Source organism: Triticum aestivum, chromosome 5A (genome assembly GCF_018294505.1).
Source record: "Triticum aestivum cultivar Chinese Spring chromosome 5A, IWGSC CS RefSeq v2.1, whole genome shotgun sequence".
NCBI classification, from domain to species: domain Eukaryota; kingdom Viridiplantae; phylum Streptophyta; class Magnoliopsida; order Poales; family Poaceae; genus Triticum; species Triticum aestivum.
This window is the reverse complement of record NC_057806.1, coordinates 35809947-35882035: the sequence shown is the minus strand read 5'-3', so window position 1 is coordinate 35882035 and position 72089 is coordinate 35809947. Positions and strand designations below refer to the sequence as shown.

At 45.3% G+C, this 72089-nt stretch overlaps 2 protein-coding genes across 2 annotated transcripts; one reads left to right on the top strand and one right to left on the bottom strand.

Moving 5' to 3' along the window:
* Positions 1–47938: 47938 nt before the first annotated feature.
* LOC123101177 (uncharacterized) lies at positions 47939–50687 on the top strand. Its single transcript, XM_044522751.1, has 9 exons — positions 47939–48076; positions 48194–48337; positions 48443–48562; positions 48671–48769; positions 48849–49286; positions 49374–49442; positions 49520–49816; positions 50023–50115; positions 50185–50687. Exons 1-9 carry the CDS (start codon positions 48055–48057, stop codon positions 50685–50687), a joined length of 1785 nt encoding a protein of 594 aa, XP_044378686.1. The 5' UTR covers positions 47939–48054.
* Positions 50688–60559: 9872 nt separating this feature from the next.
* On the bottom strand, positions 60560–65657 carry LOC123101176 (disease resistance protein RGA2-like). Its single transcript, XM_044522750.1, has 4 exons — positions 64620–65657; positions 62988–63163; positions 61001–62858; positions 60560–60859 (listed from the first exon to the last, which is right to left on the bottom strand). The coding sequence occupies exons 1-4, from the start codon at positions 65655–65657 to the stop codon at positions 60560–60562; spliced, it is 3372 nt and encodes a 1123-aa protein (XP_044378685.1).
* Positions 65658–72089: the final 6432 nt, after the last annotated feature.

Sequence of the window (72089 nt, the reverse complement as noted above, 5' to 3'; positions counted from 1 at the left end):
CAAGCCCCCAGACCGCAAAGGGCCATGTAATGGGGATTGTTTGGAGGGTGGTGGGTGGCATGTGGCTTTGATTTGCAAAGAGCTGGCAACCGGCGCAACATTGGAACAAGTCCTATGCATCTGCCCGAGCCGTTGGCCAATAGAATCCTGTACGGAAGGCCTTGCTTACAAGAGCCCGGGCTGCGGCGTGATGACCGCCGAGTCCGGCGTCAATTTCTGCCAAAAGATTCCGCCCTTCCACTTCAGAGATGCACCTTTGAAGGACTCCGGTAGTACTTTTTTGTACAATTCTCCCTCATGGACCCTGTAGGCCTTGGATCGCCGCACTATGCAGCGTGCCTCATTTCTGTCCTCCGGAAGTTCCTGTCTAGTTAGGTAGGCCAGGAATGGTTCAGTCCACGGGGCAATAATGGCCATTATTTCGTGGGTTGAAGGTGTTATTTCGATGGCGGAGCCTCCAATTGTGTCAGAGAGTTCGGTATCAGGTATTTTGGCCGGGTCCAGACTATTGTTACCAGTGTCCCCTTCCCATACTACGGATGGTTTAAACAGCCTTTCCAAAAATATGTTGGGGGGACTGCATCGCATTTTGCGCCGATGCGAGCGAGGATATCCGCCGCCTGATTGTTTTCCCGAGCCACATGGTGAAATTCGAGCCCCTCGAACCGAGCTGACATTTTTAGGACGACGTTTCGGTAGGCCGCCATTTTCGGATCCTTGGCGTCAAAGTCTCCATTTATTTGGGATATTGCAAGGTTTGAATCCCCATGCACCTCCAAGCATTGAATGCCCATGGAGACTGCCATCCGAAGACCATGCAACAGAGCTTCATATTCGGCTGCATTAGGATTCTGTATACAATATTTGCAGTACGTACTGAATGGTATCTCCGGTTGGGGACGTCAGGACGATGCCAGCCCCTAGACCAGCCAGCATTTTAGAACCGTCGAAGCGCATGATCCAATTGGAGTATGTGTCGTACTCTTTAGGGAGTTCGGCCTCCGTCCATTCGGTGACGAAGTCAGCCAATACTTGCGACTTGATGGCTCATCGAGGTTTGTATGTTATGTCGAACGGGAGGAGCTCAATGGCCCATTTGGCAATTCGGCCCGTAGCGTCGCGGTTGTTTATAATATCATTAAGTGGCACTTCCGAGGCTACTATAATCAAACACTCTTGAAAGTAGTGTCGCATCTTCTGGGATTCCATGAATACCGCATAGGCTATCTTTTGATAATGTGGGTACCGTGATTTGCATGGAGTGAGGACAGTGGATACATAGTATACCGGCTTTTGAAGAGGGAATTTGTGTCCGTCTGCTTCTCGTTCGACGACGAGCACTGCGCTGACAACTTGATGAGTTGTCGCAATGTACAACAGCATTGGTTCGCCGATGTTTGGCGCGGCCAGGATTGGGTTGGTTGCCAAAATGGCCTTTATTTCTTCCAGTCCAGCTGTGGCCGCGTCCGTCCACTCGAAGTGTTCGGTGCGCCGAAGGAGGCGATAAAGGGGTAAAGCCTTTTCTCCTAAGCAGGAGATAAAGCGGCTTAGAGCCGCCATGCATCTAGTTAACTTCTGGATTTGTTTGAGGTCTGTTGGGGTAGCCAACTATGACGAAGCTCGGATTTTGGCCGGATTAGCTTCAATATCTCTACTGGAGACAATGAAACCCATGAGCTTTCCGGCTGGTACGCCGAAAACGCATTTTTCCGGATTGAACTTGATGTCGTATGTTCGGAGCTTGTCGAATGTGAGCCTCAAGTCTTCTATCAAAGAGTCGACGTGTTTGGTTTTGACGACCACATCGTCTACGTATGCCTCTACTGTTTTGCCGATTTGTTTCTCCAGATATGTCTGAATCATGCGCTGATATGTTGCGCCGGCGTTTTTGAGCCCAAAAGGCATTGTGTTATAACAGAAGGGGCCGTATGGTGTGATGAATGCCGTTGCGGCTTGGTCGGACTCCGCCATCTTGATTTGGTGGTAACCGAAGTATGCGTCGAGGAAACACAATGACTCGTGTCTTGCGGTAGCATCAATGATTTCATCGATGCGTGGGAGGGGGAAGGGATCCTTTGGGAAAGCTTTATTGAGGTCTTTGAAATTGACACAAAGGTGCCAGGATTTGTCCTTGTTTGGTACCATCACCAGGTTTGCTAGCCAGTCCAGGTGTTTTATTTCTCTGATGAATCCGGCCTCCAATAACTTGGCTAGTTCCTCTCCCATGGCATGTCTCTTAGGTTCGGAGAAACGCCGAAGAGCTTGCTTGACCGGCTTGAATCCCTTTAGGATATTGAGGCTATGCTCGGCCAGCCTGCGTGGGATTCCTGGCATGTCTGGGGGATGCCAGGTGAATATGTCCCAATTCTCGCGCAGGAACTCTCGTAGTGCGGCGTCCACAGCGGGGTTTAACTGTGCCCCGATGGAGGCTGTTTTTATAGGGTCCGTTGGGTGGACTTGGAATTTGACTATTTCATCCGCTGGTTTAAAAGAGGTGGACTTGGATCTCCTGTCGAGTATCACGTTGTCCCTGTCCACTGTGGAGTGTAGTGTGGTTAATTCCTCGGCCGAGAGGGCTTTGGATAATGCCTCAAGGGCCAGTGCGACTGTTTTGTTTTCGGCGTGGAGTGCTGTGTCCGGATCACTGGCGAGAGTGATGATTCCGTTGGGCCCGGGCATTTTGAGCTTCATGTACCCGTAATGGTGTACGGCTTGGAAGATTGTGAACGCCTCCTGTCCTAAAAGAGCATGATAACCACTGCTGAACGGGGCCACTTGGAGTGTAATTTCTTCGGACCTGTAATTATCCGAACCCTCACCTGATCTGGGATCCAGGGGCCAAGGAATTTCCAATTTTGGAAGTTCCGGTTCCGGGGTGTGACCCGATAATCTTGGCCCGCTGTCTGACTCTAAGTTCAGGGATCGGGTGTTGTCCTCCCGCGAACGGGCGTCCGACTCAGAGAGCTCGGGAATCCGGACATAGTTGGTCCTCAAGATGGAGGAAAGGTTGCCGCATTGTTCCTCCACCACTGCAATATGATGGGTGACCGGTGGAGAGTTAATCTCCCTTTGATCGGGTTTAAGCCCAATCCGATCATAGTCCGTAGCAACTCCCAAGGCTGCGATGCGATCCAAGAGCTCGTTTAAGGAGGCGAGCTCCATTGGATCCATCTGTTCGACGAGTGCCGATTTGACATGGAGGCTATTTTCGATGACCCGAGAAGTCATCATCGGCGCAGCGGCCGAACAGGCGGTCATGATGAAACCGCCTAGCCGAAGAGTTTGGCCGACAGCCAAAGTTCCCCCGACAGTAGTACCGTCTTTAAAGACGAGACGAGACATCCTTCCTTCTGGAGACGGCACAGAGGAAATCTCAATGAAAGCACCAATGTCAGTGTCAAAACCGAAGGATCTCGGGTAGGGGATCCCGAACTGTGCGTCTAGGCGGATGGTAACAGGAGGCAGGGGACACGAGGTTTTACCCAGGTTCGGGCCCTCTTGATGGAGGTAAAACCCTACGTCCTGCTTGATTAATATTGATGATATGGGTAGTACAAGAGTAGATCTACCACGAGATCAGAGAGGCTAAACCCTAGAAGCTAGCCTATGGTATGATTGTGTGTGGTCCTACGGACTAAAACCCTCCGGTTTATATAGACACCAGAGGGGGCTAGGGTTACACAAGGTCGGTTACAAAGGAGGAAATATACATAGACGTATTGCCTTGCTTGCCTTCCACGCCAAGTAGAGTCCCATCCGGACACGAGACGAAGTCTTCAATCTTGTATCTTCATAGTCCAGCAGTCCGGCCAAAGGATATAATCCAGCTGTCCGGAGACCCCTAATCCAGGACTCCCTCAACGTTCATGATTCGCTTATAGTGGGTTGCGTGAGTGACTGAAACACCAACCCGAGTAAGGGGTTGTTGCGTATGGGATAAAGAGGACTTGATGCTTTAATGCTATGGTTGAGTTTTACCTTAATGATCTTTAGTAGTTGCGGATTCTTGCTAGAGTTCCAATCATAAGTGCATATGATCCAAGTAGAGAAAGTATGTTAGCTTATGACCCTCCCTCAAATAAAATTGCAATAATGACTACCGGTCTAGTTATCGATTGCCTAGGGACAAAAAACTTTCTCATAACAAAAATCTCTTTACTAAAACTAACTTAGTTGTGTCCTTATCTAAACAGCCCCTACTTTTTATTTACGTACTCTTTATTATCTTGCAAACCTATCCAACAACACCTACAAAGTACTTCTAGTTTCATACTTTTTCTAGGTAAAGAGAACATCAAGCGTGCGTAGAGTTGTATCGGTGGTCGATAGAACTTGAGGGAATATTTGTTCTGCCTTTAGCTCCTCGTTGGGTTTGACACTCTTACTTATTGAAAACTGTTGCGATCCCCTATACTTGTGGGTTATCACACGTCATCTTTTCAATAGCATCAACTTTAGCTTTATCAACTTCAATACCTCTTTCAAAAATTTTATGCCCCAACACAATACCTTCATTAACCATAAAGTGGCACTTCTCCTAGTACAAGACAAGATTAGTTTCTTCACATCTCTGCAAAACTCGATCAAGGTTGCTCAAGCAATCATCAAAAGAGGATCCATAAACAGAGAAATCATCCATGAAAACCTCACAAATCTTTTCACAAAAGTCATAGAATATAGCCATCATGCATCTTTGAAAGGTAGCAGGTGCATTACATAAACCAAAACGCATATGTCTATAAGCAAAAGTACCGAAAGGGCAAGTAAAAGTGGTGTTTGCTTGATAATCAGCTGACACGGGTATTTGAGAGAAGCCAGAGTAACCATCTAGAAAGCAAAAATGTGTATGTTTGGATAATATTTCTAGCATTTGATCAATGAAAGGCAAAGTGTAATGATCCTTTTTAGTAGCTTTATTAAATTTGTGAAAATCAATTACCATTCTATATCCTGTAATAATTCTTTGTGGAATCAATTCATCTTTATCATTAGGAACAACAGTAATACCTCCCTTCTTAGGGACACAATGGACAGGACTTACCCACTGACTATCAGCAACGGGATAAATTATACCTGCCTCGAGGAGCTTTAATATTTCCTTTCTTACCACTTCCTTCATCTTAGGATTCAGCTGTCGTTGGTGATCAATAACTGGTTTGGCATCTTTCTCCAAATTTATTTTGTGTTGACATAGAGTGGAACTAATGCCCTTAAGGTCATCAAGAGTATATCCAATAGCAGCGCGGTGCTTCTTCAAAGTTTTCAATAATTTTTCTTCCTCCTTCTCTGAAAGGTTAGCACTAATAATAACAGGATATATCTTCTTTTCATCAAGATAAGCATATTTAAGAGTATCAGGTAAAGGTTTAAGCTCAAACACGGGATCACCCTTCGGTGGAGGAGGATCCCCGGGGATTTCAACAGGCAAGTTGTGTTTCAGAATAGGTCCCTGTTTGAAGAATACTTCATCTATTTCCCTTCTTTCATTCATGAACATATCATTTTCATGGTCTAGAAAATATTGTTATAAAGGATCAGTAGGAGGCACGGCAATAGAAGCAAGACCAATAATTTCATCTTTACTAGGCAATTCTTTATCATGAGGTTGTCTATGAAATTTAGCGAAATTAACCTCATGAGACATATTCCCTAAACCAATAGAAACAATATCCTTATTGCAGTCTATCTTAGCATTAACAGTATTCAAGAAGGGTCTACCAAATATAATGGGACAAAAGCTATCTTGTGGGGAACCAAGAACAAGAAAATCAGCAGGATATTTAACCTTCCCACACAATACTTCAACATCTCTAACAATCCCAATTGGTGAAATAGTATCTCTATTGGCAAGCTTAATGGTAACATCGGTATCTTCTATCTCAGCAGGTGCAATATCATGCATAATTTCTTTGCATAAGGAATGAGGTATTGCACTTGCACTAGCACCCATATCACATAAGCCATGATAGCAATGATCTCCTATTTTAACATAAATTAGAGGCATGCCTACAATAGGTCTATGTTATTTTTTAGTATCAGGTCTAGCAATTCTAGCAGTGTCATCACAGAAGTAAATAACATGCCCATCAATATTATCGACCAAGAGATCTTTAACCATGGCAATATTAGGTTCAACTTTAACTTGCTCAGGGGGTTTGTGTGTCCTTATATTACTTTGTTGACTACAGTTGAAACTTTAGCATGATCCTTTATTCTAACAGGGAAAGGTGGTTTCTCAACATAAGCAGTAGGAACAACAGGATCATTATAAGTGATAGTCTTTTCTTCAACTTTAATAGGTGCAACTACTTTTACTTCAATGGGAGGATTATATTTAAACCACTTCTCCTTAGGGAGATCAAAATGAGTAGAAAAGGATTCACAAAAGGAAGGTACTATCTCAGAGTCAAGTCCATATTTAGTGCTAAATTCATGAAAAGAATCGGTATCCATAAAAGATTTAACACAATCAAACTTAGGTGTTATACCTGACTCCTTACCTCCGTCGAGGTCCCAATATTCAGAGTTGTGTTTAATTCTTTCCAATAAATCCCATTTGAATTCAATAGTCTTCATCATTAAAGATCCAGTACAAGAAGTATCGAGCATGGAGCGATTACTGAGAGAAAGCCGAGCATAAATTTTTTGAATAATAATTTCTCTTGAGAGCTCATGATTGGGGCATGAATATAACATTGACTTAAGCCTCCCCCAAGCTTGAGCGATGCTTTCTCCTTCGCGAGGCCAAAACTTATATATATAATTACGATCACGATGAACAAGATGCATAGGATAAAACATCTAATGAAATTCCAATTTCAATCGCTTATAGTCCCATGATCCCATATCATCACATAGCCTATACCATGTCAAAGCATCTCCCTTCAAAGATAAAGGGACGACCTTCTTCTTGATAACATCATCGGGCATACCTGCAAGCTTAAATAATCCACAAACTTCATCCACATAGATTAAGTGTAAATCGGGATGAAGTGTTCCATCTCCTGCAAAAGGACTAGCTAGCAGTTTCTCTATCATACCCGAAGGAATTTGCTACCTCTTGAGCACTGCATTGGTTTTCCCCGAAGAGGAAGGGATGATGCAGCAAACTAGCGTAAGTAGTTCCCTCAGTTTTTGAGAACCAAGGTATCAATCCAGTAGGAGGCTACGCTCGAGTCCCTCGTACCTACAGAAAAACAATAGTTCAACGCAACCAACGCGCTTAGGGGTTGTCAATCCCTTCACGGTCACTTATGAAAGTGAGATCTAATAGAGATGATAAATAATATTTCGGGTATATTTGGTACAAAGATGCAAAGTAAATAAAGTAAAAGTAAAGCAAAAGCAAAGCAATAAAGTGATGGAGATTAATATGATGATAAAGAGACCCGGGGGCCATAGATTTCACTAGTGGCTTCTCTCGAGAGCATAAGTATTCTACGGTGGGTGAACAAATTACTGTTGAGCAATTGACAGAATTGAGCATAGTTATGAGAATATCTGGGTATGATCATGTATATAGGCATCACGTCCGAGACAAGTAGACCGAAATGATTCTGCATCTACTACTATTACTCCACTCATCGACCGCTATCCAGCATGCATCTAGAGTATTAAGTTAAAAACAGAGTAACGCCTTAAGCAAGATGACATGATGTAGAGGGATAGTTTCATGCAATATGATAAAAACCCCATCTTGTTATCCTTGATGGCAACAATACAATACGTGCCTTGCTGCCCCTTCTGTCACTGGGAAAGGACACCGCAAGATTGAACCCAACGCTAAGCACTTCTCCCATGGCAAGAACAACCAATCTAGTAGGCCAAACCAAATTGATAATTCAAAGAGACTTACAAAGATAAACAATCATACATAAAAGAATTTAGAGAAGATTCAAATATTATTCATAGATAGACTTGATCATAAACCCACAATTCATCGGTCTCAACAAACACACCGCAAAAAGAAGATTACATCGAATAGGTCTCCACGGGAGAGGGGGAGAACATTGTATTGAGATCCAAAAAGAGAGAAGAAGCCATCTAGCTACTAGCTATGGACCCGTAGGTCTGGAGTAAACTACTCACACTTCATCGGAGGGGCTTGGATGATGATGTAGAAGCCCTCTGTGATCGATGCCCCCTTCGGCGGAGCTCCGGAACAGGCCCCAAGATGGGATCTCATGGATACAGAAAGTTGCGGCGGCAGAATTAGGTTTTTGGCTCCGTCCCCGATCGTTTGGGGGTATGTGGATATATATATAGGAGGAAGAAGTACATCGGTGGAGCTTCGAGGGGCCCACGAGGCAGGGGGCGCGCCCTACGGGGGGTGCCCCTACCCTCGTGACCACCTCGTGGCTTCATTGACAGAGGGTCCAAGTCTCTTGGATCTTATCTGATGAGTAAATCATGTTTCTGAAGGTTTCATTCCGTTTGGACTCCGTTTGATATTCCTTTTCTTCGAAACCCTAAAACAGGCAAAAACAGCAATTTTGGGCTTGACCTCCGGTTAATAGGTTAGTCCCAAAAATAATATAAAAGTGGAAAATAAAGCCCAATAATGTCTAAAACAGTAGATAATATAGCATGGAGCAATCAAAAATTATAGATACGTTGGAGACGTATGAAGCAGCCCCAAGCTTAATTCCTGCTCGTCCTCGAGTAGGTAAATGATAAAAATAGAATTTTTGATGCGGGGTGCTACTTGGCATAATTTTAATGTAATTCTTCTAAATTGTGGTATGAATATTCAGATCCAAAAGATTCAAGACAAAAGTTCATATTGACATAAAAATGATAATACTTCAAGCATACTAACTAAGCAATTATGTCTTCTCAAAATAACATGGCCAATGAAAGTTCATCCCTACAAAATCATATAGTTTAGTCATGTTTCATTTTCGTCACACAAGAATGCTATCATCATGCACAACCCCGATGACAAGCCAAGCAATTGTTTCATACTTTTGTAATCTCAAACCTATAAACTTTCACGCAATATATGAGTGCGAGCCATGGACATAGCACTATGGGTGGAATAGAATATAATGAAGGGGGGTTATGTGGAGAAGACAAAAAAGGAGAAAGTCTCACATCAACAAGGCTAATCAATGGGCTATGGAGATGCCCACCGATTGATGTTAATGCAAGGAGTAGGGATTGCCATGCAACGGATGCACTAGAGCTATAAATGTATGAAAGCTCAACAAAAGAAACTAGTGGGTGTGCATCCAACTTGCTTGCTCATGAAGACCTAGGGCACTTGAGGAGGCCCATTGTTGGAATATACAAGCCAAGTTCTATAATGAAAAATTCCCACTAGTATATGAAAGTGATAACATGAGAGACTCTCTACTATGAAGATCATGGTGCTACTTTGAAGCACAAGTGTGGTAAAAGGATAGTAACATTGTCCCTTCTCTCTTTTTCTCTCATTTTTTTGGGCCTTCTCTTTTTTATGGCCTTTCTCTTTTTTTGGGCCTTCTCTTTTTTTATTCCTCACTTGGGACAATGCTCTAATAATGATGATCATCACACTTCTATTTATTTACAACTCGATGATTACAACTCGATACTAGAACAAAGATGACTCTATGTGAATGCCTCCGGCGGTGTTCCGGGATATGCAAGGAACCAAGAGTGACAAGTATGAAAGAATTATGAACGGTAGCTTTGCCACAAATACTATGTCAACTACATTATCATGCTAAGCAATATGACAATGATGAATGTGTCATGATGAACGGAATGATGGAAAGTTGCATGGCAATATATCTCAGAATGGCTATGGAAATGCCATAATAGGTAGGTATGGTGGCTGTTTTGAGGAAGATAAAAGGAGGTTTATGTGTGAAAGAGCGTATCATATCATGGGGTTTGGATGCACTCTCAATGTGAGAAAGGGCAATGCACGGTACCGAAGAGGCTAGCAAGGATGGTAGGGTGAGAGTGCGTATAATCCATGGACTCAACATTAGTCATAAAGAACTCACATACTTATTGCAAAAATCTACAAGTCATCAAAAATCTCGGCACTACGCGCATGCTCCTAGGGGGATAGATTGGTAGGAAAAGACCATCGCTCGTCCCCGACCGCCACTCATAAGGAAGACAATCAAATAACACCTCATGGTTCAAATTTGTTGCATAACGTTTACCATACGTGCATTCTACGGGACTTGCAAAACTCAACACAAGTATTTCTCAATTTCACAACTACTCAACTAGCACGACTTTGATATTATTACCTCCATATCTCAAAACAATCATCAAGCATCAAACTTTTCTTAGTATTCAACACACTCATAAGAAAGTTTTATTATTAATCTTGCATACCAAGCATATTAGGATTTTAAGCAAATTACCATGCTATTAAGACTCTCAAAATAATCTAAGTGAAGCATGAGAGAACAATAGTTTCTATAAAACAAATCCACCACCGTGCTCTAAAAGATATAAGTGAAGCACTAGAGCAAAACTATAAAGCTAAAAAGATATAAGTGAAGCACATAGAGTATTCTATCAAATTCCAAATCATGTATGCCTCTCTAAAAAGGTGTGTACTGCAAGGATGATTGTGGTAAACTAATAAGCAAAGACTCAAATCATAAAATTCGCTCCAAGCAAAACACATATCATGTGGTGAATAAAAATATAGCTCCAAGTAAAGTTACCGATAGAAGTAGACGAAAGAGGGGATGCCTTCCGGGGCATCCCCAAGCATTGGCTTTTAGGTGTCCTTAGATTATCTTGGGGGTGCCATGGGCATCCCCAATCTTAGGTTCTTGCCACTTCTTGTTCCATAATCCATCAAATCTTTACCCAAAACTTGAAAACTTCACAACACAAAACTTAAAGTAGAAAATCTCGTGAGCTCCGTTAGCGAAAGAAAACAAAATACCACTTCAAGGTACTGTAATGAACTCATTATTTATTTATATTGGTGTTATACCTACTGTATTACAACTTCTTTATGGATTATAAACTATTTTACTAGCCATAGATTCATCAAAATAAGCAAACAACACACGAAAAACAGAATCTGTCAAAAACAGAATAGTCTGTAGTAATCTGTATCTAGCGCAAGATCTGGAACCCCAAAAATTCTAAAATAAATTGCTGGACGTGATTAATTTATCTATTAATCATCTGTAAAAAGAATTAACTAAATAGCACTTTCCAAATAAAATTACAGAAGTTCTCGTGAGCGCTAAAGTTTCTGTTTTTTACAGCAAGTTCAACAAGACTTTCCCCAAGTCTTCCCAACGGTTCTACTTGGCACAAACACTAATTAAACACAAAAAACACAACCAAAACAGAGGATAAATAATTTATTTATTACTAAACAGTAGCAAAAATCAAGGAATAAAAATAAAATTGGGTTGCCTCCCAACAAGCGCTATCATTTAACGCCCCTAGCTAGGCATAACAAGTAAGAATAGATCTAGGTATTGCCATCTTTGGTAGGCAATCCATAAGTGTCTCTCATGATAGATTCATATGGTAATTTTATTTCATTTCTAGGAAAGTGTTCCATGCCCTTTTTAATGGAAATTGAAATCTAATATTCTATTCCTTCATATCAATAATTGCACCAACCGTTCTAAGGACTACCAAGAATAATAGGGCAAGAAGGACTGCAATCTATATCAAGAACGATAAAATCTACGGGCACATAATTCCTATTAGCAACAATAAGAACATCATTAATTCTTCCCATAGGTTTCTTAATACTGGAATCCGCAAGATGCAAGTTTAGAGAGCAATCATCAAAATCGCGGAAATCTAGTAAATCACACAAAGTTTTGGGAATAGTAGAGACACTATCACTCAAATCACACAAAGCATAAAACTCCTAATTTTTAATTTTAATCTTAATAGTTAGTTCCCACTCATCATAAAGTTTTCTAGGGATAGAAACTCCCAATTCAAGTTTTTCTTCATAAGATTGCATCAAGGCATCAAAGATATGTTTAGTAAATGCTTTATTTTGACTATAAGCATGAGGAGATTTTAGCACAGATTGCAACAAGGAAATACAATAAATCAAAGAGCAATTTTCATAGTTAAATTCCTTGAAATCCATAATAGTGGGTTTAGCAACATCTAGGGTTTTAATTTCTTCAATCCCACTTTTATCAAATTTAGCATCAAGATCAACAAATTCTAAATTCTTAGAACACCTTCTAGGTAAAGGTGGATCATATTCAGTCCCATCATTATCAAGATTAATATTGCAAAACAAAGATTTAATAGGGGACACATCATAACTTTTAGATCTTCATCATTATTTTCATAGGAACTAGAAGAACACACTCTTATAAAGGCATCTTTCTTAGCACGCATCCTAGCGGTTCTTTCTTTGCACTCGTCAATGGAAATTCTCATGGCTTTGAGAGACTCATTGATATCATGCTTAGGTGGAATAGATCTAAGTTTCAAAGAATCAACATCAAGAGCAATTCTATCAACGTTCCTAGCCAAATCATCAATCTTAAGCAATTTTTCTTCAATCATAGCATTAAAATTCTTTTGCGAAGAAATAAATTCTTTAATATTAGATTCAAAATCAGAGGGCATCTTATTATAATTTCCATAAGAATTTTTGTAGGAATTACCATAATTATTAGAGGGATTACTAGGATAAGGCCTAGGATTGAAATTTCCTCTATACGCGTTGTTACCAAAATTGACCTACCAACAAAATTCACATCCATAGATTCATTATTATTCTCAATCAAAGTAGACAAGGGCACATCATTAGGATAAGAAGAAACACTCTTATTAGCAAATAATTTCATAAGTTCATCCATCTTTCCACTCAAAACATTAATTTCTTCTATCGCATGCACCTTTTTAGTAGATCTTTCAGTATGCCATTGAGAATAATTAACCATAATATTATATAGGAGTTTAGTAGCTTCTCCTAAAGTGATTTCCATAAAAGTGCCTCCCGCGGCCGAATCTAAAAGATTTCTAGAAGCAAAATTCAATCCGGCATAAAAATTCTGAACAATCATCCACAAATTTAAACCATGAGTAGGGCAATTACGTATCATTAATTTCATTCTCTCCCAAGCTTGTGCAACATGTTCATGATCAAGTTGTTTAAAATTCATAATATTGTTTCTAAGAGAGATGATCTTAGCGGGAGGAAAATACTTAGAGATAAAAGCATCTTTCCATTTGTTCCATGAATCAATACTATTTTTAGGCAAAGACGAAAACCAAGCTGTAGCACGATCTCTAAGCGAAAAAGGAAATTGCTTCAATTTAACAATATCATTATTGGCATCTTTTTTCTTTTGCATGTCACACAAATCAACGAAGCTATTAAGATGTGTAGCAACATCTTCGCTAGGAAGGCCGGAGAACGGATCTTTCATGACAAGATTCAACAAAGCAGTATTAATTTCACAAGATTCAGCATCGGTAAGAGGAGCAATCGGAGTGCTAAGGAAATCATTAGTATTGGTATTGGTGAAGTCACACAATGTAGTATTATCTTGAGCCATCGCGACAAACAAGCAATCCAACACACGAGCAAACAAAAAGCAAACGGGCAAAAAGGCAAATGGAGAAAGGGAAGGAGGATAGAGAGACAGAGAGGGCGAATAAAATGGCAAGGGTGAATTGGGGGGAGAGGAAAACGAGAGGCAAATGGCAAATAATGTAATGCGGGAGATAGGGATTGTGATGGGTACTTGGTATGTTGACTTTTGCGTAGACTCCCCGGCAACGGCGCCAGAAATCCTTCTTGCTACCTCTTGAGCACTGCGTTGGTTTTCCCCGAAGAGGAAGGGATGATGCAGCAAAGTAGCGTAAGTATTTCCCTCAGCTTTTGAGAACCAAGGTATCAATCCAGTAGGAGGCTTCGCTCGAGTCCCTCGTTCCTACACAAAAACAATAGCTCAACGCAACCAACGCGCTTAGGGGTTGTCAATCCCTTCACGGTCACTTACGAAAGTGAGATCTAATAGAGATGATAAATAATATTTTTGGTATTTTTGGTATAAAGATGCAAAGTAAATAAAGTAAAAGTAAAGCAAAAGAAAAGAAATAATAAAGTGATGGACATTAGTATGATGATAAAGAGACCCAGGGGCCATAGGTTTCACTAGTGGATTCTCTCAAGAGCATAAGTATTCTACGGTGGGTGAACAAAATACTGTTGAGCAATTGACAGAATTGAGCATAGTTATGAGAATATCTAGGTATGATCATGTATATAGGCATCACATCCGAGACAAGTATACCGAAATGATTCTGCATCTACTACTATTACTCCACTCATCGACCGCTATCCAGCATGCATCTAGAGTATTAAGTTAAAAACAGAGTAACGCCTTAAGCAAGATGACATGATGTAGAGGGATAGTTTCATGCAATATGATAAAAACCCCATCTTGTTATCCTCGATGGCAACAATACAATACGTGTCTTCCTGTCGAAGTAAATAGCCATGGGTAGCCTAGCCGGCTTCCCCAGGCCCTTCTGAAAAAATTACGAGCCCGTCCGGCTCTCAAGGATCCAAGACGTGGGGCCGCCTTCCCCTTGCTGGCTGCCGCCCAGGCCGGCTATCAGAAGGCGGCCCAACTTCAGCCCTCGCAAAGAAAGCCATGGGAGGGCCGGCTTCGAGAAGCCGGCCGCGAGAAGGCCGACTCCAAGTAGCCATCTCCCACAAAGTGGTTGAGACCGTACCCTCAAAGTTTGCATCCACCTAACGGCAATGTGACGGGGCGTGGCTACAGTGAAGCCTGCCACCCCCGAATCCCGGAGCACGACTGGAACAGTGCGCCGTACGGGTGGCCATGACCCATCCGGCGCAGCACTGTTGCCATGTTGACCCTGATGTCATCCACAATGGACTACCAGTACAGCCCACGGGCGGTGGGTCCCTTCGGGTAGAGAGACACCCAAAGGCGGCCACGCCTCCCCAATCGGCCCACGATGGAGCCGGCTCCCCGCAGCCGGCTTGCCGCCTCCCTCAAAGAAGATGCCTCATTAAGGAGACAAGACGGGGTGAGGCTACAGCAATCGCCCGCCGGACGGCGGCACTGTAGCCACGCCTACCCCGGCGAAGCCCACGTCACCAAGATAGAGCAACAGTGACCAAGATAGCGCAGTCACAGACGGCTGGGCCCCGCGCCCAATCGGATTACCGTTGTACCCCGGGGGTAGGCCTATATAAACCCCCCGGGGCACCCATGCAAAGGGTTCGATCCCCAGCTAGTTTTAGACACCACACAAGGAGAAGAAGCAAGCCAGCCGTGCCCTTCTTCCTCCTCCCACCAAACAGCTCAAGGAGCATTGTGTAGCTACTTGTCCATCTAGTGATCATGCGGAGACCCCGCAGAGCAGCAGTAGGGGTGTTATCTCCACGGAGAGCCCCGAAGCTGGGTAAGATTCGCCGGCGTGCATGTCTTCGCCTCATCCCGTTTCCAGGCACCGGCGATGTTTTACTGGCTCCCACAATGATAAGCCACCCATTGGCATATGTCGCACTTACCACCCGACATTTGGCGCCCACCGTGGGGCCAGGTGCACCGTCGTCCGGAGACCTATTCTGGACGGGAACCCTCTTCCTCCCCAGCGAGCGTAGCCAGCCCGGCACGCCCGATGGCGCTTGCCACGACGCGCTGCAAGGCGTCACCAGCATCTGTGCGGCGAGCAGCCTCGCCGATCTCCTTGACGAAACCCTCATCTCCGACGACCTCGCCTCCGATGCGCGCACCGACCACCTCGCCAACCTCCTCGGCCAGCTCCATGTCTCCGGCGAGCCTGCTGTGGATTTGGAGTCGGTTGGCTCCACCGACCCGATGCCTGTCGATTCCGACACAGCCTCACTCGACACCTTCCCCACCAACGTCGCGATCTACAACGACCCGCTTCCTCGGACCGATGGCTGCGACACTGTTACCACCGAGGTGATGGTCATCGGCCACGGCGGCACAGCTGACGAGGGCGCCCACGACGCCCCGCACGCGGCGGCTCACGACTTGTCTGTCCCGCTCCCGGCTGATGCCGACGACGAAGAATTGGAGGCACGCCGCCTCGCTCTCCTCGCGGAGGGCCGGAGGCTGGCTTCCATGAGACGCCTCACTGAGGCCTACCAGCGCGAAGCTGACCACGCCGCCTTCGGCACGCCGACCCCGGGCGGGCCAAGCCGGGCCGGCGTTGTCAAGCAACGCGGCGCTGTCATCGCCGACACGCTGGGAGTCGACCGCCCGGTCTATGCCACTCCACTCGAGAATTAGCGTGCCGCCCAGGCGGCCGTAGACGAGTTAGACGGGTTGGAGGCCGAAGAACTCCCCCACATGACCCGGCGCATCCAGCAGCTGATTGATGCGGCCGCATGGCGGCACGAAGCCGATGCCCGCGCGGGAAGCCCTCCCCCGCGCCGAGATCACGGCGCGACGTCCCGGACACCGACTACGAGCAACACCCGCGCGCGGCGTGAGAAAGAGCCAGCTGCCAGCCGAAGCCGGACCCGAATCTCCATCGAGCGAGATGCAGAGGGCCACCCCCAAGCCGTGGAATGGCGGGGCAACCCGCCTCCGCCTCGGCCCTGTGGAGAGAGATATCCCACCCTGCCGCCTGTGGCGCATCCGACTCTCAGCGGCCGACTAGGTCGCCGCGAAGGAGTCGGCGAGAATGACGCCCGCCATCGGATCGACCGCCTGGCACGATCCCTGGCACTAGAAGAAGAAGACGATGGCGGCCCGCCTTGTTTCGGCCCCCGCATCCGCGACGAGCCCTTCCCCAAAGGGTTCTCGCTCCCAAGAGACACGCCCAAGTACAACGGCTCCATGAAGCCGGAGGATTGGTTGATCGACTACTCCATGGCGGATAGCATAGCCAACAGCAACCGGCGCCTTGCCGTGAAGTACGTGCCCCTCATGCTGCAAGGCACGGCGCGGACCTGTCTCAACAGCCTCAAGCCCTTCAGCATCAACAGCTGGCTAGATTTCACTGAAGCTTTCATCCGCAACTTCACCAGCACCTACAAGCGGGCTCCCAAGCCCAGGCAGCTCTCCTTATGTGTGCAAGGCCCAGCCAAGTCCACTCGCGACTACCTCACGCGTTGGGCCGAGCTCCGCAACTCCTGCGAGGGGGTGCATGAGGTGCAAGCCATAGAATACTTCACTTCCGGGTGCCGAGAAGGCACCCTCCTCAAGCACAAGTTCCTCTGCGATGAGCCGACTACCCTCGACGAGCTTCTGGACATAGCGGACAAATACGCCACCGCTGACTCTTCGATGAAGACCGAGCTCCGGGTAGACGCGTCCAGGAAAGTACTCAACCCGGCGCCCAAAACACCGGCAGGGGATTCCGGCCGACGCCCACACCCGAACGATCACAAGCGCAAGGGCCCTGCACCGCCTCCCGCTAGTCGGCAGGTGGCCACAGTCGAAGACGCGCCGCCTGAAGGGCGGCCCGCGCCCAAGAAACCCAAGGGCGGCCGGCCGGCTTGGCAGCCGACCTTCTCCTACGAGCAAACTCTCGATGCCCCGTGCAAATTCCACAGCGGTGTGAAGCCGTCCAACCACACAACCCGGAAGTGCCATTGGCTCACCCGAATCTCCAAAGGCGAAGGGCTTGCGCCGCCTCCGCCGGCAGGCCCGCCGCCTCCGGCTCCACCGCCGCCGGCCGCTCGGCCCGCAGTCGGAGCCGTGCATGATGAGTTCCCCGACGAGCATGCGACCTACATCGTCTTTACAAGCCAGCCCAAAGACCGGCACGGCAAACGCCGAGAGCACCAGGAAGTCAGCGTGGTCGCTGCCAACCCCGCCGGACACATGCATTGGTCAGAAAAACCTATCAGCTGGAGCCGGGCTGACCACCCAGAGGTGATGCCGTCTCCCGGCTCTTATGCGTTGGTCCTGGAAGCCACCCTCGCAACGGACAGACGCGCCACCCGTTTCTCCCGTGAGTTGATAGACGGCGGGAGCAGCATCAACATCCTGTACCGTGACACCCTGGAGAAACTAAATGTCAAGACGAAGCAACTCATGCCTACTCGGACAGTGTTCCATGGCATCGTACCCGGCTTGTCCTGCGCCCCCATTGGCAAGATCAAGATTGATGTACTCTTTGGGGACAAGGAGCATTTCCGCCGGGAAGCGATCTGGTTTGAAGTGGTGGACCTGGAGAGCCCCTACCATGCGTTGCTTGGCCGACCCGCCTTGGCCAGGTTCATGGCAGTCCCCACTATGCATACCTCAAGATGAAGATACCGAGTTCCAAGGGTGTCATTACCATAGCCGGCGATTACAAGAAGTCCTCCGAGTGCGCTGCCGCCAGCAGCCGGCTGGCCGAGTCCCTTGTAATTGTCGAAGAGAAGAAGATGTTGGACCGGGTCGTGGCCATGGCCGGCAAGCAGCCGAACCTGTCCCCCGATCCCAAGGAGTATGATGCCCAAGGATCTTTCTAGCCGGCCAAAGAAACAAAGAAGATACCCCTTGACCCCGAGCACCCCGAGAGGTTTGCCGTCATCGGGGCAAGCCTAAACAGCAAATAGGAAGGAGAGCTCGCCGATTTCCTTCGTGAGAATCGGGACATCTTTGCACGGTCCCCCAAGGACATGCCGGGTTTTCCGAAGGAATTCGCCGAGCACAAACTACACGTCCGAGAAGACGCAAAACCAGTCAAACAGCCCCTCCGCCGACTATCGGAGGAAAAGAGAAGGATCGTAGGGGAAGAGATAGCCCGGCTTCTGGCAGGCGGCTTCATTATGGAAGTTTTCTTTCCAGAGTGGCTCGCCAACCCGGTCCTCGTGCTGAAGAAGAACAACAAGTGGCGCATGTGTATAGACTACACAAGCCTCAACAAGGCCTGCCCTAAAGATCCCTTTGCCCTGCCGAGGATTGACCAAGTGATAGACTCCACGGCCGGATGCGAGCTGTTGAGTTTCTTGGATGCTTACTCAGGATACCACCAGATAAAGTTAGATCCGGCTGACCGCCTGAAGACCGCCTTCATCACGCCATTCGGAGCCTTCTGCTACCTGACCATGACATTCTGCTTGAGAAATGCCGGTGCCACTTTTCAGCGTTGCATGCAGAAGTGCCTCCTCAAGCAACTCGGCAAAAATGCTCATGTCTACGTAGACGACATTGTGTTGAAGACGGAGAAGCGCGGCACCTTGCTGGAAGACCTCAAAGAAACATTTGAGAACCTACGCCGGTTCCAAATCAAGCTCAACCCCGAGAAATGCGTGTTTGGAGTGCTAGCCGGCCAGCTCCTAGGCTTCCTGGTCTCCGAACGCGGCATCGAATGCAACCTAGTGAAGATCAAGGCCATCGAGAGAATGGTGATTCCCACCAAGCTTCGAGACATCCAGAAGTTCACCGGATGCTTGGCCTCCCTAAACCGCTTCATCAGCCGGCTCGGAGAGAAAGCTCTCCCCCTCTACCGCCTCATGAAGAAGACCACTCACTTCGAGTGGAATGACCAGGCCGACCAAGCCTTTCACGAGCTGAAGAAGATGCTGGCCATGCCGCCTGTCCTAGCGGCGCCGACTGAGAAAGAGCCCATGCTCCTTTACATTGCCGCAACCAGCCGGGTGGTCAGCACCGTCATCATAGTCCAACACCCAGAAGAGGGCCGAGCCCAGCCGGTCGAGAGGCCAGTTACTATTTGAGCGAGGTACTGTCCGCCTCAAAGCAGAACTACCCGCACTACCAGAAGATGTGTTACGGCCTGTACTTCACCGCCAAGAAGCTGAAGCCCTACTTTCAAGAGCATCCCGTCACGGTCGTATGCACCGCCCCGCTGGCCGAGATCATAGGCAGCCGGGATGCATCCGGCCGGGTGGCGAAATGGGCCATCGAGCTGGCCCCTTACATGATCTTCTACCAGCCCCGCACCGCCATCAAGTCCCAAGCACTGGCCGACTTCCTCGTCCACTGGGCCGAGACCCAGTACCTGCCACCGGCTCCCGACTCCACCCATTGGCGCATGCACTTCGATGGGTCCAAGATGCGCACCGGCTTGGGAGCCGGCGTCGTCCTTACCTCTCCCAAAGGCGACAAGCTCAGATACACGCTGCAGATTCACTTTGCCGCTTCCAACAATGTAGCCGAGTACGAGGCGCTCATACACGGGCTCCGGCTTGCCAAAGAACTCGGCATTCGCCGGATCCTATGTTATGGCGACTCGGACTTGGTGGTCCAGCAATCATCCGGCGACTGGGACGCCAAGGACGCAAATATGGCAAGCTACCGCTTCCTTGTTTAGCAAATCAGTGGATACTTTGAAGGATGCGAGGTCCTCCACGTACCGCGAGCCGACAACGAGCCGGCCAATGCCCTGGCTCGAATAGGCTCCACCCGGCAAGCAATACAACGCCTCCTCAAGCCGTCCATCAAGCCGTCTCCAGAGTCCGATTCTATCTTCGTGCCGCCTGACCCCGACGCGGCCGGGTCCGGCTCAAAGAACCAAGCAGGCGACCCGGGGACTTCAGTAGTCGGCCCGGGGACTTCGGTAGCCGGCCCAGGGACTTCCGCAGTAACGCCCGATCCGGGGACTGCTACACCCGGCTCGGGGACTTCGGTAGTTGGCCCGGGGACTGCACCAACACAACAGCCGGCGGCCGACTCCAGCATTTCACCACCCAGCCCGCTCACCCTGGTGGCAGTAGCCACATTGGCAATAGGAGAAGTCGCAGCTCCATCATGGGCTCAGTCCATCCTCGACTTCCTAGTAAACCAAGATCTGTCGGCTGACGAAACAGAGGCAAGACAGGTCCAACGCCGAGCCGGAGCATACACAGTCGTCAACAGAGAGCTCGTCAAGCGCAGTGTCACTGGAGTCCTCCAACGATGCGTCGAGCAAGAGAAGGGCATTGCAATCCTCAGAGACATCCACCAAGGAGAATGCGGCCACCATGTGGCCTCAAGATCACTCGTCGCCAAAGCTTTCTGCCATGGTTTCTTTTGGCCGACTGCTTTGGATGACGCCAAAGAATTGGTTAAACATTGCAAAGGGTGCCAACTCTTCAGCTCCAAGCAACACATGCCGGCTTTGGCACTCAAGACCATTCCCCTCACCTGGCCCTTCGCCGTTTGGGGACTGGACATGGTGGGCCCATTCAAGATGGCGCGCGGCGGCATGACACATTTGCTCGTCGCCGTGGACAAATTCACCAAGTGGATTGAGGCAAAGCCGATCAAGAAGCTGAATGGGCCGACTGCCATGACATTCATCGTAGATATAACAACTCGGTACGGCGTGCCACACAGCATCATCACCGACAATGGCACGAATTTTGCTAAGGGAGCCTTGGCACGTTTCTATGCAACGCAAGGTATCCGGCTGGACTTAGCGTCCGTTGCCCACCCGCAGTCAAACGGCCAGGTCGAGCGAGCCAACGGCCTCATCCTTTCCGGCATCAAGCCCCGACTGGTCGTACCACTGGAGCGTTCAGCCGGCTGTTGGCTCGATGAGCTGCCGGCTGTCCTCTGGAGTCTGCGCACTACTCCAAACAAGTCAACCGGCTTCACTCCTTTCTTCCTCGTGTACGGTGCCGAGGTGATCATCCCAACCGACACCGAGTTCGACTCGCCCCGGGTAACCATGTACATAGAGGCGGAGGCCAAGGAAGCACCAGAAGACGGTGTCGACCTGCTGGAAGAAGGTCGGCTGTTAGCCCTCAGCCGGTCTGCCATCTACCAGCAGGGTTTGCGCCGCTACCACAGTCGGAAGGTCAGGCCAAGATCCTTCCAAGAGGGCGACCTTGTGCTCCGGCTGATCCAGCGAACAGCCGGCCAGCACAAGCTCTCGGCCCCTTGGGAGGGCCCCTTTGTCATCAGCAGAGCTTTAGGCAACGACTCCTACTACCTAATCGACGCACAGAATCTCAAGGCACGCAAGAGAGACGACTCCGGCAAGGAGTCGGAACGACCATGGAACGCCAACCTCCTCCGAAGATTTTACAGTTGAAATGCAGTATGTATCACGCTAACTTTTGTACTAAGTACGAGGCAATAGGCCCCCCGAGGAGAGCTCGGGGACTGCCATCTTTTATCTATGAATGAAGAGTATCATGCTTATGACCTTGTCATTTCATTTACTTGTTCCGTCCGGCACCGGGTTCGACTAGTCGGCCCGGGGACTGGCCGACTGGAGTTATATTAGAAGTCCTACCCACAGTCAGACAAGTAGTGTGCCGACACCCAAGCTTAACTCTTGCCAAAAGTCGCAGTTCGAAGAACCGGCTGTCCGGCTGGCAAGAGTTAAAAGCAGGAAAGGATGCCCACACGAAAAATGGCTAGGGACTAACGGACTAATATAACAAAAGCCGGTTTGCCTCCTACCACCGACCGACTACCAGAGTAGCCGGCCGGCCGGTTTCCATTCACTTCACTTCAATCCAAGAAAGCTCGAGTACTTGCCTCCCCAAAGAGGGAAGGCGCAAAGGAAAAAGCCTAAGGATAAAAAGCATACGTGAATGGAAACTAAACATGCACACAATAATATTTACATAAAAGACCTCCAAGAGGCCAGCATTCAACATAGTTTGGATACACCCCTAGTGGGTGGAACTGCGAAAGCTTAATAAAGTTGTTAAGAAGGCAACAAGCAGGAAAAACAAGGACAGCAGATTAAGCCGGCGGAGCGACCGACGAGCCGGGCTGGTCGGTGGAGACGGCTGTGCCGGCTGAAGGAGTGGCCGGCTGGCGAACCTCGGCTTGATCACCGCCTCCCGCAGAGGGCGCGCTTGCACGCGCCTCGTTCCTGGAGGCACGGTCAGCCTAAGGCCGGCTGGTTGTTCCACCGGCCGGCTCGACGTCTTCACCTTCCTCTTCTTCGTCGTCTTCACCTTCATCGCTGGAGGTGATCTCCTCTGCCGAGTCCTCGCTCGCCGCCGGGTTCAGCCCGAACCACTCCTCCGGCTGGGCAACGCCGTCATCGTTGATTTCAGGCACAAAAACACTGATATCGGTGCACTCGGCAATCGTCGAAGCACGCTGAGCGATAGCCGGCCGCACCTCCTCCAGCTCTGCGTCGGCCTCCAGTTGCCAGGTGCGTAGCTGGTCCAGGTTCAGCCCTAGGTACCAAGCTCGGACGAACTCCAACACCCGCCCGGCTCCAAGCCGGTCGCTGACGCCTTCCAAGCTTCAAAGCGGCCGACTGCAATCTCCAGCCAGTCGGCAGTCCGGCTCGAGGTGCGGGGAATCGTCTCGCCGGGCCAGAGGGCGACCAACACCTGCGCTCCGGCACCTTGGAGGCGGCGAAGCATACAATGAGCCGGCTGCAGCCGCGCTTGGACCGCCAAGAGCTGCTCCTCAAGCGTCCGATTCGCGTCCAGCGTGATGTTGGCCCCCGCCTGACGGCGTGCTTCGCGATGGGCCTCGATGGTTTGGGCGGCGAAGACGGAGTAGCCGGGAAAGTAGTCTACATAGAGAACAAAAAGCAGCACAAGTCAGAACAAAAACCAGGCGGCCAGGGGCAGGCAAGGAGCGAGGAAGGCGGCTTACCGTCGACCAAGTCCTCGATGCGGCCGAAGCCTTCATCCAGCGCTTGCCGGGTCTTAGCCCAGCCCGCCGCCTCAGTCTCGAACTCGGCCTTCAAGGCGGCTTCGCTATCCTGCGCTTTCTTCAGGGCCGCCTTGTGGCTCTCCTCCTGGTCAACCAGCTTCTTGGCCAGGCGGTCACGCTCCAGGACCAAGGCGGCGTACTCCGTTTCCTTGGTGCGAAGGGCGGCCTGCGCCTCGCTGAGCTCCCTCCACAAGTCAGCATTGGCCCCTGCAAGCTCGAAAGACAAAAGAAAAACCAATGAGGAAAAAGTCCTCAGGGAAGATCCGACCCGACTGCTCAGCAGTCGACCCGAATCTCGGGGACTACACCCAGTGGGTGCGCTGACGCGCCCCCACAGGAGATAAACAAGATCAAGTACTCACTTTGGCTGTTGACCCGGTCTTCGGTTTTCCGACCCAACTCCTGAGCCTGGGAGTTGAAGGCGGCAGCACGAGAGTTATGATACTCTTGGAAGATCAGACAGGAGGCGAGAATAAGGTAATCGTCAAGGAAGATCCAACCCGACTGCTCAGCAGTCGGCCCGAATCTCGGGGACTACACCCAGTTGGTGCGCTGACGCGCCCCCACGAAAGAAATCAAGAGAACAAAGCAACTAAGGATAGAAGACTCACCTGGATGGCGGCCCGCGTCGAAAGGAACTCCTGGGTGTACTGCTGCAGCAAGGCGGCCTAAGCTTGAAGCCGGCTCCGGACCTCTTGGGCCGCCATGTTCAGCTCGCCCGTCCCCCCGCTGGGAGTCCACTCAGACGTGGCGGTGCTGGCCGCCTCCAGGGCCTCCGCCGTCCAGCCTGCGCCCACAACTCGGTGCGGCTCCGGCGTAGCGGTGCCTCCCCCTGCCCGCCGGCGCATTACCGGCTGCACCTTGAGGCTGGCTTCGACCTCCGGCTCACCCCCGGCCGGCTCCTCTGGCGCCGCTGCCGATTGGCGGCGCTGCCGGCGGTGTCCTCTCCACGAAGACCACGGAGTCCTCCCTCCTCTCCATCGGTGGTGGGTCTTGGCCAATTTCCTCTACCAGGGGCAATGGGGTGTCAGGGGCCACTGCATGGAGGGGAATGGCGAGCAGCGGAGGCTGGTTATGCGAACCCTCCGCCTCCGTCTCCGCGGCCGCCGCCTCTGCCTGGGCCTTGGCTGCCGCGTCGGCCTGCTCCTTCGCCGCCTGGGCGGCCGCTTATTCCGCCGCCTCCCGCTCCTCCTGCACCTCACGGGCGTTCCGCTCCGTAGCCTCCCTGAGGTCGGCGCAGGGGTCCACGCGGCGGGAGCCTGAAGACCCTCTAGTCAGCCCAACTACGGAGCCGCCCGGACCCCGCTCAAGGGAAAGCGGCGCCCTGTCCGGCGAGCAAGGAAAGGTTAGGAAGAGTGTTCAATCGAAGAGAACAATGAAAAACATGCGTCCAAGCATTCGATGACTTACGCTGAGACCGCCTGTGGCTGCTTCACCGCCTTGTGGAAGCGGGCCGCCTTCGCGACCGCCTCATCTCGCTTGGTCGCCGCGGTGGAGGCCTTGTACTTCTTCGGCCGGCTGCTGAAGAGGATTGACGCGGCCCGGCGCTTCTGGGCGCCGCCGCTGACAGCCGGCGCGGCGGACGAGCCCGCGCCTTGATGATCAGGCGCCGGCTGGCGACGCGGGGCGACTTCGACCTCGGCATCATCCGGCCAGTCCTTGAAGCCGGCAGTGAGCCCCATGCCTCCGGGCTCGTCGTTGTCCCCCACGATGGCGTCTTCCATGGCGGCTGCTCCCAAGTCCGGGTCGTCGGCGTCGTCCACCGTGCGGTCGGGGACGTACTGGAGCTCTATCCCTGCGGCCCCGGTCGTCGGCGGAAGGAGAGGGTTCTGCTAAGGGAGAACCGGCTAATCAGAAGCCGGCTATCATGTGGCCGGCTACCAACAAAAAAGAAGAAATAGAGGAAAAACTTACCACGGGCGGAGGGTTGGCGCGAGAATACGGCGCCTTGTCGTATCGCCAGTCCTCGGCGAGCTTGCAGTTGGAGATATAATTCACCATGTACGACACCTCCGAATAAGGCATCTCCCTGGTCCTTAGCCGGCTTGGGTCGAAGCGGCCGCTCATCTGACACATCATGTGAGGCCGGCTTTGGAGAGGAAGTAACAGGCGCTCCACGAAGGCGGCCACCAAGTCAGCTCCGGTCAGGCCTTCCGACTGGATCATCACCCGAAGCCGGGAGACGGCTGCGTTCCTGGCCTGAGACAGTGACCTGGACCGGAAGCTCCATGAGGGTTGCCTCCCAGCCGGCGGGCCGGCTACGTAAGCCGACAGGTTGACGTGGTCGCCTTGCTGGGCGACGTTCTTCACGTAGAAGTACGACTTCTGCCAGATCTTCATCGACTGGATCAGCGGGATGGGCGGGAACGGGTTGTTCTGGCCCGACCGCCTCATGGCGATGTAGGCCCCGCAGGGGGCGGGCACGCCCGCGACGATGGTGCCGAGTTTGCTCTGGAAGAATTCCCCCCAGAGCTCAAGCGTGAGGAGCACCCCCAAGAAGCCTTCGCAGAGAGAGACGAAGGCCGACAGCAGCATCACCGCATTGGGCGTGAGGTGATGCGGCTGAAAGTTGTAGAATTCGAGGAAGGAACGGAGGAACCCGTTCGCCGCAAGGCCGAAGCCGCGCAGGAAGTGCGAGCGGAAGACAACCCACTCGCCCTCCTCCGGTGCCGGCGAAATCTCCCTCTCCGGTGCCAGGCGGACCCGCACGAAGTTGGCGTCGGGCAGGCGCCGCGTCCGGCGGAGGAACTCAACGTGGTCCTCATGGACGTTGGAGCCGTCCCACGAGATTGACAGCGCCATGGGAGCAAGACGATGTGGTGGCACGGCGGCGCTGTGATGGGAAGCTACGGCGGCAGCAAGAAGAAGAAGGAAGACGAGGAGGGGCAGAGTGTGGGAGAGCGTGCGAACCTCTGCCTCTCCCCCTCCTCCCCCTACTTATAGGCTCGCGTGGCGGAGCCGAGGAGGCGTGGCGTGGGGGAACATGGGGATCGACTGTGCCCACTCCCCCACGTCCCGCGATTATTGCGCCCTAATGGCGTAATAAAACCGCCGCGGGAAGGAGAGCGGTCCGCATGGGCCGCAGAAGATCAGCGCTCGGGCCGAGGCCTAGGAGTGGCGGGCCCGGGCCTGCGGCGGCGTCTCGTCACGCGCGTGCACTGGCAGGGTTTCACTGCCACGTGGCCCGCCGGAGGGCCCGCGGTCAGCTCGCGGGTCGATCACGTTCCCACCTGCAAGACACGGAGCTCTCCGAAATCGGCATACACCAGCAAAGCCGGCTCCTCAGGGTAGGAAGCTGACCAAGCTTCTCGCCCCTCTGTCCGCCTCGAAGCTCGATCAGCTTCGGGGACTACTGTTGGAGTAAATAGCCATCGGTAGCCTAGCCGGCTTCCCCTGGCCCTTCTAAAAAAAATACGAGCCCGTCCGGCTCTCAAGGATCCAAGACGTGGGGCCACCTTCCCCTTGCTGGCTGCCGCCCAGGCCGACTATCAGAAGGCAGCTCGACTTCAGCCCTTGCAAAGAAAGCCACGGGAGGGCCGGCTTCGAGAAGCCGGCCGCGAGAAGGCCGACTCCAAGAAGCCGGCTCCCACAAAGTGGTCGAGACCGTACCCTCAAAGTTTCCATCCACCTAACGGCAATGTGACGGGGCGTGGCTACAGTGAAGCCTGCCACCCCCGAATCCCGGAGCACGACCGGAACAGTGCGCCGTACGGGTGGCCATGACCCGTCCGGCGCAGCACTGTTGCCATGTTGACCCTGATGTCATCCATGATGGACTACCAGTACAGCCCACGGGCGGTGGGTCCCTTCGAGCAGAGAGACACCCAAAGGCGGCCACGCCTCCCCCAGTCGGCCCAAGACGGAGCCGGCTCCCCGCAGCCGGCTTGCCGCCTCCCTCGAAGAAGACGCCTCATTAAGGAGACAAGATGCGGTGAGTCTACAGCAATCGCCCGCCGGACGGCGGCACTGTAGCCACGCCTACCCCGGTGAAGCCCACGTCACCAAGATAGAGCAACAGTGACCAGCCGCCGACAAGGTCCTGGACAGTGGGGCCTGCCTGTCGACTGAGGGGCCGGCAGCCGGCGGGACCCACCAGTCGGCGGGCCCCAGCAGTCGGCGCAGAAGCCGGCGAGCGCAGTCACAGATGGCTGGGCCCCGTGCCCAGTCGGATTACCGTTGTACCCCGGGGGGTAGGCCTATATAAACCCCCCTGGGCACCCATGCAAAGGGTTCGATCCCCAGCTAGTTTTAGACACCACACAAGGAGAAGAAGCAAGCCAGCCGTGCCCTTCTTCCTCCTCCCACCAAATAGCTCAAGGAGCATTGTGTAGCTACTTGTCCATCTAGTGATCATGCGGAGACCCCGCAGAGCAGCAGTAGGGGTTTTATCTCCACGGAGAGCCCCGAAGCTGGGTAAGATTCGCCGGCGTGCATGTCTTTGCCTCATCCCGTTTCCAGGCACCGGCGATGTTTTACTGGCTCCCACAATGATAAGCCACCCGTTGGCATATGTCGCACCTACCACCCGACACTTCCTGCCCCTTCTGTCACTGGGAAAGGACACCGCAAGATTGAACCCAAAGCTAAGCACTTCTCCCATGGCAAGCACAACCAATCTAGTAGGCCAAACCAAACTAATAATTCAAAGAGACTTGCAAAGATAACCAATCATACATAAAGGAATTCAGATAAGATTCAAATATTATTCATAGATAGACTTGATCATAAACCCACAATTCATCGGTCTCAACAAACACACCGCAAAAAGAAGATTACATCGAATAGATCTCCATGAGAGAGGGGGGGACATTGTATTGAGATCCAAAAAGAGAGAAGAAGCCATCTAGCTACTAGCTATGGACCCATAGGTCTTAAATAAACTACTCACACTTCATCGGAGGGGCTTGGATGATGATGTAGAAGCCCTCCGTGATCGATGCCCCCTCCGGCGGAGCTCCGGAACAGGCCCCAAGATAGCATCTCGTGGATACAGAAAGTTGCGGCGGTGGAATTAGGTTTTTGGCTCCGTCCCCGATCGTTTGGGGGTACGTGGATATATATAGGAGGAAGAAGTACGTTGGTGGAGCTTCGAGGGGCCCACGAGGTAGCGGGCGCGCACTAGGGGGGCGCCCCTACCCTCGTGACCACCTCGTGGCTTCCTTGACGGAGGGTCCAAGTCTCCTAGATCTTATCTGATGAGTAAATCACGTTTCCGAAGGTTTCATTCCGTTTGGACTCCGTTTGATATTCCTTTTCTTCAAAACCCTAAAACAGGCAAAAAAACAGCAATTCTGGGCTGGGCCTCCGGTTAATAGGTTAGTCCCAAAAATAATATAAAAGTGGAAAATAAAGCCCAATAATGTCTAAAACAGTAGATAATATAGCATGGAGCAATCAAAAATTATAGATACGTTGGAGACGTATCAGAATTTCAAAGTAAACATTTTCAGTAGGTTCAGTAGGTTTAGGAGGAACTCTTTGCTCTACTAGTCAGGGTGAAGATACCCCGAACAAGCCCCTCAAAGGATTATGTTCCATAGTAACAAATGACAGTAAATTTCAGCACACTATATAAATTTTTCCTTACCAAATTCCATCTACCAAAGGCGCTTCACTCCCCGGCAACGGCACCAGAAAAGAGTCTTGATGACCCACAAGTATAGGGGATCTATCATAGCTTTTCGATAAGTAAGAGTGTCGGACCCAACGAGGAGCGGAAGGAAATGATAAGCAGTTTTCAGTAAGGTATTCTCTGCAAGCACTGAAATTATCGATAACAGATAGTTTTGTGATAAGGTAATTAGTAACAAGTAGCAAGTAATAAAAGTAAATAAGGTGCAGCAAGATGGCCCAATGTAGCAAAGGACAAGCCTGGACAAACTCTTATATGAAGGAAACCACTCCCGAGGACACGTGGAAATTATCGTCAAGCTAGTTTTCATCATGATCATATGATATGCGTTCGGTACTTTGATAATTTGATATGTGGGTGGACCAGTGCTTGGGTACTGCCCTTACTTGGACAAGCATCCCACTTATGATTAACCCTTATTGCAAGAATCTGCAACTACAACAGAATTATTAAGGTAAACCTAACCATAGCATGAAACATATGGATCCAAATCAGCCCCTTACGAAGCAACGCATAAACTAGGGTTTAAGCTTCTGTCACTCTAGCAACCCATCATCTACTTATTACTTCCAAATGCCTCCCTTTAGGCCCAAAAAATGGTGAAGTGTCATGTAGTCGACATTCACATGACATCACTAGAGGGATGACAACATACATCTCATCAAAATATCGAACGAATACCAAATTCACATGACTACTAATAGCAAGACTTCTCCCATGTCCTCAGGAACAAACATAACTACTCACAAAGCATATGCATCTTCATAATCAGAGGGGTATTAATATGCATAATGGATCTAAACATATGATCTTCCACCAAGTAAACCAACTAGCATCAACTACAAGGAGTAATCAACACTACTAGCGTCCCATAGGTACCAATCTGAGGTTTGGATACAAAGATTGGATACAAGAGATAAACTAGGGTTTGAGATGAGATGGTGCTGGTGAAGATGTTGATGGAGATTGACCCCCTCCTGATGAGAGGATCATTGGTGATGACGATGGTGATGATTTGCCCCTCCCGGAGGGAAGTTTCCCCGGCAGAACAGCTCTGCCGGAGCCCTAGATTGGTTCCGCCAAGGTTCCGCCTCGTGGCGGTGGAGTTTCTTCCCCAAAGCTTTCTTATGATTTTTTTCCTAAATGAAAGACCTCATATAGCAGAAGATGGGCATCGAAGGGCCACCAGGGGGCCGATGAGGCAGGGGGCGCGCCCAGGGGGTAGGGCGCGCCCCCACCCTCGTGGCCAGGGTGTGGCCCCCCTCTGGAACTTTCTCGTCTCAGTATTTTTTATTAATTCCAAAAAGGACTTCCGTGATGTTTCAGGACTTTTGGAGTTGTGCAGAATAGGTCTCTAATATTTGCTCCTTTTCCAGCCCAGAATCCCAGCTGTCGGCATTCTCCCTCTTCATGTAAACCTTGTAAAATAAGAGAGAATAGGCATAAGTATTGTGACATAATGTGTAAGAAAAGCCCATAATGCAATAAATATCGATATAAAAGCATGATGCAAAATGGACGTATCAACTCCCCCAAGCTTAGACCTCGCTTGTCCTCAAGCGAAAACCGAAATCGAAAAATATGTCCACATGTTTAGAGATAGAGGTGTCGATAAAAATAAAATACGGACATGAGGGCATCATGATCATTCTTAGAACAACAATACATATTTGTCATATGATCTCTTATGCTAAAGTAACAATTCAATCAAAATTTCAAGTATGAATCATAAACTTTATTGAGAACCAACAAACTCTAATCTGAGTCATTGAGGCAATTGCAATTTATCATAACATAGGATAGAGTCAATATAAGAGCTTTTCAGCAAGTCCACATACTCAACCATCTTTTAGTCTTTCACCATTGCTAACACTCACGCAATATTTATGGGTATGAAGTCTTAACCGGACACAGAGAAAGATAGGGGCTTATAGTTTTGCCTCCCAACGTTTTACCTCAAGGGTAATGTCAACAATAATAGTCATGAAAACTCACATCCAATTAGCTATATATATCTGGATCTTTCCAACACATTGTGCTTGCCAAAGGATAAAATGTAAAAAGGAAAGGTGAATATCACCATGACTCTTTGCATGATGTATAAGACAAGAATAAAAGATAGACCCTTCGCAGAGGGAAGCAGAGATTGTCATGCGCTTTTATGGTTGGATGCACGAGATCTTAATGCAAAAGAACGTCACTTTATATTGCCACTTGTGATATGGACCTTTATTATGCAGTCCGTCGCTTTTATTTCTTCCATATCACAAGATTGTATAAAGCTTATTTTCTCCTCACTAATAAGTCATACATATTTAGAGAGCAATTTTTATTGCTTGCACCGATGACAACTTACTTGAAGGATCTTACTCAATCCATAGGTAGATATGGTGGACTCTCATGATAAAACTGGGTTTAGGGATGTTCGGAAGCACAAGTAGTATCTCTACTTGGTGCAAAGAAATTGGCTAGCATGAGAGGGAAAGGAAATCTCAACATGTTGGATGATCCATGACAATATAATTTATCTCAGATGTAAGAAAACATAACTCATTACGTTGTCTTCCTTGTCCAACGTCAACTATTTAGCATGTCATATTTTAATAAGTGCTCACAATCATAAAAGATGTCCAAGATAGAATATTTATATGTGAACCTGTCTTTCTTTATTACTTCCTATTAATTGCAATGATGACTAAAACTATGTTTATCAACTCTCAACAACTTTTATTCATCATACCCTTTATATGTGAGATCATTACTCTCCATAGGATCCATATGATCTATTTATTTCTTTTTATTTCTTTCTTCCTTTCTATTTTATTCCCTCAAGATCATAGAAAAATAATCAAGCCCTTGACTCAACAATATGCTTTATTATATATAGCTCACGGACTCGATTACATAGAAGGATCATAAAGCAAAACTCACAACTAGATCGTACTAAAACTTTATTCTACTAGATCAAGATATTATCAAAAGAATCGAACTAGGAAAAATGGTAAAGATAAAAGAGATGGTGTTACGATACCGGGGCACTCCCCCAAGCTTGGCAGTTGCCAAGGGGAGTGCCCATACCCATGTGTTTATGTCTCCTTCTTCGGGGGTGGTGATGTGATATTCTCGGCGATGATGCCCCTCAAGATACGATTCTCTTCTTCAAGCTTATTGACTTGCTGCTTGAGGCCCATTATTTCTATTCGGAGCTTGCCAGTGACGGCTAAAGCTCCTTTCACCCATGGATGTTGCATAGCTACGGGAGAACAAGTAACACTCTTTTTCATATCTTCATAAGAAAGAAATCTAACATTGGAAGGGATGACCGAGTTTGGAATGGCTGAGGTATGTAGTTCCCCCATCGTGAATCCAGATCAGAAACAAGAAGTAACTTCTTGTTCCTATTCCATGGCATCTATCCTTTTCAAGTTGGCCTCCATCTCTTCTTCCGTTGATGGCCCAAAGTGGTCAGCATCACTATTTGCTCTTGGTCCCGGTGTCGGATGAGACACCCGACTCTCCCCGACCGACTCTTGAGAAGACATCTTGCTCCGAATCTGCAGCAGAAACTGCTCGAAACAAGAACAAGAGATATTTGCGTGATACGGTGGTCAAAACCTTCGGGAGATTATATAGTGAATTTTTACCGACCAAAAGAAGTATCATGCAAAAAAACGGAGTCCGGAGGGCATACGAGGTGCCCACGAGGCAGGGGGCGTGCCCTCCACCCTCGTTTCCTTTCCGGTCTGCTTCTTATTTTCCTATTTTTATATATATTCCAAAACGGAGAAATATTGCCATTAGAACTGTTTTGGAGTCGGTTTACTTACCGTACCACGTACCTATTCCTTTTCGGAGTCTGAAATGTTCTGAAAAGTGTTCCTTATGTATTCCTCCGGGGTTACGGTTTCAATAATATTAGTTACAACATTTATGGGATTGCCTGGCATATAATGTTTGATTCTTTGACCGTGCACAACCCTCGGATTTGTGCCTTCGAAGTTGTTGATTTTTATGGCACCGGAATGATAGACCTCCTCGATAACGTAAGGACCTTCCCATTTAGAGAGAAGTTTGCCTGCAAAAAATCTTAAATGAGAGTTGTATAACAATACATAATCACCTACATTGAACTCACGTTTTTGTATCTTTTTATCATGCCATCTTTTAACTTTTTCTTTAAACAGCTTGGCATTTTCATAAGCCTGGGTTCTCCATTCATCAAGTGAGCTAATGTCAAAAGGCCTCTTCTCACCAGCAAGTTTGAAGTCATAGTTGAGCTCTTTAATAGCCCAATATGCCTTATGTTCTAATTCAAGAGTTAAGTGACATGCTTTTCCATAAAACATTTTGTAAGGAGACATACCCATAGGATTTTTATATGCAGTTTTATAAGCCCACAATCCATCATCAAGTTTCTTTGACCAATTCTTTCTAGATCTATTAACGGTATTTTGCAAAATTAATTTAAGCTCTCTATTACTCAATTCTACTTGACCACTAGACTGTGTATGATATGGAGATGCAATTATATGATTAACATCATACTTAGCAAGCATTTTATGAAAGGCATCATGAATAAAATATGAACCACCATCAGTCATTAAATATCTAGGGACTCCAAACCTCGGGAAAATAACTTCTTTAAGCATCTTAACAGAGGTGTTATGATCAGCACTACTAGTTGGAATAGCTTCTACCCACTTAGTAACGTAATCAACAGCAACTAAAATATGTGTATACCCATTAGAGGAAGGAAATGGTCCCATATAATCAAAGCCCCAAAAATCAAATGGTTCAATAACAAGTGAATAATTCATAGGCATTTCTTGACGTCTACTAATATTACCAATTCTTTGACATTCATCTCAAGACAAAACAAACTTACGGGCATCCTTGAAGAGAGTAGGCCAATAAAACCGGATTGCAATACCTTATGTGCAGTCCTATCTCCAGTGTGGTATCCTCCATAAGCCTCGGAGTGACACTTGCGTAGGATATGTTCCTGCTCATGCTCAGGTACACAACGTCTAATAACACCATCTACTCCTTCTTTATAAAGATGTGGGTCATCCCAATAGTAATGTCTCAAATCATTGAAGAACTTTTTCTTTTGCTGGTATGTGAAACTAGGTGGCATAAATTTAGCAACAATATAATTAGCATAATCAGCATACCATGGAGCAGTACGAGAAGCATTTATGACATTTAATTGTTCATCAGGAAAGCTATCATCAATAGGTAGTGGGTCATCAAGAACATTCTCTAACCTAGACAATTTGTCTGCAATGGGGTTCTCAGCTCCCTTTCTATCAATGATATGCAAATCAAATTCTTGTAGCAAGAGAACCCATCTAATAAGTCTAGGTTTAGCATCTTTCTTTTCCATAAGATATTTAATAGCAGCATGATCAGTGTGGATAGTTACTTTAGAATCAATAATATAAGGTCTGAACTTATCACAAGCAAATACAACTGCTAAAAATTCTTTTTCAGTAGTAGCATAATTTCTCTGGGCATTGCCTAGAGTTTTACTAGCATATTGAATAACATTTAATTTCTTATCGACTCTTTGCCCTAGAATAGCCCCTACATCATAATAACTAGCATCTCACATAATTTCAAAAGGTAAATTCCAATCAGGTGGCTGAACAATAGGTGCAGAAATCAAAGCTTTCTTAAGTACTTCGAATGCTTCTACACGATCATCATCAAAGACAAAAGGAATATCTTTTTGTAATAGGTTAGTTAGAGGCTGAGAAATTTTTGAGAAGTCCTTAATGAACCTCCTATAAAAACCGGCATGACATAGGAAACTTCTTATACCTTTGATGTCCTTGGGACACGACATCTTTTCAATAACATCAACTTTAGCTTTATCAACTTCAATACCTCTTTCAGAAATTTTATGCCCCAAGACAATACCTTCATTAACCATAAAGTGTCACTTCTCCCAGTTCAAGACAAGATTAGTTTCTTCACATCTCTGCAAAACTCGATCAAGGTTGCTCAAGCAATAATCAAAAGAGGATCCATAAACGGAGAAATTGTCCATGAAAACCTCACAAATCTTTTTACAAAAGTCAGAGAATATAGCCAGCATGCCTCTTTGAAAGGTAGCAGGTGCATTACATAAACCAAAAGGCATACGTAAAAGTGGTCTTTGCTTGATAATCAGCTGACACGGGTATTTGAGAGAAGCCAGAGTAAGCATCTAGAAAGCAAAAATGTGTATGTTTGGATAAATTATCCTTTTTAGTAGCTTTATTTAATTTGCGGAAATCAATTACCATTCTATATCCTGTAGTAATTCTTTGTGGAATCAATTCATATTTATCATTAGGAACAACAGTAATACCTCCCTTCTTAGGGACACAATGGACATGACTTACCCACTGACTATCAGCAACGCGATAAATTATACCTGTCTCAAGGAGCTTTAATATTTCCTTTCTTACCACTTCTTTCATCTTAGGATTCAGCCGTCGTTGGTGATCAATAACTTGTTTGGCATCTTTCTCCAAATTTATTTTGTGTTGACAAAGAGTGGGACTAATGCCCTTAAGATCATCAAGAGTATATCCAATAGCAGCGCGGTGCTTCTTCAGAGTTTTCAATAATTTTTCTTCCTCCTTCTCTGAAAGGTTAGCACTAATAATAACAGGATATATCTTCTTTTCATCAAGATAAGCATATTTAAGAGTATCAGGTAAAGGTTTAAGCTCAAACACGGGATCACCCTTGGGTGGAGGAGGATCCCCGAGGATTTCAACAGGCAAGTTGTGTTTCGGAATAGGTCCCTGTTTAAAGAATACTTCATCTATTTCCCTTCTTTCATTCATGAACATATCATTTTCATGGTCTAGCAAATATTGTTCTAAAGGATCAGTAGGAGGCACGGCAATAGAAGCAAGACCAATAATTTCATCTTTACTAGGCAATTCTTTATCATGAGGTTGTCTACGAAATTTAGCGAAATTAAAATCATGAGACATATTCCCTAAAACAACAGAAACAATATCCTTATTGCAGTCTATTTTAGCATTAACAGTATTCAAGAAGGGTCTACCAAATATAATGGGACAAAATCTATCTTGTGGGGAACCAAGAACAAGAAAATCAGCAGGATATTTAACCTTCCCACACAATACTTCAACATCTCTAACAATCCCAATTGGTGAAATAGTATCTCTATTGGCAAGCTTAATGGTAACACCGATATCTTCTATCTCAGCAGGTGCAATATCATGCATAATTTATTTGTATAAGGAATGAGGTATTGCACTTGCACTAGCACCCATATCACATAAGCCATGATAGCAATGATCTCCTATTTTAACAGAAATTAGAGGCATGCCTACAATAGGTCTATGTTTATTTTTAGTATCAGGTCTAGCAATTCTAGCAGTCTCATCATAGAAGTAAATAACATGCCCATCAATATTATCGGCCAAGAGATCTTTAACCATAGCAATATTAGGTTCAACTTTAACTTTCTCAGGGGGTTTGTGTGTCCTTATATTACTTTTGTTGACTACAGTTGAGACTTTAGCATGATCCTTTATTCTAACAGGGAAAGGTGGTTTCTCAACATAAGCAGTAGGAACAACAAGATCATTATAAGTGATAGTGTTTTCTTCAACTTTAATAGGTGCAACTACTTTTACTTCAATGGCAGGATTATATTTAAACCACTTCTCCTTAGGGATATTAACATAAGTAGCAAAGGATTCACAAAAGAAAGCTACTATCTCAGAGTCAAGTCCATATTTAGTGCTAAATTCACGAAAAGCATCGGTATCCATAAAAGATTTAACACAATCAAACTTAGGTGTTATACCTGACTCCTTACCTCCGTCGAGGTCCCAATCTTCAGAGTTGTGTTTAATTCTTTCCAATAAATCCCATTTGAATTCAATAGTCTTCATCATAAAAGATCCAGTACAAGAAGTATCGAGCATGGAGCGATTACTAAGAGAAAGCCGAGCATAAATTTTTTGAATAATCATTTCTCTTGAGAGCTCATGATTGGGGCATGAATATAACATTGACTTAAGCCTCCCCCAAGCTTGAGCGATGCTTTCTCCTTCGCGAGGCCAAAAATTATATATATAATTACGATCACGATGAACAAGATGCATAGGATAAAACTTCTAATGAAATTCCAATTTCAATCGCTTATAGTCCCATGATCCCATATCATCACATAGCCTACACCGTGTCAATGCATATCCCTTCAAAGATAAAGGGAATACCTTCTTGATAACATCATCGGGCAAACCTGCAAGCTTAAATAATCCACAAACTTCATCCACATAGATTAAGTGTAAATCGGGATGCAGTGTTCCATCTCCTGCAAAAGGATTAGCTAGCAGTTTCTCTATCATACCCGAAGGAATTTCAAGGTAAACATTTTCAGTAGGTTCAGTAGGTTTAGGAGGAACTCTTTGCTCTACTGGTCAGGGTGAAGATACCCCGAACAAGCCCCTCAAAGTATTATGTTCCATAGTAACAAGTGACAGTAAATTTCAGCACACTATATAAATTTTTCCTTACCAAATTCCATCTACCAAAGGCGCTTCACTCCCCGGCAACGGCGCCAGAAAAGAGTGTTGATGACCCACAAGTATAGGGGATCTATCGTAGCTTTTCGATAAGTAAGAGTGTCGAACCCAACGAGGAGCAGAAGGAAATGATAAGCAGTTTTCAGTAAGGTATTCTCTGCAAGCACTGAAATTATCGGTAACAGATAGTTTTGTGATAAGGTAATTTGTAACGAGTAGCAAGTAAAAAAAGTAAATAAGGTGCAGGAATATGGCCCAATCCTTTTTGTAGCAAAGGAAAAGCCTGGACAAACTCTTATATGAAGGAAACCACTCCCGAGGACACATGGGAATTATCGTCAAGCTAGTTTTCATCACGATCATATGATTCGCGTTCGGTACTTTGGTAATTTGATATGTGGGTGGATCGGTGCTTGGATACTGTCCTTACTTGGACAAGCATCCCACTTATGATTAACCCTTATTGCAAGCATCCGCAACTACAACAGAAGTATTAAGGTAAACCTAACCATAGCATGAAACATATGGATCCAAATCAGCCCCTTACGAAGCAACGCATAAACTAGGGTTTAATCTTCTGTCACTCTAGCAACCCATCATCTGCTTATTACTTGCCAATGCCTCCCTCTAGGCCCAAACAATGGTGAAGTGTCATGTAGTCGACGTTCACATGACACCACTAGAGGGATGACAACATACATCTCATCAAAATATCGAACGAATACCAAATTCACATGACTACTAATAGCAAGACTTCTCCCATGTCCTCAGGAACAAACATAACTACTCACAAAGCATATTCATGTTCATAATCAGAGGGGTATTAATATGCATAATGGATCTGAACATATGATCTTCCACCAAGTAAACCAACTAGCATCAACTACAAGGAGTAATCAACACTACTAGCATCCCATAGGTACCAATCTGAGGTTTGGATACAAAGATTGGATACAAGAGATAAACTAGGGTTTGAGATGAGATGGTGCTGGTGAAGATGTTGATGGAGATTGACCCCCTCCTAATGAGAGGATCGTTGGTGATGACGATGGTGATGATTTCCCCCTCCCGGAGGGAAGTTTCCCCGGCAGAACAGCTCTGCCGGAGCCCTAGATTGGTTCCGCCAAGGTTCCGCCTCGTGGCGGCGGAGTTTCTTCCCCAAAGCTTTCTTATGATTAGTTCCTCGACGGAAGACCTCATATAGCAGAAGATGGGCATCGGAGGGCCACCAGGGGGGCCACGAGGCAGGGGGGCGCGCCCCCCACCCTCGTGGCCAGGGTGTGGCCCCCCTCTGGAACTTTCTCCGCTCAGTATTTTTTATTAATTCCAAAAAGGACTTCCGTGAAGTTTCAGGACTTTTGGAGCTGTGCAGAATAGGTCTCTAATATTTGCTCCTTTTCCAGCCCAGAATCCTAGTTGCCGGCATTCTCCCTCTTCATGTAAACGTTGTAAAATAAGAGAGAATAGGCATAAGTATTGTGACATGATGTGTAATAACAGCCCATAATGCAATAAATATCGATATAAAAACATGATGCAAAATGGACGTATCACCATCCACCGGGCTCGGCGCTCGCACAACGTCTTTGCGGCTTGCCGATGCCGCTCATAGAGTGCGACGACTGCACGCGGAAAGTGTTGCGGCTCACTTCGGGCACGCCAAAGCACCCCGGATGGGTGTTCTTCAAATGCAAAAATGACGGGGTACGTGCACTTGCGGTAGCTCATTTTTGATATCTCATTATTTGGTTCAATTGCGGTAGCTCATTTTGAACATGCTCACTCATGTGTGTAGGAAGATGGATGCTCATTTTGATTTTGGGAAGGCGAATACATTGATTTGTTGATAGAAAGAAACATAATAGACGTTGACGCACTCCTTAGAAGAATCAAAGGCAATGATGCGGCTGCATGTGCAACTAGAGGGGAAGGAACGTATACTTCCTTCAAACCAAAGATGAAGAAAGGAGAATGCAAAGTCAAGAATCCGCAGATCAACAATGGATGCATGGAGAAGATATTAGTCCAATTAGTGGGAGCAGTTATGAAAGTTAGAAATCTCTAAAATGCATATTTGTGGTTCTTGTTTTCTTTGGTCTTACTATTCTAGCAAAGATTTGGTGATGTCTTATCTATCCAATGTTGTTGAAAAAGTAAAGAAATGCAATATGTTGGATCAAATTAAGGTGCAAATTTAGATTTTCCGGGTCGGGACGAGTTGCGCCAGATCAGACCCCGCAAAACCAACCCTAAAAAAACATATTCCACGAATATCTTTTTTTACGGGTCCGTTATGCGGGGTCTGCATCTGCGGCCGTCCGCGCCGGTCCGCAAAAGCGGTTTTGCGCGAACTGCAAATGCGTTTTGCGGGCCGGCGGAATGCGGGGTCTGCTAAAGTTGCTCTTAGAGGAAAACACGACGAATATTTATGAACAATATTGATGGCCAAGATCCAGCTGGAACAACACAAAACAGTCAGAGAACCTCTAAATCTACGTTGTGGATGAGTATATGACAACGCCGAATTGTTGTAATAACTTGGAAGTCTATAAGAACCATCCATGCATGAAGTGCATATTCGCAATATAACTGAACAGGTATCATGCATGCATGCAGCTCACATGCCGGCCACGTTGCCACCTGAGGCATGCATGCATCCAGAAGCGACGGTGTGCATACATATGTAGTCATTAGTCAGAGACCAAGATCTCGAGTTGATTACAACTAATCCCGAGGAACCCGGAGAGTCTTGAGAGAGAAAAATTGCAGCAACGGGACAGGGGCGCCAATATTCGCGCCGAATCAGTTGGTGGTGGTGTGTGTGTGTGTGGGAGGGGGGGGGGGGGTTAATCACCTAAGAACCCTACAAGCACAGCATCGCTTTTGTCTGCAACTAATTATTCTCTATAATCTCCAAGGAACATTAAATTCTTAAATGCCTTTCTATTCTCTTCTTCTTTTGCTAGTTTAAGTAGCCTTGCATGGCAAGCCATTGACATGCTCACATGGGTCGCACAAAGTGCCCAGCGAGATTATAATTTTTTTTTAGCCAAGACCGTAGAATAACTGTTCTACAGTATATTTTCATTAAATAATTATGTACAAGTACAGAAGAAAATAAAAACAAAGAAAGTCATTCAACCAATGTCTGTCTTATGAAACATCATGAAAATTAAAGATTATTCTCTATTCCATGTGCGAATCTTGTCAGCCTTGTCTGTCTTTGCTCTTAATTCTGTGCCTTCCATTCCTTCTTTTAAATAGTACTCCCTCCGTTGGTGTGGCTCTTCTGAAGATCTTGTCATTTTTTCTCATCTAAATACTCCAACAGCCCATGATAATAGTGTCCATATCAAATTCTGTTGGGAGTGTAGTCAAGGTCAAGTGAATTTCATCATAGGTCGACATGCCCCTCTGTTTGTTGGGAGCAATAGAATGCCAACACATCAGTGCAAATGGGCAATCCCAGAAGAGGTGTGTCACTGTTTCCTTAGTGGATTCAGAGCACATGGCATAGTTGTAGTCTTCGAGATACATACTTCTTCGTTGGAGCATATTTCTAGTGTTGATTCTGTCATGAAGTAATAACAGAAGAAGATTTTATGTCTAAGTCGGCATGCTGTTTAACTGTTTTCCACAGAAGTCTGAATGTGTTGTGTGCTGGGTTATCCCCCTGAATGGCTTTATACATCTTTCTTCTACACTGATGGAGCATTTGTCTAAGCAGTGTGTGGAATATATATAGTGCTTAATTTAATTGGAGCATCCCCCGCAAAAATAATAGTAATTCAATTGGAGCATAGTATATTATTTTGGTGATAGACATGCATGCATGTGTTGTAGCTAGTCGACGACCGTTGGAGTAAACGTACGATCACTTTGTCTTTACCAAGACTTTTGAGTCCCAAAATGGTTCAGCATTCCACGGGCGAACGTACGTCCGCACAAATTCTTTGTTTAAAAAAAAACCATTGAAAAACAAGCAGTACATGCACACATGTTCAGCATTAGGGAATCGAAGAAAGCCCGATCGTCGTGGTGAAAATGTCACTTATCTCTTTCCTCCTGCCAGGATGCTTTCTATATCTTGCATGGTACGTACGTGACATTACACCAGTACACATACTTTGTTATTCCACTGGTACGTAAGGCACGGGTGCCTTCTCCATGCATGCGGTGCCAAGAAAGAAGATGGGCTAGTGATTCGTACGTTGTCTCGGTCCATGCTGCACGTTCCAGCCGCCCAATGAGGAAAAAGCTGAAGCTAATATGAGTAGCATTAAGAGCAATAGCGTTGTCATAATTTGAACCACAAGAGTGGTCTGCAAACGATCATAAAAAAAATGAAGGCTGAAACGGGTTTTGGCAAAATCATAATCGCCAAAAAAATCAACATGCATAAAATTCTCTTGTAGTAGGACCTATTTGTCATTGGGCCATTGGGTCCTCACAAAAAAAGGACCTACTTGTCATTGGGTCATTGCTTCTTTCCCAATAATAGCTGATTCAGAAGAATGCATTTGATTCAAAAACACACATTTCATTCCTATAAACAGGGACGAAAAATTAGTGGCACTGTGACTTACATTCATAGAATAACTAATTGATTACACCAAATGAATAGCATACAACTAATTACTTGTGGCTATGGATTTGCCGGCAGTGCAATGCGGCGTTTGACGCTGCAATCTCACAAAACGGGCCTTGACGGCCTCGTCCCACACTGACCATGCGTGGACGGCGGCATCGTGGGCCACGATGGCCCAGAAAAAGGTTATGTGCCCTCGTCCCATAGGCCATGTGCGCGCATCGGCGACGGGGGCAATCGCTCGTCCCAAAAACATTGTTCCCTTTCCACATCCATCACCCGGTTAGTGTCCACGACGTTGTGTACATGCCCAGAAGGGGGGGGGGGGGTCCGTCTCCTCCTGCTTTTCCTCCTCTTCAAGCCGAAAGATGAGAGGGTGGTCCTTTCGCTGCGGCATTGACTTGAAGTAGTGATTTGGAGGCATCGGGGAGGTGATTGGATAGGGTGAGAGGAAATGGCGTCAGCCTTCTATTGGTCGTTGCGGAGCTAGTAAGGGGGCAGTTGGGGAGCGGCGGCGGCCAACGACCATTCACACAACATCCGAAGCAAGGAGATGATGTCGCGTGGCGGCCATCCGATGGGTCACAACATGAATCTGAGCGAGCGGGTGTGCCATTTAATTGTCGGGTGCTTGACGGTCATGTCTCCCCACTCACTAGTGATTCTCTATGTCGAGGGCACCGCTGCTTCAAGTCCCGGCTTTGGCGTGATGAGGAAAACGATAAAACTTCACTTGCGCCATGACAATTGGGTTTGGACAGACACGGGAGGAGGGTGGTCGATTTTGTGCACTTTGTCAATTTGGATCGAATTTGGAGTAGGTCTGGTCTGTCGGATCCGACATGACGCATGCATCCAAGCGTCCCCATATCCACCCACATATGAGCTGGGTTTTAGGAGTGTCAGTCAGCCTGAACGTTTTGATTGACTCTGAAAGGTTCGGTTGGGTGGCAATTTTATCAATGAACAGTGATGAGGCTATCTATCCGAACGTTTAGGACGAAGAAGGAGGTTAAGGAGCCCAGTTGTAGATGCTCCAATCCTTCTTAAAGCACATTTGCTAGGTCCTGTTAGGAAATATTAAAGCGCATTATAATCACCATCCAAGCTAAAAAAAAAAGCTAATCACCATCCAGCTCAAAGAAAAAAAACTAAACTTGGCCAGACATGTGCTAGCGGCAACTGCAAGATGTCCGTGGCCGGTCGACGCAGATTGATCGGCTGGCCGCAAGACGGGGCCAACAGTGTCAAGCACCCGTTGCAGGTTGGTATACATGAGACTGGGGGATCCGACTTGCCTGCTCCCTTTCCATGTTCTTATCCGTGCTTTCACTTCATCCTACGATTGTTTTTTCTTTCTTTTTTCTTTCTTATCTAATCATCTCCCCTAATTTTAAGGGGGTGGGGCCGGACCTTATTTTGTTTCAATCAAATCAAACCACGTACGCGGGAGCATGGATGGGCACACATGAGGGGAGCAGGCAAGTCTCGTCCGAGACTGGGAGCCTATCCATTCGTGTTACCGGTGCCGGTGCACCGGACACCATTGACATCAACAGAGCCCATGTTCCCCTGCACTATTGGACTTTACTTTACTGGGGTCAAAACTGAGAATAAAACAATTTGGAGAGTTATGTGAGCCGAATCAAATAATCTTCTAGACTGAAATAGTCTTCTTTTTCTCAGGCCGCGCTTGGTTACCGGCCAACTTCTCAAAAAATATGCAAAACTAAGCCAAAAGTCAGAAGCTTTTTGTAAAGTCTCTAATTGTGTCATATAAATACAAAAAACGTACACATATTTATGTGTGCTGGCTTTTAACCACAAGTAGGACATTCAGACTTCCCAAAGCAGATACAGTATGTCAAACAAACCATTATGAGAACTTACTAATAACTAATTTGGGCCCTTCAGATTGGGTTTTGACAAAGTAATTAACATCATCAATGACTCATTCATAATGAGCATTTTCACCCACGATGCAAATTTTCTTGTCAACAAAAGAAAAGTACACCAAGTCACGACAACATTCGTACACCAAAAGCTACTGGCTTTTTTCGACTCTTGATTAAAGAAGGTCCCATTTCGCCAAAATAAAGGAAAGAAAATGCTCCTAACGAAGATGGACCGATAAAATAGCTATATCACAGCTTCGTGCACCTACACGCACCGGGATAACTGAGAGCAGTCACGTTAGGGCATCTCCAACACCGGCTAGCTAGTGCCCGGTGCCAGGATGGATTCCCTGGCCGTTGCATTCAATTCCTGGCAGAGATCCAGGGATTTTATTTTGCTTGATGCCAACTGAGCCGCCGAGCGCTAAAAGGAGATTTTTCACGCACCAGGAGAGGAAGAATCGGCCCACACAACTATTAGATCGCTGCTACCATTGGAGACACGAACTCTTGAACAAATGCTAGGAATTTAAATCATTTTATTTTAATAGTTAAGCGCCCTCTATTGAAAATGCCCTTATTCAACTTGGTCTTCGATCATCTGCCGGATTTCTTATAAAGAAGCTAAACAGTACGGAGTAGCTAGCTAGCTAGATAAGCATAGTCTTCAAAGATCTGTCCCGGTCGACTGTGCAGAAGGCACAAAGATCAGTTAAAGAACAACACAAGTTTCATTTACATTGCCACTCCCTCCGTAAACTAATATTAGATCATTTAGATCACAAGATAGTTTACGGAGGGAGAACTACTGTGGAATGCAGTTAAGAAGATTACACTAGCAGACTAAGGCATAGTCTACTGGTGGGAAACTGCTGATGTCTTCCCACCCACCCAGGTTCAAGGCACGGTATTTACAATTTGGATTTGTTGCACCAATTATACCGTAGGCGGTTCCCTTACAGTCTTTCTATCAAAAAAAAGAAGATTACGCCAGCTTTGGTTAATTATTCTCCTCCCGGTTCGGTGAACGATGCAAAAGAATAAGCCAAAGTCACAAACCTCTACAAAAAGCTTCACGATTCAGGTATAATTTGTGTGTGAAGGAAATGTATATGTCCTTATATTTACACCAGAATAGCACAATTTGGCAACATCTGTTGTGCGTTGCGGCAAGAAAATGTCTTCCTATAAAGTGCTTGGTGTACACCCCGACAGCTAGAGGTCTTGTAAAAATTAATAAAATGGCTACATGCATCGCCCTAGTGCAGAGCCCGGGTCATCCTCCTTCTCGAGAAAACTAGGTGTACTCCCTTTGTCCTATATTAATTGTCACTCGAACGAATGTATCCAGCACGGCCAGATACACCCGTTTGAGCGATAATTAATATTAGACGGAAGGAGTACTTAATTAATTGGTTGTTCAACTAATTTCAACTTGGCATAATTAGGCTTTTCATAGGTAGTATCATGCATGACAACTAGATATTTTTTGTTAAGGTGTCACACAAATAAATAAGGAAAGAGGAGGTTGAATATCATGATATGATACCATATCATATTAAATGATGTACTAGTTTGTGTTATGCATGTCGATAAATAAGGTCTCTATGATACCAAGATATGATACTATGTCTTGTGGAGGTAGTACCATAAGCATGATCTCTACTCCTAATGTCTGAGTTGGTAGTCTCGCCTCACTCCCACCTCATCCCACCAGTCCTATTCTTCGCCCACCTCATCCCACCAGTCCTATTTTTCGCGCACCTCATCCCACAGCATTGGGCCGGCCCATTAACGTGTACATGAACGCAATCCTCACATCGCCCGCCCTCCTAGCGATCCCCCCGACGTCCTCGCGCCGCCTTCCTCATCTCCCCGATCTCCTCTACCAGGAGCCCTCCTCGCGATCCTCCCGTCGTGTCCTCGCACCATAGCCTCTTCTCCCCGATCTCCTCTGTGACCCAGGCGCTGGGCGACCCCAGCGACTCCTCCGTACTCCGGCCGAAGGTCGCATCAGACGCCGGCTGCTCCTCCCCGGCCTCACGCCCTGCCGGCGACGAGGACACAACTTGAGAAAGATCCCTTGGAAGACAGGTTTGGACCAGCCCGTGATCCCCTGATTCTTCTCTTGCTACAGGCCGATATATCCAGGTGAGTACACAAGAACGTGAATGTATGCACAGATTACAAATGCTCCAGGTGAATACACAAGAACGTGAATGTATGCACAGATTACACTGATTACAAACAAATCCATTACCAATGCATGCACATATTACAAATGCTCCAGGAACTGATGATCCACCAACTGATGGTTGAGCCCTTGTTTCTTAGCTATCCCTATTCCTAGGAGTAGAGATTACAAATGCTCCAGGAACTGATCCTCCAGGAACTAATGCATCGATGGAGCCCTTGTTTCTTAGCTCTCACTATTCCGAGGAGTACTCCCTGCTCGAGCGATTTGTCAGCCAGTGCTCGCGAAAGTTGTGATGCACCAATGAGTTCTGCATACATATTTTGTTATATTTTGCTAAATGAAAAATGCTCTAGAAACATTTGGTGCTAACAAGCTTATACATGTAAGTTTCACATGGTTAGGAATGATAGTCTATCTAGATTATACCACCGTGTATGTGCTCCAACATCAATTTATCTTGGCCATTTTGGTTCAGGAACTTGGTACCAACCAGAGAGAAACGTCCCGAGCATCTCCAGTACAGATCATCTCCACTTGTTTGAATGTAAACAGTTTAACTTCTTTCAGGTATAAATGGGAAATGCAAGTAGTAAGAGAAACAAACAGGGTGAGGCGACAAGCGTGCCTCAACAATCTCTGGATGTGCATACAGATAGACAAAACAGTGCAGGTACATGTACATATTTCATTTTTGTAGTCAATGGCGGATTAACAAAATATGTTATAATTTGTATATCTCTGTATGCTACAGAGGACATGGACGCGACAAGCCTCACCAGAACCGCTCTTCGTGATGACACAGAGACTCCAGGTACATGGTCTTATGGTGATCCATGTTATAACTATCTAATGTACATGTGTCATCAAGCGTTCGTATTTTCTTCTAAAAGCATCACAGATGGACATCCCAGCCTTCTTCGTGACAAATCTAACTTTGACATACTTTCCCAAAACCTTACAGGAATGTTCAAGTGTATTATATGTGTCTTACGATTCTCGAAATTAATCAAGTCCTTTTCATGGAAACACGTAGGCAACCACAAAGGAACAAAGGAACCTCACTTAGGAAATTTCCTTGAAACCCACCCACACCCTGAAGTTCATGTCTCGAAAGTTGATCATCTTGACGCGATTAGTGGAGGTATGGCTACACCTCAATTAAAAATACAACTTGTGTATGTTTGAATGGCGTCCAATCTTGCTTTGTTTTGCTTCCATTCTTTATTTCATCAAGTATGTGTATTTTTCTACCAAACAGTGCTCGCAACAAGTGGCAAATCAGAAGGACCTAACAATGTAAATTCAAAAAGCATCACAACCACAGTGGGGAATGCAACCAAATTGCAACGACCCCCTCTTGGTGATATCTCTAACGTTGGCGTGCATTCCAAATGTGTCTCAGGTATGTTACTCCGTATCATATGTGTCGGGTGATTCACCACCTTATCATGTGTGTCCTTGCCTTGTTTTCGTTCCATTTTTAATTTGATCAAACATGTGTATTTGCTTCCAAGCAGTGGTCTCAGGAAGCACCAAATCAAAAGGATCTCGCAATGTAAATCCAAAAAAAAAATCACACCCGCACTAAGGAATGCAACTAATTTGCAACGACACCCTCTTGGTGATATCTCTAACGTTGACATGCATTCCCAAAGGGTCACAGGTACAGAGCTCTTTATCATATGTGCCTTGCGATTCACCACCTTATCATGTATATATAGGCTTGCCTTGTTTTGGTTATGTTCTTAATTTGATTGAACATGTATTTGCTTTCAAACAGTGGTCGCAACAAGCAGCAAATCAGAAGGACCTCGCAATGAGAATTCAAAAAACATCACACCCGCACCGGGGAATGCAACAAATTTGCAACAACACACTCTTGGTGATGTCTCTAATGTTGACATGCATTCCCAAATGGGTCCATGTATGTTACCTCGTATCATATGTGCCTTGCGAATCACCACCTTATCGTATGTGTTCCGTTTTTTATTTGATCAAACATGTGTATTTGCTTTTCGTATCTGCACAGGCTTGCTCACCGAGCCCAATGGACCCCGCATGGAAACGATGTTGCGTGGACAGACAAACACCCACCCACCCCCTCCTGGTCATGTCCTCGATGTTGATCCGCTGACCCAGATGAGTGGAGGTACGGTTCCATACTTACCATGCAAATACACAGTATGAATTGCAGATCTGGTCTGTGTTCTACATTAAGGAAGCTCCATACTTGCCTTGTTTTGATTCCCTTTTTTAGTTGTAGATGAACCAGCCATCTCAGATCATGATGCTTCATTACCTACATATAGTGCTATCACAGCTGCTAATGGTGCAGATCTAGCAGAGAGTTCTAACGGTATGGGCCAGCTATGTCTTTCATATTGATGTTCTACATGCAGAATTTTGCATTGTGTGATCTAATGTTGATGGTGTAGATGGAGATACAACAGCAAAATCTATTGTCATTACTGACAGTAGACAAGCTAAGAGGGCACACGATAGAGAGCGCAAAAGGGCATACGATAGAGAGCGCAGAGAGAAATTGACCAGCGAACAAAGAGAGCAGATAAATGCACGGAGACGAGAAACTTATCACAGGAAAAAGGAGTTGGGACCCAAATTCCTAGAAGAACAAAATCGGAAGACACGGGAACAACGCATACAAAGACGAGATAGCTTAACTGCTGAGAAAAGAGCGGACATGAATGCTGAAAGAAAGACAAGATACATGTCTAGGAAAAACACCCCGTGCCCTGAATCCATTGCAATGCGACGTCCAGATTTACCTACTACATCTGCGACCAATCAGTCTTTGCACAGTGGTGCATCACCTGTGTCAACGAACATGGCAGGACACTCCTTCAAATCTAATGGTAATTCACTCCATCTATAGTTCACTTCACTTCTTATATCCGCCCAGGTTGAATTTGAGTGCATCACCACACCTGCAACCTTTGCAGATTCGTTGTCCGCCGAAAATGCGTCAGCAACTCGTGGCCCCACGTACATTCGCAACATCGAAACCGATGGTAGTTATCCCATCAACGGTCATCTTTCATTTTGTAATCATTTATCAGATTTTTATAATGATTCGAAAATCTTGCAGGTGCCTATCTAAGCAGAACCTTAGGTGATGGTGCTGTAGATGGCAACCTCATAACAATCAATGAGCACCTAACAAGTGCCGACCAGCAAACCAGTGATCGGCTAACAATAGCGGATAATGGAGCTGACGAGCAGAGGCATGAGTCCAGAGCAAAGCGTAGGACGAGAGAGCGATCTTGCAAGGGAAGTATGGCGGCGAAGAAGCATCATGAGAAAATTGGCAAGCGGAAATCATGTACGAAGGTGCCACATGGTGAGAGGAACGCTCTGCTAGATCGTCGTAATGAAAGCTTTGCAGGTAGGGTGAAGACACCAAGCGTCAGGTCCATCTCCATACCGGAAATGAGCTCAACTGGACAACCTACCATAGTTGAAGCACACGGTGCCTCAACCTCATCTAGCACGCCGGAGTACACGATCAGAAGTGAAGGTAACACTCCAATCCTTACTCTCCTTGCGTCCCTTGAGTCTGAACCTTCATTTATTGGTTTCGCACCTGAGCAGACGACATGGACGCTTACCTTAGTTGTCTCATGAATGATAATGTCAACCCTGACAACCTCTTTGACGACGAGTATTACCTATTTGCTGGTGAAGGTACGTACACCCACTTGAGCAACATCCACCCGTTGGGAATATCACACTAATTATAAACATTGTTTGCAGGCTCAGATGCTGATGACATGGAGCACGACGAATTGAAAGATGACCATCACAATACATATGTCGACCATGATCCATTGGACTATGTCTACTCAAACCTCCCAGACCACACACACATCCTGAAGCACGCCGCGAACTGCGATCACTGCAAGGCCAAGAAGTTTGAGTCCGAGGCCCCGGGATTCTGCTGTCGCAGTGGACAGATCGAGCTGAAGCAACCGGAGCCCATCCCGGAGCTAATGAGGCTTTGGTCTAGCACGGATGCAGACTCAAGGCATTTTCGGGAGAACATACGGTTCTTCAACGGCCACTTCTCCTTCACAACCCTCGGCGTCAGCCTCGATGAAAGCTACACAAACATGAAGTCTGGGGTGTACACGTTTCGGGCGCACGGCACCATCTACCACAACGTTCATTCCTTCGGGCCAACATCCCGTCCAGAGCATCTACAGTTGTATTTCTACGACGACGACCCGGGCCTAACCCATCGCAAGGCTGCCATATGAACCTATATGTCGTAAAAGTGCATATGTACTTCTCAGTTCTTATAGAGAACGAAAACTGGGTGGCATGCATTATCAGCGTTGTGTATAATCATTTAGGGAAATGTCAAAAAGTAGAAATCCCGTGAATTGGGAATAGAGAAATTCAAGTAGCTAGGAAGTAACGACATACCAAATGATAAAGAATAGCCCCAATGCAGCTACAAAATCGCAATCCTTTGCTCAAAGATCTGAACTCAATTCACCCTGAAAAACATAGTCATCTGAAGTCAGACTGCATGATAGTCGGATGGGACAAAATCAATTGACTGTCTAAAACCTTCCGTAGGGGACATAACAAATATTTTGCGGTATATAGGTTCCTACTGACAGTTCAAGAAATGCAAACATATATCACTATTATGTTAAATAGGTCACCCAAAACCATGCTATAGATTAATCAAGGTCATGAGCCCAAGCATAATGACTACCCGTACCAAGCAAAAAATAGGACCTTGGAGATATGTAATGTAAAGTCAAAAATAATAATTATCATGCTTTCCTTTTGCTCCCTGAATCGATATTTTTAGAAAGCAAAATGGAAATACAAGGCACACATCATTAAGAAAGAGATGGTCATATTCTAATATGAACTCCTGCTCATTGTGGACGGAAGGCTATGTGGTAGAGCCAGCAGCTGACCAAAGCACCTGTATTAGGAGGGGATTTGTTACCTCGATGTGTTGATGAGGCAGTGGATTGGTCATGTCCCACAGGATCACGCAGCGGACGTAGTCGTTGACACATTGGGGAATCGGCTCGGGCTGCCCACTTCGTGGAATCGACGGCGCGGCAGCACACTATGCTCGGCTGGGGTAAAGAACATCATGCGGTGAAATCTAATTATCTGGATGACATGATCTAATTACACAAAATAAGATATCTTAATGGTTTTGTTAACTCAGATTATAAATCATAAAATTTATAAGAGGTAGAAAATTGTAAAAGAGACAAAGTTCGACAAATCACCTCTTTTCGTTCCATAAATCATGTGTTGTGCATATCATATAGCTTGGAGGATAATATCTGCCCATAGAAATGTTCAGAAAGAAGAAAAATGTTATTATCGACAAAATGAAATGTCGGAATGAAATACGTTCAGAGCTCGAATGAAATCAGCAAAGTAAATAAACCCCTTTTCTTTAGATAATCAAAAAGGTCAGAGTAATGGACTACACATGACAATAACCAGCATAGTTAACTTCTACTATTTCATCTAAAGAAACCCAACGTATATATAACAAAACAGTATAGAGAGGTCGGATAGGACTGATGTATTAACTTCCACATCAAAGATCTGTGTCAACACACACATCCGATTGACCTTGTCCAAGGCCAAAAGAACAGTAAGAAAATTGGGGAATGACAAGATAACTAATTTGAACATGCAGGACATTGTTACGTTCCTCACACGCGGAGGAACAGACTAAAAATCAAGGCAAGTAAATAAATATGAGGTAACAATATTATGTTTTTCGTTCAGCAGCTGGTCTGATAAGAAAATAGTTGAAGAGTTAAGGATAATATATATCCACTTGAGTGGTTCCTTGGCAGACGAACTTTTTTCACAAGGGTTGGCAAGCAAACTTAATTGTAAATGTAGGCAGCAATAGTATACAGTACCAAAGTATATATGACAGTGTCGATGTAGTAGTAGTTGCGACTGTATCTCATCTAACAACAATTCAAAGAGAGAAAACATGTATGTACGAGCTCACTGGGCAATCAAACCATTAGTCAACGTGGAGCACCATGAAAAGAGTAAACTTTAACTGAAGAATTGTTTGTTTTATTCTCAAGTTGGTATTCTTCAGATCTGCATTAGGCCATTAGCTCTATTCACCTGCCATCATATTCTCTTACATTAAAGATTACCGAGGCAAATGTTAGACCACAATACATGGAGGACAGGTCGCTGGGGCAGGAAACTGGTTGTTGGGCGGGAGCATTTGGCTGCGGGCGACATGAATTCAGGGGACGGAGAGCGGAGACCAAGTGTGCAGCAGCGGGTACCCCGATCTACAGTGACCACGCATCCTAGGTCCTAACGATGGCGATGGGTGAATAGATTACCTCGAGGAGGAGAGCGAGCTCGGTACATGGCATTGGTGGGAGCAGAGGGAGGTTCATCCATGGCGTGGCGACAGGGGCGCTGAGCGAGGAAGAAGCGCAGGATCCCCGCTCCTCTCCTGGCGCGCAAGCTCGTCCGTCGAGGTGGAAGAAGACCGCCCTTCGGCGACGGCGGTGGTGACCTTTGCGTGATGTTGGTCGCCGGTTGTGTGCGCATGTGGCCGCCGCCTGGTCGCTCGATCTGCGCGGTCAGCGCCGTCGGATGAGTAGAGGGGAGGGGACGAGAGGGGGAGGCGGTGGGAGACGAGTTCGCTGGTTCTGGCGACTGTGGGGGCGACAGCGGAGGGAGTGGAGTGGGTGACTCGGCCGAGATTAGGGATTTGCGGGAGTGGAGAGGGAGTGGAGAGAGTGAGGGGAACGATAGAGTGAGGGGAAGGAGAAGGTGGGGGCTGTTTTTTTTTTGAGAAAGATATAGTGGGGGCTGGTTGGCCGTGCGGATAGGATAGTGAGGGGAAGGAGAGAGTGGGCTATGCTGATTTGGGCCTTGGATCCCAAAATTTGTTGTACGAAAAAACCATATATTATCCATGCAAAATACACCCCTCAAAAAAATCCATGCAAAATACAAGCATTTATTTTGTTATCACTATAATCAAGATAATATGAATTTATGAAATTGCAGGAATGTGCCTGGCTATTTAGTTTTTTTTTCTTTATGCTCTGGTGGGATGTTAAAGAATTGGTTTGCCCGGTTTGCACGGTCAGTATTCTCGGTTACACATTTATCACCTTTATTAATGTAAGATATTCATGCTAATGGTGATTTCATGCTTGTGTAGGATGGGTACGAGCTGAGGAAGACGCTTTTAGTATAGTTGCTCAAATATCATGCGAGTGAAGCTAAAGAAAATATCCTGCAAATGTGTGAGAATTTCTTAAACGCATCAAATAGATCTTAATGTGTAACAGATTTTTACTTATAACGTCAAATGTCCTTTTAGTAATCAATCTACCTTGCAAGTGAAGTGGACTTAACTTATGTTTACATGTAAAGTTTAACATGTATTATGTTTAAATAGCTCTAGCAAATATTTTAAAAGCCCGTGGCAACGCACGGACATTCTACTAGTACTTGTATAGTGACCAACCCTAAGGACATCAGTTAGCACCACAACTGCAATTTTGTCTGGCTGAACGCCAACCAAAAATATCCCCGCCAAAGTAAATGCCTACCAAAAGTACATCCAAATTGGGCCAACTAACGACAAAATTAGATCACCTGGTTTCTGTGTCCAGTATTTGACCCCCCCCCCCCCCAAAAAAAAAAGGCTAAAGATGCTTAGTTGAAGATACGATCTAACTAGCTAGTGTGGCGCATAAAGAGGTCGGATTAGAGTTCTTTGTTTTCAATTGTGATGCATAATCCCCATGTGGATCTCCCTCCACACCTTTTAGTACAACTGGATGCCTCCAGCCAAAGAAAACTCAACGCATCTATGCAATCATGTTTTATCAAAATTGCCTTCAACTTGTAACACTGCAAAATCTTGGTGTATGATTGACAATGTTCGAAGGAAACACGGGAATTGTTTATGAACAAGATTGATGGCCAAGATCGAGCTGAAACAACGTGAAACAGTGAAAGAAACTCTGAATCTATATGTTTTGTATGCATATATAACAACACTCTTAGAAATCTACAAGAAACATCAATGCAGGAAGTGCATATTGCGTACACTACTTCCGTTCCATATTAATAGACGCTGAAATGGATGTTCTAAACATGTATCATGCATGCATGCATCTTCTTTTTTTTTGGAAAAGGAGGCGTGCCCCCGGCCTCTGCATGCATGCATCTAGAAGCGACGGTGTGCATGAGAAGATATCTAGTTGCTTAGAACTAACCCCAAGGAACCTGGAGATCTTGAGAGAGGAAATTCTAGCAACAGGACATGTGCGCCAACACTCGCGTTGCATCAGTTGGTAGAGGGAACAAGGAGGCATTGGTTTATCACCTAAGAACCCTACATCAGTTAAGCAGAGCATCGCTTTTGTCTGCAACTAATTATTCTCTATAACCTTTAAGGAATCTTAAATTCTTAATTATCTTCTACTCTCCTATCCTTCCGACGGTTTAAGTCGGCTTGCATGGCAAGCCCTTGAAATGCTCACATGCATGATGCATGGGTCCAACAAATTGCCCTGATAGACTGCACTGTATAATATGGTCATATGGACCAATCAGAAATGCGCACGCCTGCACTGTTGCATTACTATTCATGGTTGCATTAATGTTTAGTACTCCCTTCGCTCACAGATACAAGATGTTTTTGGATATTTTAATGATTACAAAACGAATGAAGATGGGAGTGGTGATTCGTACATTGTCCCATTGCATGCTACACGTTCCAGCACTTGATCGAGCAAAAAGCTAAAGCCAGCAGCAATAGATGAGGGGTGGGGATGAATGATAATGGTACCCATTACCCACGTACCCTGCGGGTGAAAACTCTATTAGGGTAAGGGTATGAGATACAAAATTACACATGGGTATATAAATAGGAAAATCTGAAACCCTTTCGGATAGAGTGGGTACGGGTATGGGATCGTATAACCCATACCCACAGAACCATGTACCCATATAAAATCTATGTAAAGTCAAAATTATCTCTACACTTTGTCATGAATTTGTGAACTCAAAATGTGTGCATGTGTGTTGTTGTTTTTCACTATGCGATGTTGTTGTGATGTGTTTTTGTTTACGAGAAAGTGATGTTGTTTATTAAATATGTTGTTGTTTATAAGTATGTGTTGTTGTTATAATCTGTTGTTTATAATTTATGATTATATGTGGTTTTTTATGACTATGAGTTGTTCAAATTGATGCTTTGCAAACATGGGTAATTTTACCCGGGGGTACCAGTCTACTCTGTCGGGTAACTATGGTATGGGAAAAAAATGTATCCATTGATGGGGAAGGGTAAGGGTGATGGATACGCTTAGGTGGGGTGGGTAAGGGTATGGGGTGGCTCCACCCATACCCAAATCCTATGTGTGCCATCCCTAATAAGGGGAGAAGGAGACACGTGTCGTACGTACTAGCAAACCTCGGCCAAAACTTGATGTTTATTTTGTTTGTTTTGTTTTTTGTTTTTTGTTTCTTTTTTCCTTCTATGTCCACAATTTCTTTTCTTGTACAGGTGACATGAACATTCTTTTCTATAAGGGTGACCACTTTAAAAATAATTTTAAAAACATATGAACACATTTATAGTTAATGTACATTTTTGTAATAGCGTGAACACTTTATTAAACGTACATGAACATTCTTTTCAAATATGTAAACGCTTTTAAAAACATCCAAACAATTAGCATTAATTTTTTTTATAAATATATTAAACAAATATTATTTCAAGATTTAAGAAAGAAAAATGGGAAATCATGTTATGGGACACATTAAGCAGGCCCTTTGAATTTTACTTGGGTGGTAATGTGCTAGAGCTCGCTACGAGTGCTATATAGCAGTACCCCTTCTTTTAAAGGCAGCGCTATGAATCGTTTTTTTTTTTTTGTGAAAACAACATCGCTATGTTCGAAATCACTAACACATGAGTACTTTTTTAAAAGGTCACTTCGCCCTACCGGGTTGCAACCTTAGAGTTTTTTTTTAATCTGTTTATTCAAAATATTTTATCTCTTAATTCGTGCGACCAAATTTTGAACCGTTTTCATCATTGGATTCCTCGCGGCGTGATCTAACAAACTAGATCCCATGCTGAGAGGTTTTTTGACAAACTTTTTTTTTCATAAAAAAATAGGCAAAAAAAACCATGCCTATCGCGGAAGAAAAAAAAGTTTTTTTTCCGTTTTCGAGAGGCACAGCCGCGCCTCTCATGAAAGCAAATCCATGCCTTTCGCGAAAGCAAAACCGTGACTTTCGCGGATGAAAAAAAAGAGAAAACATGTTTTTTTCCGAGAGGCACGGCCGTGCCTCTCGCGGAAGCAAATCCATGTCTTTCGCGAAAGCAAAACCACGCCTTTCATGAAAGGAAAAAATGTATGTTTTCCGTTTCCAATAGGCACGGCCGTGCCTCTCGCGGAAACAAAATTGTGCCTCTTGCGAAAGCAAAACTATGCCACTTACGAAAGAAAAAAAAATATTTTTTTCGTTTCGAGATGCACGGCCGTGTCTGTCGCGGAAGCAAAACAGTGCCTCTTATGAAAGAAAAATCGCGCCTCTCAGGAAAGAAAAAAATAAAACATTTTTTTTGTGCAATTATTTTTTATATTTTTGTAGGGCGAAAAGCTAAGAAAGACCGGTGAAAAACCGAAAAGAAAAAACCATCTAAAAATCCGAAAATGTGTGCGAAAAAAAAATCCGAAGGGAGTGCCCAAAGCGCGACATGGAGCGGCGGCTAAGGCGCGCTCTCAGTCAACCCCAAGTGACCTTTGGGGAGTCTACGAACGAGCGCTCCTCAACTAGTTGCTCCCATAGTCTTGTGTGCTCTCACATCTGTTTTCTGCCTAAATGGGCTAGCCTCGGTGTGCGGGAGGCCATGCCCTTGTTTTTTTTGGATTTTTAAGTTCTCACATATTTTTTATTTTCCTTTTGTTTATGCTTCCAAACATTCCAAAAATATATATTATAAAATAAGTTATATAAAAATATTTTTTTAAATGTCAACCAGAAATTGGAAAAACGTTAAATGTGTACAAAGAAAATGTTTCTCATCTGTACGAAAAAATGCATACAAAAAATATACAATATGTGTGAAAAAAAATTGATCATGCATTTAAAAAATGTTAAACTAGCTTTTGTGAAAATGTAAAAAATAATATGAAACAATTTAATTAAAATTTTGAAAAATGTTGACCCTGTATTAAAAAACGACCAAACTAGTATTTAAAAATGATTAAACGTGTATAGAAAGAATGTTAGCCCTATATTAAAAGTTGTTAATATTGTATTTTCAAAATGTTAATTATGCATCTAAAAAATATTAAATATGCGTATAAAAAATGTTAGACCATTTATTAAAAAATGTTAACCAAGCATTTGACAAATGTTAAATGTGTGTAAAGAAAATGCTGCTCATGCATAAAAAAATATAGAATGTGTTTGAAAAAAGTTGGTCATGTATTTAGCAAATGTATTCAAGCATTTGGAAAATTGTTTCAAAAGGTATTTTAAAATATTAAATGTGTACAAAATGTTTTTGACCATTGTATCATAGAAAATGTTAATTTTATATTTGATTTTTTGGAAATGTTAATATGTCTATAGAAAAAATATTGACCATGTATCCAAAAAATATTAATCTTGTATATGAAAAATAGAGAAAATCTTGTATATTGACCATGGTCAAGGATTTGGAAAATTGTTTCAAAAGTTATTCGAAAATATTAAATGTGTACAAAATTTGTTTGACCATTTTATCATAGAAAATGTTAATTTTATATTTATTTATTTTTGAAATGTTAATATGTCTGTAGAAAAAATATTGACCATGTATCCAAAAAATATTAATCTTGTATATGAAAAATAGAGAAAACCAATGAGAAAATGAAGAAAGACAAAAGAGCCGAAGAAATCCTTGATTAACAAAGATAACTGTAAAAAATGATAGAAAACAGTGGAAGAAAACAGGACAAGAACCAGCGAACGAGGAACCACACATGACGGATCAAGCGATCGAAAAAAAGAATCATCAAACCGGCTGTCCCAGATACAGCAGAGGAGGAAAAACTTTCATCAGGCCGAGAGGTATTCTCGCTTACAGCGAGAAATTGTTTTGGCGCTTCCTTAAGGCCGAATCCCTTTCAACGCTTATAGCGCCAGTTATCAATACATCTGATTTCCCCGCTAGTGTAAATGGCCAGACCAAAACGTGTCTCTCCCAGCACAAGCTTCTTTTTTTTTAGGGGTCCCAGCACAAGCTTCTAAACCTTCTCACCTAGAAAAAAGGCTTCACAACCTTCTAGAAGTTGTCCCCCGATTTGTTTTGGGCTGGTTTCTCTAGGTTATGTGATTCATAGGTTTTGTTCAGTTTCTATCGGTTCTTTCCATTCCCCCTTTTCGTTTTCCTTTTTATTTTTTCCGTTTTCTAAATTTTAGATTTTTTTGTTTATTTTAATTATTATTAACTATATTTTATTCTTGTGAACTTATTTTCGAAAATCCAGAATAATTTTTTGAATATTTTTCAAATCCGCGAATGTTTTTTTCTGAACTCGTGAACTTATTTAAATGCCGTGAACTTTTTCAAACACGATCGTGACTTTTTTATACTTTTAACATTTTCGAAATTTAGGAACTTTTCTCCAGATCGATAAACTTTTTTAATATTTGTGAACATTTTTTTTGAACTACGAACGTTTTTTGAAATACGAAAAAAACTCAGATATGATTTTTTCCCCAAAAAATCAACGGTCAACGGTCAGCCTGTTATGAAACCGAGCGAGCGAGTAGCACGTTGCTGGGCCAGGCCACGCCAGCAGGCGCGTGTGAGCTGGAGCAGAGCGCGCCGAATAAGAGGACCGGCCGCCTATTGGCAAGCCCCATTAAGACTGTGCCTTTTCTTATTTTATTTTATTTTTGTAAATGTATTTATTTTTTTCAAAATGTCAGTTAGATGGGGGGATATTTTTTGATGGAAAAGTAAAACTTTTGTCATGCTAGATAAAAAGATAGTGTGTAAGGAACAAATGTTCCTCTTATTTGAAATAAAAAATATCTTATGCAAAAAACTATTTATGTTGCAGATTTTTTTATTTATAGGAATTTTAAAAATCATATTCCATGATTTTGTTTTCAAAATTCTTAAATTAAATCATATTCCGCCTATTGGACGCTCGTCCAGTTACAATCATTGGAATAAAAGAAGTTAACAATCATTGTGGATTGTTCTAAAACAAAACCGATAATAAATTACTGCATGTCCCTAATTGAAAGTCATCTATTGATGTATGTTGCAATTTGGTTCTTCACCGTACCAAGTTATCAAGCCGAAAAGGGACCACCGCCATACTTTTGGCTTCGTTTCCAAATAAAACCTTTAGGAATTGAAGCTAATTACCTTTCTTACAAGATTTTGTAGAATCCGTGGGGTTGCTTGGATGGATGCACACTTGATGTTAACCATCTAGAGAGGAGGTTGATGAAGCTGCCTGCAGATACGGCCATATAAATTATGTAAAGGGAAAGAAAGAAAGAAAGAAAGGAAAAATCTCACTTACAGGGAAACAGAGAAGCCAACAATATACTGGAATGTTGAATGCATTCTGAATGATATCTGTACAATTTTGTTCCTTAACTACAGGCTAAACTGCACTCTTTTGACAAACGTAAAAATCACAATTCACGACGGAGATACCCATACAGGCTCATACAAAAATAAAGGCTCAACACCCAGAAAATCCAGTAGAGCAGCAGTGGCAGCAAGTGGAGACATCCTGGCAAGTGGCAACACACATCCTGGGATATCCCCTCATCGTGTATGGCCAACTCCTCGTCAGCGTTTTCCTCTCCTTTTTTTTTATGAAATGCAGCAGACCGCTGCTTTTCGTTCATTAAGAAGGCGAAAAGAGTACAAGTATCCGAAAGAAAAATAATAGAGTGCACCATACAGGGTAGAGAGCCAAGATTACACCGCCGCCTGCCCAGATAACTCCTTTGACCCCAGAGGCCAGGTGGCTAGTTCATCTGAGATTTTGTCACAAATTTGCAAGAAATTCAGGGCCCGACTGTTGAACACCGTTATTCCTTTCTATCCAGATTCGCCGCAGACAACCATGATCACCGCACAGAGATGCTTGTGACACTGCAGAGGAATCTGAGTCAGTGCCAGCAACCACCACTGGACCAAACTGTCGGTGTTACCATTCGGCATCAGAGGGAAAGGGAAGTTGAATCTGGTGAGGAAGAATCCCAGATCCCAGTAGAGAACAGACAGTGAGCAAATATGTGCAGGGCAGATTCGTGTCCAAGCTTCGTCATCTCCGTCCTCTTCATCGCCGTCCCTTTTCTCATCTTCATTTGCGTCTTCTCTGTCGTCTTCATATGCCTCCTTAGATTAATCCTGCCAAGCGAAACTGAACACAGGAACATATTTTCAACTAGCTCTAGCATAAAAACGAAGAACCCAAAGATGGAAGCAACAAGAGCAGGGTACTTATATTGGATAGAGCAATCAAACTAGATATTATACCTGCTGATTTGCCTCCACATTTGTCTCCATTTTGTAGGGCTCTCTTGTGTAAAATAGGTGCCATCTCTTTTCAGTGCCTTCGTCGTTTGCATAAGCCTCGACATGCTGGATATGGCTGAACATGTCCCACTCAACGCCAGATTTTCCCACAGCCATGGAGGCGAGTACCTCTGGGCTGCAGTCCAGAAGCAAATGACTGGGCTTTACAGTTTGCATGAACAATGGAAGTCGTTTCTCATTATAGAAAACTGTCAGCACGAGTCTCCGGAGTACAGTCATCTCCTGCAGCGACTCAAGCTTTGGGCAGCAGTTGATGGCAAGCTTTTGCAATTTGGGCAAATTGGAGATGCTAGTCAGCTCTGGTAAGTCATACAGGTCGAGCTCAACTACGGAGGCGAAGTTCTCTAGAGAGTGGAGGCACTTGATGGACCATATGGTTAGCTTTTTCAAAGCCCTTGCATGGGACACGAGGCCGAGAGGAATACGCCGTTTACAATCATGGATTATAAGCTCCTCCAAGACAGGCATAGCTTGCATGTCCTCCTCCCAATCCCACTCCTCCCATTCCACCATTTTCCTAAAGATCATCTTGTTCAGTCTCGGAAATGCAGCTAGCGCCTGAAATGAAGCATGGTGATGGTGACTATAGGGCTGCAAGAATTCAGGACCGACACGCTTGATTGCCGGAGCACGGTTGACCTCCAGGTAATCCAGATATGGGAGCTGACACAAGCCATTAGGGAGTTGGATGCAACAAGCCAGGTCTTCAAATATTAGTATCCTCAAGCTATTGAGGGGCGTCGTTGCTGTCGACATCATCCATTTTGGGAGCTGACGCCCGAAATATCCTTGGATGCGAATATCTTGCACATAAGGCGGAGGATAGAGCTCATCAAATACCTCCATAATTGTTCCTTGATCCTGCTCAGAAACTTCTTCCTTCACTAATCCATCATCGCCTAGCCTGCTCTTACAGTATAAGGCCATGCAGGAAAGATAGACCTTTTCACTCAGCCTTGCCTTTGTGGCAAATGAGGCAGCGGATACATTCTCCAGACTTGCTAATCCAATTTCCCCAAGCTGGGAAAGCGGCTGGAGCTCTTCCAAACTACACCAATCACCATCCATGTGGGTATGGAACCCCCAAAGTATCCTCAAATTTGTGAGAGCAGAGAACCCCCTAGGCATACTTTTTTTTTGAGGAATAGGCATACTACTTACAGATGTGCCGTAAAGTTCAAGATATCTCAGTCCTTGTAACTTTACAATGGTATCCGGAAGTTTCACAAGATTCTGACAACCAGCAACACTAATGTGCTGCAAGAACTTCATTTTGTGAATGTTCTCTCGCAAGCTCTTTATATCATTGCATTCCCTTAGTGCCAAATACCTCAAGTGTTTGAGCTGATACAAAGATTTGAACAATGCAGCAAAATTTGCATACTCTATGTGCAGAGTCCGTAGACTTGAAAAAGGAATCAAGGAATCACCAGACTGAATCTTAAATTTTCCAACTAGTATTAATGATCTAAGTGATTTCTGCTCATGTAAACTCCTCCACTCAAATTCATCTGATTCCACTCCTCTGGTTTCTATGGACAACCTAAGAAACCTTTGCAAACTAAGTTTACTATTAACAGTTCCTCCGCGGTGAGCTACTAGTGCTTCATCTCTAGTCACATATTGAGCGAATGAACGAACAACATCATGCATGTTGCAAATATATTGACCGGCATATGATGTATCTGGCTCTATAAGGATCCTCAATATTAGCTCTTTATGGTACTCAATTCCTAGTTCTTCCAATCTATCAGAGTCTCCATGAACAAATCCTTCACCAATCCACATGCCGACCAATTGTACGTCATGTATAATTGTCTTCTTAGGCTTAAGGGAGTAGTGCAGAAAGCATTGCTTTAAAGAAGGGGACAAGTCCCCGTAGCTAATATATATTGCATAATTTAGCTCTTCTGGCATTCGAGATATTGACCATATAGCATCATTCAGAACTTTCTCCCAATCACATCGCTGTTTATCCTTTTGGCATAGGAGTCCTCCCATCACTTTTATTGCAAGTGGTAACCCATCACATTTTTCTATAATTTCCAGTCCAATATCCTTTAGCATATCAATCGCAGGTTCACTTTTCTCTGTAGCGAGTACCTGCAAGCAGTTTAAGCATAAAAAATTGATGAGAAGCATATTACATATTTCTGTGGCTAGTGAAGTTCTTTTATTTCCTGATATGCTAGCTCGGAGAGAATCAGTCCATGTACTACTTAAAGTAAATTGTCTCTTTACATGTTGATTAATAGGTCGAGGCGAATGTTCGTCGGATTGTTTATTTTTCATTGAACTGGCACACAAAAGTACTACCTCCGTAACTTAATATAAGACGTTTTTTGACACTATGACAGTGTCAAAAACGTTTTATATTATGATACGGAGGGAGTAGAACATAATCTCCCTCCTTCTATGTCGGATTGGTTACTCAAATAAACAAGCAACACAATCTGGAGTAATCAGGACCAGTGGTCGCAAGTGCACAAAATTAATACAATAAATCACTAGCAAGTATGCTATACTAAGACTTAACACCGTGCAAGAGGAATCAATGCAGTAAGCATTCGAAGTACATTAATCCATGGCTAGTGTTCATCAATGGACAATTAAGTTATTATTAACTTCAATAGAGGTTACTACTAGTAATTGCAAAATTACATGCTTCTTCAGCAAGGTCCATGCATCTTCAGGCCCTAATTTGCCAACATGGTGGTAGGGATGCTTGGCTTTCATGCCTCGGGCAACAGTCTCATGTCTTGTGGTGACAAGGATTCGACTATTGGGTGCAGCATGGCTAAAGGGATCTACTAGATGTAGCTTCTGTGATCGGGATGAGACGATTAAGCACCTTTTTCTTGATTGCCCGCTAGCCAAAGTTCTTTGGCGGTCAGTCCACATTGCTTTCAATATTACGCCACCGCATAGTGTTAACACATTATTTGGGGTGTGGCTTAATGGGATTGAGCCTGACCTAGCGAGACATATTCGTGTGGGAGTATGCGCGTTGCTGTGGACGATATGGAATTGCAGAAATGATTTGGTTTTTAACACAACATCATGTATTCATTTGTTGCAGGTTATCTTTCGGGCCACGGCATTAATCCGTTCGTGATCGCTACTCACTCCGATGGAGGCCATGGAGCATTTGGTTACTGAATCTATCCGTTGGGAGATGGTAGCTCGGGATATCTTCAACCGGTTTGGATGCTGGTCATGTAATAGGATAGGCAATTAGTTTACCTATCTGTTTTTAGCCAGCCGGTTGTGGCGTCCCTTATTTGGCTAGTCTGTCGTTCTAGCCTCTTTGGCTCTGTGTGAGCCTTTTTTTATAGTTCGAGACTTTTAAGACCATGTTGGAACCTATTTATTTGTTTTAATAAGAGTGCCGTATGCATCGTTCTGATGCAGAGGCCGGGGTGAACCCCCTTTTCGAAAAAAAAGTATGCTTACTAAGACTTAACACCATTCAAGAGGAATCCATGGCTAGTGTTCGTCAATGGATGATTAAGTTATTATTAACTTCAATAGAGGTTACTACTAGTAATTGCAAAATTACCTGCTTCTTCAGCAAGGTCCATGCATCTTCAGGCCCTAATTTGCCAACATGGTGGTAGGGATGCTTGGCTTTCATGCCTCGGGCAACAGTCTCATGTCTTGTGGTGACAAGGATTCGACTATTGGGTGCAGCATGGCTAAAGGGAGCCATGAGCAAGTTGTTCCATTCGTTGGTTCCCCACATGTCATCCAACACAAGAAAAATCTTCTTGTCCCTGACGGCGTCAGCAAGAGCTGGCACAAGGAACGCTTTATCCCGAGACCCACCCCCAGAGCCAGGCAGGTTTCCATTGGCAGCTGTGATGGCCGTCCTCAGCAACTCAACCTCATTGAACACCTGTGTGATGCTCAGCCATATCTTCTTGGCGAATTTGCCTTGGATTGCCTCGTCGTTGAAGACCTTCTTGCTGAAGGTAGTCTTACCAATTCCACCGACACCAGCGATGGCAACAATCATGATGCTATCACTATCATCAGCTACTTCCTCTGTGAGCACCTTCACAAGCGCTCTCGTGTCATCTTCAATCTTCTCCCCAACCACACCCGACCGCTCCAACAACGGATCCGTCTTGCGGTCAACAGCTTGAGAACGGGTCACCATCCGGTCCTGGTAGGCTTCTAGCTTGATGAAATTGAAACTACTACCCCTCTTGAAGATGTCATCCAACTTTTGGTTAAGTGTCTTGATGCGGCTGCCAATGTCGTGGGCATGGAGGGGGTTCCTCATGCAGAAGAGCAGAGGGTTTAGGCACCCCATATCCTTGGATGGACCTTGCTCCATTACTTTGAGCTGACACAAGTCAAGGATGTCGGTAACATCATACATGGCACGCTTCAGTTCCTCCACCCACCCCTGCACGCTGTCATCAGTGATGTTCCTCCTATCGGCATCTGCAAGGAAGTTCTTGAGGTCCCTAAGCTTGATGCCCAGATTTTCTATCTCACCGGACACTCCAATCAGCATGGCCACCTCTTCTTTGGCCATCTCGATGACCATGTCAGCGACATAGGATGCCAAAGAATCCAGGACCGCCGCCATACTGCTGCAATGAGCTCACTTTTGGTGCTACAAAAAATAAGCAAACAAATTACTCCTTTTATTATTACCACCAACAATCCCATGCTTCAAATAGAATGTCACCTAAAAAAATTAATTCACTTGAGACTACCGATTGAATTGGTTTTGGTTTTGATCCAATATTCAACTACGAAACAAAATATTCTGGAATGTAGTCTAACTCTATTACAGTTGAGATGATATTGGCTCTATTTACCCATGCCCAATCAAACACCGCAAATATCAAACCTGATTCTAAGTAAAGGTAAGGGTTTCCTTTCTGAGAAAAAGGAAAAACTTCTTCTAAGAACAAAAGGCAGCATCTTTATTCTGTAGTAAGGTTACAATCACGTCGCAAGTAGTAGGTTAGGAAATCTGCTGCTTAGCAATTGCACAACAACTATATGCACAACATTTCTGAGCCGTATGCATCTTTCTGATGCAGAGGCTGGGGTAAAACCCCTTTTCGAAAAAAAGGTATACAAGTACGAAAAGCGTTAAGACTGACGATGAACCAAACAAATCTAGAGAAATAGTACACACACACACGCATGCACGCAGAGAGAGCAGCGAGATTACCTTCATTAAATTGGAGAGATTAGAAATGAATGGGTTGATCTTCCTCCGGTGATGCTCTAGTATTGAAATTTGTGGAAGCACCAGAGGATCGAACTTTGTTTCCTCCGTCCATGCTCTACAGCTGTAGTACTACAGCCTGTGGAAGCGCAAGAGAACCGAACTTCGTTTCCTTCGGTCATGCTCTACTACTGTACTTCTGGAAGCACCAGAGGATGAACTTCATTTATAATATATAGACAAAAGGGAAATACTTTAGAAGTCGTTAGATGACACCCTTCGATCGCACTGAATGACTTAATCCTGACTACAAGGTAGAGTTAGAGTGACTTGGGTGATGCTGCTAACAAGTTTAAAATGCTGAATGACTTAGCCCTGATTCTAACAAATAATTCATAGTGGTGATGCTGTTAGCTAGTAGTATATGATTGTTCAGGAATGGGTAATTATTTATGGACTAGTTGGGCGGGCATGTATTATCTATCAGATTCATATGCATCTATTGATGTAATCAGTTATAGTTATTAAATCCTTGCTACTCATCAAACAAAAGGGGAAAGAGTAAAAAATGCTGGGTGGCGCCTAGTGATGCCATGATGATTGTGGCCTGCCTCCACAGAATACATCCATCTACCAGCAAACAATTCTTGCATAGAGTATGTAGCTATGTTCTGGGTAAACTTGCAAGTGGATGGCCAACTTGAAAGAAGAAGAAAATGGAGGCGTACCCCCGGCCTCTGCATCATAATGGATGGCCAACTTGAAATATGTAACTCTTGGTAATCCAAGCTAAGAGACGCAGGATGTGACAAGTGGGGCTTCCCATGCCCAGTTAAGTTTCTTAATCCAATAACACCTTTTATTTTTTCCTCAAAAAATAAAATAAATTCACAAGCAACTTTGGTGCGAACGCAGAAACATATATCTTGTTAGTTTTACAAATGCATGCTAACAAGCTTTATCCCACAGTATTTTTCATACATACAAGTTAATCATAGCATAAATAGCATATCTGCATTACTTGTATCTTCGTGTTCTTGGCAGCAAACCTTTCCTCAAGTCTTCTATTATTAAGTAGAGCCGCATGCTGCACAGAGGCACCGATACTTGGTATGAGCCAGCTAGACTGCTAGAGCGGGATCTGGAGGCTGCAATTGATTCCACCTGGATGCAGAAGATCATCTGAGTTAAGTTATAAACCCACGTGGTAGAAAGTAGAAACATAAAATTATATTGCCAAGAAAAAGTGCCGAGTCAGAGTTACTATCTGTCAGTCAATTATTTAAAGCTCGGAAGCTCCCCACAAAAGAAAAACTAATTATTTAAAGCTGCGGTAATGTCAGGCTGATATAATTAGGTCGATCCAACTTATGATCATGAACTACAAAAGCATTGCACATATAAGAATAGGTAGATCTAATGAGAAGTTTCAAGTTACGTGAAGTAAATTGAGGTGGACATTCACTGCTAACACGCAATGTGAACCTACTCTGTCTGCTTATTCATAGTGTATATAACAAGCAATTTGTTACCTTAAACACAAAAGAATGGACTGGAAACAAAAACAGCAGGTGGAGTTAGAGAGAAATTCAAGGGACACAATCATTGGAAGTGCCTCCGGTTCATGCAGTGGGCATACTAGTCCATTAACAACGAGGAATTAGCTGGAGGAGTTGCATTTGTCAGTATGCTATTTGCTATAGCCTATTGTATTCATCAAACAGAGGTGGACATATACATACAACATGATAACACACCAAACAATACGCCGAAGGAACCAAGGCAATGAGGATTGAAGATTTTGTCTGCATAGTTTATCATTATTATTAGTTGAGTTAGAAGTATATACTGACCTGCTTATTAAGCAATGACCAAGCATCTTCTGGTCCTAATTTGCTGGCATGATGGTAGGGATGCACTGCTTTCATACCCCGAGCAACAGTATCATGTCTTGTTCATGTTGTGACGATCAATGACTTTGGCTGCTAGGGGCTCCGTGGCTAAAAGGAGTCTTTAGTGGGTTGTTCCTCCACGATCGCTGTGGCTAAAAGAACTTTTTCCCCCTGATGGTGCTGGCAAGAGTCAATACAAGCATGACCATGTTTCCATTCGACACTCAAGTCCGAGAAAGTGCCTCTCGATGGTAACAATGGCTGTCCTAAAAGGCTTTGTGTGATGCTCATAAACTCTTGTGTGATTCGCCTTGGATGGCCTCGTCATTGAAGACCTTCTTGCTGCAAGTGGTCTTGCCGATCCCACCAACACCATGCTAGCACTCTTGTGGGCTTTCGTGTCATCTTCGATCTTCTCCCCAACCAAGGCACACTGTTTTACACCAAGATTGCCGATCTGGCCTGAGACGCGGATTGGCATGGCCACTCTTTAGTACTGCCTACCTTTGACATCAACAAGTGCTGAAAATTGGTTTAGACATGCCCATGACCATGAAAAAAAAGAAAGATAAGCAATCCAATCACTAGACACTGGCAAAAAAATTAAACGGAAAAAAGGTGGCTTGCAAACATGAAGACGGCGCTATATGTATGCACACAAATTTCCTTGAGATAAAAAAACCCTAAAATCTAAAAAGTGGCCGTGCACCAATTAGATGATCCGGGCGGCCGGCTCGCGACCGCACGATCGCTTGCGATCGGCCTTGGGGGAGTGCCAGGTGTCGCCTGGTCGGTTCGTCCAACCGCGCGGTCGTGGGCGGTTTGTCCTCATCCGGACGAGCGTGGACCCACATGTAAGCGGACGTGGCGTAGATCGTGGGCGGCCGTTTTCGAAATGCGAGCCGTTCTCGCTCTTTCTCCCCCTTTCTCTCATGTTCCTTCCCCATTCTCCGCTCCTCTCCTCCGCCCTCGCTCTCGCTCCGCGGCGAAATCGCGCCGCGGCTCTCCAAATCTCCGGTGGACCGCGCGGGGATTCGCTGCTGGCCCTCGTCAGCGTTGCAGGTACCCAGTGCATCTCTCCTTTCTCTGTCTCATCGCCGGGGGTCTAGGTCGTCTCGAGGTCGTCGGCGGCGGAAATGGCGGGCTGGGATTCCTAGGGTTTCTACGGTTTCTGTGGTCAACTTACTCGCACGGTCGTTTTGGTGTAGACGCTTTTCGGGTGGGATGGGTGTGCTTCTGTTTGACTAGTCAGAGTGTCATTGGATCTGTAATGGTAGGGATTCGTGGGGGGAATGCGTTTGTTGTTGGTGCAGGTGGTTGCTGGATTTGCGCTCAAGGCAGACGTCCACGACTGCCCTCTGCTATCCTCCCTCTCTCTCTCTCGTCGCCGGTGGCGAGGTGGTGTCTAGGTCGACGGGTGGCGGATGTGGCAGGCTGCATAGGGGGGGGGAGGCCTTGCTGTGTTTCCGCTGTGTTTTGCTTCGTTTTTGTGCGGTAGTGGTGGTGGTGGTTTTTGTCCCACGATTCGTCCTTGATTCGATGTTCATGGCCGCTGCAGGAAGTTTATGAACTGGTTGGCTATGCAATTGCGGTTCTGTGAACTTGCTGTCTCTTAGTTGTGTTCGAGTTTTGCAGAAGTTGCCGTGTAGTTGGTAGACACTTGTGTTCTAGTTGCACAAAATTCTATCCAGTTGGCTTCATTCATATAGTAGTTGGTTGTCCCTATGTTCTGCAGTTGCACCAATTTTTTGCTAGTTGGGTGTCTACATACTGTTCAGTTGCACAAGTTGCCTGCTCAGTTGGCTGCATCACTTTTACTAGTTGGCTGTCCATATGTTCTACACCTGCACTAGTTTGTCCCGCTTAGTTGGTTTGCTATTTTGCACTAGGTCGACAGTCTATATGTTGTTCATTTGCACAATTAGACATCCATATACTAATTGGTTGTATGTATATACTGTTTTTGAGTTGCACAAGTTGCTCTCCTTTCGTGGTCAAGTTGGTTGTCCATGTGTTTTACAATGGACACTAGTTGCCCTGCTTAGTTTGCTTGCTATTTTGTGCTAGGTTGTCTGTCTACGTGTCGTTCAGTTGCACAAGTTGCCTGATTAGTTGGCTGCATCCATGTACTAGTTGGTTTTGTACTTCATTTTGCGCATCTTCTAACTCATTTTGCGCATTAGTTGGCTGTTTTCCCCTCTGCTGTGTGCAACTAGGGACTCTTGTTTGTGCAATTTTAGCACCAATGCTTGCCAGTTTTCCAATATAATCTACCCAATCCACCAGCGTTGTGGTGGCTGTGGTGGTTTATGTGTTATTCTCGTGCTTTGTGCAACTAGGACCCCTTGATTTGTGCAAATTAGTACCAATGCTTGCCAATTTTCCATTTTAATTTTTCTCAGTGTGCAAGTCTTTTGTTGTGGATGTGGTTGTTTTCATGTGTCTCCCCTCATGTTCAACTAGGGACGCTTTTTTCAGAATAAGTTATCTCACTGAGCTTGTTGCCTTTACTTAACTTTTTTCTGCCTAGGTATTACTTGTCACAGTTGGCAAGTAATAACTAGGCAGAAAAAAGTTAGTTGGCTTATTTGATGTCCAGTTTGCATAAGATTTACTGCCCAGTTGGCTGCATCATTATAGTAGTTGGTTGTTCATATCTTCTAACTATGTTTTTCTTGTTGTATTTCCTGCCGCAGGGCAAAAATGGTTATAATAGGAGGAGATGCGGATGGCAATGAAGGAGATGTATTTTTTTCACTTTTTTTTCTTTTGTTTTTGAGTTGTTTTCAACTTATACATGTATGCAAATGTCTTTTTTTCATGTTTTCTTTTGGTTGCTTAATCAGCGTTCTGGAAGTCAGCCGCTTCGTCAGAACTCGAAGCGTCCTGCTAATCGTCAGCCACGACCTGCGCAGAGTGTTGAGCAGGGAGAGGATGTTGAGGTAAGTGGCATGCTGATGACACAAGTCCATTTTTTTGGTTTTGTTTGGGTCATATAACATTTTTTTGTTTTTTTCCATGCTTATGTTTTTTATTTTTTTTCTTAGAATGCTGATCAGTTCCGTGTTGTAAAGCGGACTAGACGTGCAACACTTGGCAAGGGAGCTGAGTCATCTTCTAGGGTAAGTAAAATCTCGAATATAAGTGTTTTTCTCGCCTTTTTTAGATAGTGATGAAATTATGCAGCAGTTCGGACCACTATTTTTGTTTTTAGTCTGTCAATAACAACCTTTTGTAGTTGACATCTCTAGTCATATTGATTTAAATACAGTTGACATTAGTTGGTATCTTGTAGTTCACTAGTTGGCATCTTTTCATAGTTGACATCAGTGGTCATTTTTTTGTGCAGGCAGCAGTTGCTGGAGAAGCTGTCGCATCTTCCGCAGCAGATGCTGAGGTATGTGGGTTTTTTATGTCACTACACCATGACAAAAAATTAAGGGCAATTAACTGCCAGGAATAAGCAAGAATTAGGGGCGAGTAACTACCTGGAAAGCTTTATATGCCGGGCAATGATGTATAGGTCAATGCATCTGCCGGGAATATGGAAGCTAGGTGGGCAGGCCATCTGCCGGCATCTTTTGGGGCGGCCCAATTGCCCCAAATTCATTTTGAGGGCGAACGCACTGCCCTTAACCAGTTGGCGCGGAATTAACGAATTGAGGCCCAAAAAGCGCGCGAGGCAAGTCGCGGGAGAATGAAAAATTAGAAGACACTGGAAGCCCACCGTGGCCTTTTCCCCCTCCTCTTTCCTCTTCTCCACACACTTCATCTCGAAAAAAACACATCTCGATGCTCTCCCTCCCTCAGCAGCCGCCCGCACTGCATCTCGCCGTCGCTGCCAAACCCTAGCGCCACCGCCCCTCCGTTGACCCACCGCTGCCGCGCCCCCATCCCCTGCATCGACCCACCGCCGCCGCCCCTATCCCCTGCATCCACCCGTCGC

What these genes read in the sequence shown, in the direction of transcription:
- LOC123101177 (XM_044522751.1), top strand. Translation starts at nt 48,055, where the DNA reads ATGCATTCCCAAAGGGTCACAG. An exon ending in GCATTCCCAAAGGGTCACAG is followed by an intron (nt 48,077 to 48,193) that starts GTACAGAGCTCT and finishes GCTTTCAAACAG; the next exon opens with TGGTCGCAACAAGCAGCAAA. An exon ending in TTACCTATTTGCTGGTGAAG is followed by an intron (nt 50,116 to 50,184) that starts GTACGTACACCC and finishes CATTGTTTGCAG; the next exon opens with GCTCAGATGCTGATGACATG.
- LOC123101176 (XM_044522750.1), bottom strand. Translation starts at nt 65,657, where the DNA reads ATGGCGGCGGTCCTGGATTCTTTGGCATCCTATGTCGCTGACATGGTC. An exon ending in GGACCTTGCTGAAGAAGCAG is followed by an intron (nt 63,164 to 64,619) that starts GTAATTTTGCAA and finishes AACTGCTTGCAG; the next exon opens with GTACTCGCTACAGAGAAAAG. An exon ending in CTGAATGATGCTATATGGTC is followed by an intron (nt 62,859 to 62,987) that starts AATATCTCGAAT and finishes ACATGACGTACA; the next exon opens with ATTGGTCGGCATGTGGATTG.